This window comes from Lissotriton helveticus, chromosome 3_1, assembly GCF_964261635.1.
Source record: "Lissotriton helveticus chromosome 3_1, aLisHel1.1, whole genome shotgun sequence".
In the NCBI taxonomy this organism is placed as follows: Eukaryota; Metazoa; Chordata; class Amphibia; order Caudata; family Salamandridae; genus Lissotriton; species Lissotriton helveticus.
Genome location: NC_136061.1, coordinates 820,147,385 through 820,219,473, shown reverse-complemented (window position 1 = coordinate 820,219,473; position 72,089 = coordinate 820,147,385).

Genomic DNA, 72,089 nt, shown 5'->3' with positions numbered 1-72,089 from the left:
ACTTTAAATGCGGAATATCAAAGCTTTTCTGCGTCTAACGAAAGCTAAAATAGACTACAATTCCCATGAGCCAGAACACATATTTTATGAAGCGAGACCCAAGGTCTTGGCCATGGTCTGGGAGGAAGGACGGTGATGGGCAGTATGTAAAAAAGTGTTCAGTCCCCGCGGGGTGTATAAATCCAGAAGAGGTGATGATGAGTCTATTGAATTCGGAGAAAAATTGTGCATTTGAAATATAAACCAGGCGCTTAAAAAGGGTTTGCTGGAACATATGAAAATGCTAGGAGTTTGGAGTTAGTAATGGTTAATGAGGAAGTCATATGTAAGAAATACAAACTGAGAGGGGGGTGGGGGAGTACTACTAGGTCCAATCGAAATTTAAATTATGGTTGCATATTTCACATAATTTCAGCAATGTTTGGTTCGGCTTTTTACACAAAACCTCAGAAATTATGCCGTTGCACTATACTGCATAATGACACAAGAGCAATATAAACGACCAGAATGCAAGCCACTGTCAATCACAGTATTTCAGTTTTTGGCACTACTATTTTTAAATGAGTCCTTGCATACAAAATGGATGTAATGATGCATGTTGCTCTAAAATATAGTACTAAATGACGATTTGTTGTTTGCATATTTAAGTATAATTTAACATAATTTTCCTGATATTTCATGAAATTATGTAAAAGAAAATGACGCAAATTTCACACAATTTTAAATATTACATCGAGAAGTTGGCAACAGCTGTTTGGTTTGGAGAAATATTTAATTCCTATCAAGATTCCTTATTTTTATGCAAAAGAAACCTAACTTGGGGTGTGAAAAATTTTAAATAAGGATTGTACACTGTCAGTCTAGATATCTGATGCCGCCAGATTTTCAGGATAACCACTACTTGTAAATGATCTCTGGATTCATCGTATCTAACTTAATATGATGTAGTTATTCTGAAAACAGTACGAGGCATTATGCCTTCCCAACAGATCACCGAGGCCCCTGGCTTCAAACCCAGAAGTTTTCTTTCATTAAAATTGCCTATTTGCTGCCATTCATAATCCACTTATCCCCTTGTTCCCATAATCACTAGTGGAGCATTCACCATTTCCTGCTTTTTCCCCTGTTTTCCAGCCCCGTTATCCGGAGCTGTTGGAAAAGCAGTGCACTTAGGACAACCATGGACAAATTCCCTGTGTCAGGAGGATGTCACAAGCACGGGGATACAGGGTCAGACAATTGACAGACCATCGACGTGGAAGGACAGGTGGCAGATGGAGGCACCAGATGGACTCCGCGCTGACCGCAATGACTGCACTTTTACTCCCAACTACAAGTACGCGTTGTTGACCTGTCCTGAGATCTTGTGATGTTTGGAGTTTGCAATGTTGTCCAGAAAATACACAGTTAAATCTGTGGATGGGTAGCGTCGCACCACAGCAAGGTCCCCTCCTCCTTTTCTTCTTTTCACCACATTTCACTAATAGGCACACGAGCAGCTCTAACATGCATGCATGGGGGAAGTTCTGTGCCTTACTTTAATGCAGAATGTCAACACCTGATTGGCAGAGCAGTGGTTCTGGCAGTGGAGTCCAACCAAAGGGGCAGAAGTTTGACAACCTCTGGGTCAGATATGGAGGTAGAAGTGGGGGTTGGCCCACAATCACTTTTTACGGGGAAGGACTTGGTTCAGTCAGTGCATTCACGTGGAAGAGACATCAATGGTATCTTGATGTTCCACGTGCCTCCACTGCAGAGGGGAGACATTATCTAGCATGCATGAACTTCCATCTACGTCTGGTTTTCCTGTTCATAACTGAAAAGTGTCTTCCTTAGGGAATGGTAAGACACTAAGATGGTGGTGAGTCATAAATTCATGACCACAGTGTATCCCATGGATGGGGGAGAGCTGGGGCTGGCAGATGCTATCCCTGTAAAATTCAGGATTCAGGATTTGGTCGACAAATGTCAATGTCCTCTGAAGACAAGACACCTTGAGACTCATTGGATCAGACGGTAGGTGCAGCAATTAAGAGAGTCTCTGGTGGTACAAACAAATTTGAGAGCTGAGGTGTGTGGTGCATGTGTGACATTATGTCTAAAACATGATCCTCAGTGCTCATTTAATCACGTGTATTAGATAGATTTTCTTGCTGATGTTGCAATTGACACTAATTAGGATCCGCCTTCACTAAGGGCTGCAGAGTTGCTTCTAAAAAGTACATTTGGGTGCTTGATTGGTATGCCAATCTCAACCAGAAGGCATTACATATTATATACCTTTAGGATGTAAATATTGTTTGATGATGATTGGATGATATGATGTTCAAGGCCTTTAAAAACAGGACATTTGTAGTCACCTTCCATGGCAATGCCAGGGCTCAACTTCTTATTTTATTCCCAAGCACAATGGTTCTTGTTGTGGGGGTTCAGGTGTAAAGAGGACAAGTCTTGATTCCAGACACCGTGTCAGAAGAAGTATGGGCATTCTCGACTTGCTACATACCCCTGTTCCTGTTGTTCCAGTCAGGGGCAGACATTGGTGGGGCAAGTATTTCTGAACTCAACCTTTCTACAACCCATGAATCCTGTCTGTGGTGTCCAGAGATAGCAGGTTAGGTTTCATCTACCCTTCTGTACAGTCAGGACCTGTCTGCACTCCAGTGCCCAGGCATCCTGCCCGGTGTCAGGGTTTGTTGGATAGCATTCAGGAGCGCTTGGAAAATAAGGTTAATAGTTCCCAGGCCAAATGAGGAATGGGGTACCGGTTTTCATCTAATAATTTTTGTAGTATCCAAAATTACAGAGGATATTTGCCTGGTGCTGGATTTGAAAAAAATCAGCTGTGTATCCCTAATGAGCTGCTGGATACGGAAAAGTTACAAAAGACGATAATGTTGGTCTGACTGAAAGCATTCCTATCATATCTGGATCTGCAGGATGTCTAACTTCTTGTCCTATTGTGGAAACCTTACCAGAATAAACTGTGAATCGCCATGTGAGGCAGGTATTTCTAGTTCATGTTGTCACCTTTATGGTTCTTCACTAAGGTTATGAGATGTTTTGTGGGAAAACTTCATGCAGACGGGAATATGGTCTAGCACTAAAAGGCTGTATAAAGGGGTGTGGACTGTCGTAAGGTGGAACATCTTAGTAAAGTGAGCTCCTCTTCTCAGAATATGGTCATCAGTCCTCTCACTTTTACTTCCATTTGCACCGTTCAACTGCCCAATTTCTCCTTTTGTTTGCCACTTTTTGGTAAATTACTAAAATATCGAATCCAAAATATTCTGGGTCATAAATATTGTTTCCAGTATATTGTGATGTCAAAAATATTGTGGGTGTTCTACACATCTTATGGGCAAATGCTATTCTTGTGTGAATTTTTAGTGAGTTACTTTTGTTTGTGTTTTTTTTTTTACATTTTTATTTTTATTTGTTATATATTTTTTTTTTTTTAGATACATCTTTTTTTTTCCTTTTTCACCTTTTTACCCTAATCCCGTTTTTTTTTTTTTCTGGTAATTCAGTGTTTAGTACCATTCCGGTTTTTAACAAGACTTTTTTGTGCACAGGCATTCAGAACTGTTGGTGCTAGAACTGTTGGTGCTATTATTATGCGATTTCAGCTCCTCAAAATTTTTACTCCCTCTGTTTCCTATTACCAAAAGATAGTAGAAGATCGTCGGCGGCCTGCACTGATCTAATGTTGTACATTTTGTTATCCAACATTATCTTGAGCGATGCAGGAAAGCCCATCTGTACCGTAGCGCCAAATTTGCGAAAGGCATCCATCCTCCGGCCTAGCTCCCACTGTTTGTCTAAAGTAAACCGGGACAGATCTGAACGAATCTGAAAGTTAAAGCCTTTATATGTTTGTGATTTCAGCCTAAGCGCTTGATTTAGAATATGCTCCTTCAAAGAGTAGGTATGAAAGTTTACCAGAATTTTCCTGGGTTTAGACCGCTGTGGGTTGAGTCTGAAAGGATCCCGGTGTATGCGCTGTATGTCGATTGCTAACTCCTCAGTAGACTGGGAAAGATTTAAGGTTTCCTTTAATAAAGTGATTATAAAACTCTTGATGTCTGTACTTTCACTTCCTTCTGGAACATTCAAAATGCGTACATTATTACGCCTCGCATTGTTCTCTAATGTTTCCATTCTATCCGACAGAGCTTGATCATCTCTTTTCAATCTGGTAATATCTTCCGTGGCGCCCTCGGCCCTCATCGTTATTTGGCCCACAGTTTCCTCCAAAGCTTGGGTTCTCAGTGACAAGGTGACTATCCTCTCGTCAAGAGACTCGCAGAAACTCCTTATCTCTCTTTGATTAGAGGCAGATTCAGCGAAGCCTTGCTTAATCTCCGCTGATAGAGCTGTGAACATTGATTGTATTGAGGCCATAGAAATAGGTTCTAAGGATGAGGATGACTCTGCCACACCACTTGATTCTTGAACAATTATAGGTGGTTCAGGTGGTTCAGAAAATATGCCAGCCTCAAAATTGTCTTCCATATTGGCTGGATCAATACTAATAACATCGCTGGTAAGAGCACTAGCTACTAGTGATAGAGAGGGAGGTACTGCTTCACCTACTTCCCTTGACAGATCAAGGTTTTGTATAGCAAGGTCGGCTAGATCTGCGGTGCTTTCAGTCATCAGATTCTCTACATCGGGCGCAGCAGATGAAGCCCCTTCTAGACTTGTTATGCGAGAGAGGTCAGAATTAACGAATGGAGGCTGAAGTTCTGAGGAATTAATAGAGGCTAACTCTATGCCCTCTATCACAGGGGACAGAGCCTGCCCTCTATCTGACATGGTCTCTGCACCTGGCAAAGTTTCCGTAATGTTACTTCTATGTTGCGAATGTTCTTCACCAATATTCAATATCTGGGGGACCACCTTAAAATATGAGCGCAGAGATGGAGTTATTTTGGATACAGAGTCCGTGGAGGATTTAGCTTTAACTTTAGCTTTACTGCGCCCCCTACCCCTTTTTGCTTTAACCTCAGTTGACAGATAAGAGGATGTAGCCCGACCAGCGTTTAAGTTTGGAGAGTTTGGAGAAACTAAAAGAGGGCTTTTCCCAAACTCAAAAACCTCCCTGCCAGCCTCCTCCTCCGATATTTGTGGCACTTGTGGCACTTGTGGCGCACCTTTAGCTCTCTTTTTACGGGATATGCTAGATGTATTAATCCCCAACACGCCCTTTACTGCACCCTTACCTCTTAGCTTCCTAGCAGACTCTGCAGTGCTCATGTGTCCCAAAGAGAAACTTACAGCCTTTCGATTTTTGGTGTTTATTTCCGCTTTTGCGTGTAGGTCGCTTTCTGAAGTAAGCCCCTTGTCTTCACCCTCCTGTGCTGCTTGGGAGGGAGGCAGGACGAGACCGTCAAGCAAGACCTTAGGCGGAAAAACAGGGAATCCAAATGCCGGGGTGTTTTTGTAGAAGGCGCCGCTGGTTAGAGTGACGCTGCGAAGGCTCCGAATCCGTCTTGATTTGCGAAGCTCCAGGGCTGCTAGCTCCCAGCGTAGCAGCTCAGCTGTGAGCTTGCCTGAGCGTGGGCGTTCACCTCCACCTCCGCTGCTAGCATACTCCGGGGAACCGCCGCGCCCTTTCTCCTGCGTGCCGGGGCTTGTAGTCTTGATGAGGCACATCAGAATAGGCGAAAAACAAAAAGCTCGGAACCCAAATGCCTCAAAAACCAACCGAGGCGAAGTTGCGCGACGCAGCCCAGAATGTTGATGCTGCTGGCGGGCTAAATTCAGCTGAAATCAGGCATCAGGAGAGGAGACAGGAGCGGAGCACTGCAGCAGTCAGCCGACTGCCGCCATGTTTTCCCTCCCTGACATCCAATGGCGAGTTCACACTAAATATAGTAGAGGCACACAGGGTCGAGACGGGGAAGAGCTAGGGGCACTACTTCCGGAAACTTTTCCGGGTGGTGAGTACAGGGTTTTCCCAGGGGGGGAGGGTGGGGCACGGGGGGGTGGGGGGGCATAAGCACATTTTCATAGAAGAGCTCCATTCTTTGTGTTTAATTAAGTGTGTGGATACAAGGTTTTATACTCATCTCATCTCAGATAACATGAATCTATACAAGCAGTCATACACTTCACTAGTCCTACAGTCTGTTTTACCAAGCAACGTAAAACCACAACATAATGAGTAAACTCAAATTATTATCCTGGAATGTTAATGGTCTCCGCACCAAGCCCCGAGCGAATAAAATTATGCAATACCTTCGTGATACGGATGCGGGGATCATTATCCTCCAGGAGACACACCTAACAGAAAGTGAGATACACGAGTTGGTCCAAAGGAATAGATGGATAGAATCCTCCATTTCTACAACACAAGGTTCTAACATACGGGGGGTTTCGATCTTTTTCAAAAAATCAGTAAGGTTTAAGATAAAACAACAAAAAGTGGATTCTGGAGGGCGTTGGGTCATTGTAGCAGTTGAGTTAGGAGAAAGGAAGGTAACATTAGTGGGCTACTATGGTCCAAATATCGATGACCCCTCTGTACTGAAAACTCTTTTCAATCACTTGCTAAATTTCCCTGACCCGGTGATTATAGCTGGGGATTTTAACATCACTTTAAATCCACTTTTAGATAAATCCCCTAACAGTAGACAAAAAACCACCTCTAAATCTAGATCGTGCTTATTAGGCCTAATGAACCAGTACGATTTTATCGACATTTGGCGGTTTAGGGAAGGTTTGAGGCAAGTTTTCTCATTCAGGAACTCTAAATATAGACACAAATCAAGAATTGATTTTATTCTCGCTAGTAGAGTTCTGGCTGATAATATTACCTCAATACATTATAATCCAATGCATCTCTCTGACCACTCCGCAATTGTGATAGAATTAAATTTGGACATGTCACCTCCAACAAGAATGTGGTCCTTTGATAGGTCTCTACTCACAACAACAGAGGATATCGAATTTCTACAGTCTGAAACTTGCCATTTCTTTAACACTAATAAAGGTACAACCCCAATAGGAAATCTATGGGATGCATATAAATGTACATTGAGAGGTCTTATTAAAAACAAAGTGGCCTATAGAAGAAGACAATATGCAGAGGAAGTAACCGTTATCGAAAATAATATTTTATTAGTACAGGCCGATATAGACAATACAGGTGTAATTGACAACGATAACGATAACAGCCTCGCTGGAAAACACGCTGAGTTGGACAGACTAAAGCATTCACTATCAGCAGTTCTAGAGAAACGTGTCCTTCAGAGATGGGAGGCAAGTAAGCTTTCGCATTTCCAATATGGGGAGGGAGCAGGGAAACTACTCGCCTGGAAAATTAAATCTGACCGGGTTCGCAACAACATCTCGTCTGTCACATCCCCGGAGGGCACCTTTTTGAGAGATGATGAAATCAGAGCAGTTTTTAGAAATTTCTTTCAATCCATCTATACGGACGACCTAAATGTTACCCAGAATGACATCACAAGTTGGCTAGAAGGTATCTCTCTACCATCTCTAACACCAGAACAGAGCCACTCTTTGGATGAGGAGATAACTATCACAGAGGTAGAAGAGGCAATAAAGAAAGCAAAGGGAGGAAAGGCTACTGGCACTGATGGCCTGCCAAGCGAAATATATAAAAAACTTATCACTCAGGTCTCTCCAATCCTAGTCATTCTTTTTAATCAAATTCTAAGATATGGCAAAATGCCACCTGAATCATGGGACAATGCCTCCATAACTCTTATTCTGAAGCCCGGCAAATCCCCTACAGACTGCGGTTCATATCGGCCTATTTCTATATTAAACGCCGACTATAAAATCTTTGCCACCATATTGGCAAAACGGTTAGGTCGGGTGGCGCCAGATATTATCGCACATAACCAAAAAGGGTTTATAAAGGGGAGACAGCTTTGTGAGCTTACGTATGAATTATTAGGCTCTATAGACATCGCCATAAAGGAGGTCATCCCTTTGGATGTCCTCACGTTGGATGCAACCAAGGCCTTCGACAGGGTGAATTGGTTGTACCTGTCGGAGGCCTTGAGGAAGTTCAATGTGGGGGACAGATTTCGGAGAACGTTGAATCTGTTATATAGGTGCCCATCTGCCTCACTTTTGATAAACGGGGGTTTGACTGAGACCTTCAGGGTCACGAGGGGAACTAGGCAGGGTTGTCCCCTGTCACCCCTTCTTTTCGATGTATATATCGAACCCTTTGCCCAATCTTTAAGAGACAGCATACTCATTAAACCTTTTATTTTTGGTGGTTGGAACAAAAAGGTGGCACTTTACGCGGACGACATTATGATTTTTACAACGAACTATGATGAGGCATACCCGGAAATAATTGACCAGGCTCTGAAATTTGGTAAAGTCTCTGGGTATGAGATTAATGCCCAAAAGACAGAATCAATGTCCTGGAATAGTAACTCAAGTGGCAACAATGGGACATCCAAAACCCAATTTCGGTATCTGGGGATCAATATAGTTAAAGACATTAATTTGATAGCTTCACTTAACTTCAATAAAATAGCCGCAGAGTGCCGGAAACATATGAGAGACTGGTCACATCTTCCTCTCACTGTTTTGGGAAAGGTTAACCTAGTGAAGATGAGTATCTTACCTAAAGTTTCTTTTCTGTTTAACTCTATTCCACTTTTTTTTGATTCAAAATTGATTGCAAAGCTACAGAGCGCGATTACCAGCTTTATCTGGAATAGTAAGAGCCCAAGAATTTCGTGGAAAAAAATCAGGCGACGGAGGGAGAAGGGAGGGTTAGCTGGCCCAGATCTCCAAATTTACGCATGGGCGTTTCAGCTCACGCACACCCGTATGCTACTTAAAACCCCCACATTAATAGGGCTGGGCCTTCTTTTTTCTACGTTACTTGAATGTGAAGGAGTAGACCAATCAGCTTTTTTGTTCAAATTTGGTGACCCCAAATTTTTCAAAAAAATAAAACTGAAAGTTCTACAAGGGATTGCATCTACTTGGTATAAAGTGAGGCAAGCGACAAATGTTGGATACTACTCTGGGAGGGCTCCCATATGGGATCTACCCATCCCCCCCTCATGGACAACAGATGCCCTTATTAACCCGCTAATAGAGGCGGGCATAAATAAATGGGATGACCTGTTTATGGATGGGACATTACTTCCATGGGACTACCTAATAAACAGAGTAGGCACAAGATTTTCGAGATTTAAATATATTCAGATCTCTAGCTGGTTACAGTCATACAAAGAGCAGCCAGCACGGATTAGTAAGCTGCCTATAGGTGGCAACAGCGACTTGGTAACTTGCCTCTTGGACAGCCCAGCCGTAAAAAAAGAAATTTCATGTTGGTATAACAAAATAATTGATGAAATAGATGCCAACTTTCACCTACCGACGTCATTATGGGCTGAACTTATGCCAGGTGTAGATGTTGAAGAACTTTGGATAGCTTCTTGCTCAATGCTCTGGGACTTAGTTAAACCTGCATGGCTTCGTAGAAACCATCTATTTACTATACACAGGGCATATTATTCCCCTCAGAGGTTGACTAAGTTTTCTTTAACAGGCCCAGTCTTATGTCCAAGATGCGGGTTAATCGCAGCATCAGACACCCATATGTTTTATGAATGCCCAAACCTATCCGGTTATTGGGAAGCCATTGGTAATAAGCTTTCTCAACTTCTGGGTGAACATATCTCCATAGACCTTGTTTTTGTTATATTTGGTCTCAAGAGTAAAATCCGCAATGCCGCAACTAATCTAATATTCTACTCCATTCTAGCGGCGCGTAGAGAGATATGTAGGCATTGGAAAGACGCTCAACCACCTACAGAGCATGAATGGCGAGCCTCACTTCTTCAAATTTCCAAACTCGATCTTGCCAGAGCAGGAAACCCCAATAGGAGAGCCTTTTGGGCTTTGCTAGGATAGCAGTGATAAACTTGGTTTTTTTTTTTTTTTTTTTTTTTTTTTTTCCCCCCAAGTCCTATGATTAACACGTACATTGCTTATCCTTGCTGCCATGACTAACAGTCTTGGAGCTATGGGGGTCTCGATAACTTGGACACTATCTCCTGAGGCACATCCCTAAGCAAAAATCATGTTTGGCTGCTGTGATTGGTGCTGTGGGGAACTGGTCTTCTTCCCTCCCGAATGAACTTTCTCCTACCAGCTATAAGCTGAGATAGCACCGCACGCGACCATCCTTTCTTTGCTCTGTGGCGGTCCTTTGGTTTTGATAGATTGGAGCTATGCACGTAAATGAGGACACAAAAAAAAAAAAAATAATAAATAAATAAAATATTGTGGGACTTCATGTCCAGGTCAGAATATTGATGTGCTTAGGTATTGAATATTGTTTTTTTAAATATAGTTTACAATATATTTTTCTTCACTATAGGTCATAAAATATTGTTTTTATTTACAATCAGGGCCGGACTGGCCATAGCGGGCATCGGGCGTTTCCCCGGTAGGCCGCTATGGTGGAGGCTGGATTTGGCCCCTTCAGGGCCGTTTTTGTTACCGGGGGACGGCAATATCGGCCCCCTGTAAAAAAAATCGCCCGAAACTGGCCCTGGCAAACTGCTTTGCTGCACTCCCCCTCATCCCATCAGCTGAGCAATTTGCAAGGCCGATTTCTGTTCCCAGTCCGGCCCTGTTTACAATATAAATGTTTCGTTATTTTGCCAGTCTAAGTTATTTTAATTGGATTACTATTTGTGTTTAATTTGTTTTAGCATAATTTGTAATTTTTTACACGATTTTATACATTTTAATTACACATTATTAGGTATGGAGCAGAGGATAAGAGTGAGAAGTTTTTTTATATTTAATTTTGTTTTTAAATTTATCATTGAGTGTGAAATGCAACTATTTAATTGATAAATAATTGTATAAATTCATTTCTTTAATGTATTGTTATTTTGATTTTTAATTGTTAATTGATTATTATTTTATTTATTTATTACATTGCATTAATTCATTTTATATTATTAATTATAATTGTTTTCAAAACAATTAATGTAATATTAATATTTCTTTAATTTTTAATGGTATTTGTTTTCCCTATCTAACCTTCTCTAACCCCTCCTAATTCTAATATGTTTCTACTTTTGCTTACGCTGGAGTGGGAATAATAAATTGAATCCCTCCAAAATCCAACCTTTTCCCTAGTTTTGCTTATGATGGAGTAGGATTATTATATCTGACTCCTCTTAAATCCAACACTTACCTTATGTTTTCAGAGATTTGAGTTGAAATGGTAAGTTTGAAACTTTCCCTACTATTGCTTAGATTGGAATGGGAATTGTGAATTTGACCCCTCCAAAGTCTAACACTTTCCCTGCTTTTGCATATGTTGGAGTGGGAATATATTATTTGGGGGGAGTGTAACATCCTAAACACCCCCGATGCTACGCCTCTGACTGTAGTTGTAGCATGTTTCTCTTGTTAAGGAAGCGATGAGGCCCCACTAATAATTATACACAGAGACGTTGGACATCACTGTATTACTAAATGTCAAAACAGCAATGCTATTATATTCTTTTAGATTGGTGAGTGGCAGCCTGGCAAATCTAGATTGCAGAAAGTTCAGTTTGGAGAATTGTGAAGCTGCCATCATCGCGCAATGCATTTTTGATAAATTATGTAGCACACCAATCAACAGACGTGGTATTGAAGTTATCTTTCATTTCTACAGCGACCTTACAGGGAGAAGTTAAGAAGAGTGAGAGAGGCACATGTAGTAAAATATTGAAAATGTAAGGATCTAGACAAGATGAGGACAGGGGTGGGTGTAAGTTATTGAATGGGGGTGAGCAAGGAATAAAAAAAAAACAAGAGAAGAAAAATAATATAAACATATTTTTAATCGATGCCCACCGTGAGGCAGGGAGAGGAATGATTGCAGGCACACATAGAGAGGAAGCCTAGTTACAGTCCGCCTATAAAATCAGAGGAAGGAGCAGAAAAGAAGAAAACAAGCTTTATGTCATGCTTCCATCCCTAACAGCAGTGGCGAGGATAAAAAGGAAGGACAAAAGTATCTCCTCTTAGGAAAAAAAACACCTTTTAAAAGAGGTTATTCAAGAGAGTTGTTTAGTCGCAATTGATTAGGCCCTTCAAAATAAATTGAAAAATAGTCGGTCTCAAAATATTTCCTACAATGCAAGTTTTTATGAATCTTAACAAAAAAAAATCAAAAAACAAGTTAAAGTTAACTATTGGAGGAAAATGCAATCACGGACACTGAAAAAAAACCTAAGAAGGCCTTACCTCAGGGACTGAGGGGCAGATTTACAATAAACTACTGCAGTGCGGTGCAGCACGTCATTGTACTGCACTGCATTAGTTTCGAAGCACAGGGAAGCAACATATTTACAACAATATGTTGTATCTCTGTACTTCCCCCTGCGCTGGCACACAAACTGCTGCCATGCGCTGACGCAGGCACCTGTGCACCATGGTGCAAGGATGCCTGCATCAGACGATGGTTGTTTATGTGCAGGAAGGCTTCCCTTCCTGCACATAAATAATCAGAAATGACATTTTATAACTTCTATGTGGGCTGCATTAGCACACATAGAACTTGCAATACATCATTGTTTTAATGATTTTTTATGTGCAGGAAGGGAAGCCTCTCTGCACATAAACAATCACCAGAGTTGATTTCCTCCTACTATATGTGCTGCAGAATGTATCACTGTGCTCATGTAGTGAGGGTAAGCTTGGGCAGATATATCATTAACCATGATAGGGCTTTTCTTTGTTTACAGTTTACTCATAATGCTGATTACTCTGCTCAGTTGCATATGTTTTCACATTGTAGCACAATTGCTTCACGATGGAGCACAATAGTTTCAATAAATATTGTAAACTTTTCTCTTCTCTTTCTTTTGTTTATTATGGACATGCATGAGTGAGAAAACAAAAGGTGACAAGTTGTTTCCACATAACCTGGACTGTATTGGAAGAAATATTTTGAGACCACATGTCAGTCTGACCAAACCAGACTGACCAAACCATTTTCTCAATTTATTTTTAAGGGCTTAATCAATTGTGACAAAACAACTCCAATGCACTTTCATGAATTCCTTACCCTCTAGTAGGTTTCTGCGCTGTAGCATAATGTTCATTTAATTTCAAAGCCCTCCAGTGGGCCTCCAAATTGAAAATGTTCAGTTTAGTTTTCCCTTTCTGCTGTTCCACTAAAGAAGACTCAAAGCAGTTCCACGTCCTTGTGTCCCCCTGACCTTCCCCAGAAAATGCACTCACCTGTGAGGCCCACTGAGGGCTAATTAAATAAAGGACATGCAGAGGAGAGTGCCTTTCCACGTACCCTGTGCAGTATCATGAAGCCTGTGACCAAAGAGCTGCAGTCTGACAGTGCAAGGCAATGAAATGCATCCTAATGAAAATGGCAGTTTCTTTTATATAAAGAATCAGTGGAATTCATCTGCTTTTTGAGTGTGTCTTCAACTGGGGATATTTTGGTGATTGATTTATGGCAGCAGTCCAGCGGAGCTAAGTTTTCTTTAGTGGAACAGCAAAAAAGGAAAAATAAACTGAACACTTTCACTTTCATGAGTGATGTCATTTTAGATGTCATCAGTGTTGTCATGAGTGATGTCACTGACCATGTCATGAGTGATGTAATATTTGAGGTCATAAGCAGTGCACTGCAGGGGCGCAAGATATAGTTAGCTCATAACTGCTGAATGTCTCTAGTTTTGTATAAGTGAAATGTGAGCCTAACTATAACATCCCAGTAACCTTTGGTTTTTCAGTGAATTTCTAAGTTTAAAAAAAATTATATTTCCTAAATATAACAGTCCTATAAACTTTGTTTTTTCAGTGAATTTCTAAGGTTTTTTAATTGCTAAATCCTATGTATAACATCCCTGTAACCTTTGTTTTTTCAGTGTATTTCTGCCACCACCACATTCAAAACTTATAACTGCAAAATGGATTATGCTCAAAACACTAAACACATTAGGGGCAGATTTACAATGAAAGTGACTCAGTGCATTCCGCAAGCCTTTTGGCAGTGCCACACTGAGTCACTTTCAAAGCACAGAGATGCAACATATCTACAACAATATGTTGCATCTCTTATTATTATTATTATTGTTATTATTACCATTTGTAGAGCGCACGGCTACCCCCAACGGAGGTGTCCAGGAGCTAGCAACAGCAGCAACAACTTATGGCACACAGACAGTGGAGGAGCTCTAGGTTAGACTAAAAAGCCAAGTTTTCAGTGTCTTTATGAACAGTAGTTCAGACTTGGCCTTCCTAATGTGTAGAGGCATGGAATTCCATAAAGAGGCAGTTTCTACAGAAAACGATTGCCCGCCAACCCTGGCTTTTGCGAAGCCTGGAATCGCAAGCAGTTCCTGTTAGTTAGATCTTAGGACCCTTGTCTGATGGTATTTCTGCGGTCTCTTCTTTAGGTATTTTGGGCAGTTCTCACCAGCTGTTCTATAAGCCAGGGTCAGCATCTTAAATTCAATTATTCTCTTTACCGGCAGCCAATGCAGGCTACGCAGGTGGGGGAAATGTGATGACGAAGAGGCACGTTTCTAATCAGCCTGGCTACCACATTTTGGATAATCTGCAGCTTCCTCATCATATAGGCAGTAAGATCCAGGTACAGACTATTAGCATAGTCAAATTGTGATGTGCCAGTGCATGGACTACCGTTTTTCTACAATCCATTGTGAGGAGATGCAGGAATTTCCGCAAGGCTTTCAATTTCCAAAAACACAAAGAGGAAACTTGACAGATCTTGGCCCTACCTGTAAGTTTAGAGTCAAACTTAAATCCTAGGTTCCACACAGACTCAACTAGGGATAGTGGGGTGGTAAACTCTGAAGGCCACCAGAGTTCTGACCGTGGAGGAGACGCCTGCTTTAAAAACAGCACCTCTGTTTTTTTGGTGTTCAATTTCAAACAGCTGTCCGTCATCCATGACGAGATGCTAAGAAGACACTGCTTGAAATTGGTGAAAGCTGTCTCGGTATGTTCCCTGAAGGAGAACACCAGCTGAGTATCATCAGCATTTGAGACAACTTTCATTCCACATTACTCAACTAGCAAGGCCAGGGGAGCGCGGTATATATGAAAAAGAGTTGGACTCGAGGCCGACCCCTGAGGGACACCGCACATCAAAGGTCTGGTTGATGAAACATGAGGGTGAAGGAATACCTGCTGTGACCGGCCCCCAAGGAATGAACAGAACCAGGCTAGGGTGGTTCCCTTCACTCCCAGGAGCTTGAGTCTTTCCAACAGGATCCGGTGTGACACTGTTTCAAAAGCTGTGGAAAGATCCAGCAGCACTAGCATTGCGCAGCTTCCCTGGTAGCAAATATAGTCTCTGCCACCTCAAGCAGAGCTGTCTCTGTGCTATAGCCCACCCTAAAGCCTGACTGAGAGTCTTGTAGAAGGTTATTGGACTCCAGAAAGACCGACAGTTGTTTCTGGACTTCTTTCTCATTATTTTGGCCGGCGCTGGAAGAAGGGAGATTGGCTTAAAATTCTTGAGTTCTGCCGGATCTGGGTTTCTTTCTTGAGGATGGGCTGGACAAAAGCTGTTTTCCAAATGGTAGAGTAGTAGCCTGACCTCAAAGAGGAATTCCAAATTGAGTTCATTACAGAGTTGAACCAAGAGGCCAATAGCTTGAAGAATCTGGCTGGGCAAGGATCGGCCGGCGACCCTGATTTAATACTGTTCTAACAGTGACGCTTCAGGGCAGAAAGGACGCTCTCCAACTACCTACCTGAAAGAGGAAGGATGGATGATGGCCTGTGTAGCGACCCTGTCAAAGGGAAGGAGGAGTAGATCGCCTGAATTTTCTCTTGAAAAGGTGGCTAAATCTTCGCAGAGGGTAGCTGAGGGGGCAATCAAGCTCTTCGATGCCTGCATTTTAATGAATGTTTGGACTATCTGAAAGATCTCTTTCACAGTATTGTCAGAGGACTTGAATTGCTTGGCCATGTACTCCCTAATGGTGTTACGCTATAGTCCCTGAATTTTTCTTAACGCAGCTTTATATACGCATTTGGCCTCTGCTTCATAGTTTTTTCGGCAAGCACACTCGAGCTTCGTGCACTGGCTCTTTTCCAGACAAAGTTCAGTCATGAACCCCGGGGCCAAAGGTTTATTCATGGCCAGTTTCATGGTCTTAATAGGGGCAATTTTGTCAAAAGCAGGGGTAACCAAGCCGTTGAAGACAGAAGCGCCCTGGCTTGGTTCATCTGAGAGTCACAGGAGGGTGTACTGCAACCCCAGGCCTATTTGTCTCTGTGCTTCCCCGTGTATTGGTGCACAAACTGCAGCCATGCGCCGGCGCAGGCACCCTTGCACCATGGCGCAAGGATGCCTGCGCCGTGGGGAGATTGTTTTTGTGCAGGATTTCTTCGTAAATCTGGAAATATGTCTGGTTCCATGGGTATTGGGTGGGAACACCCACAGCAACACCTATGGAACACCTCTTCCACAAAAAGTGCTGCGTGTAAAGGGGCTGGATTAACAAGGACAGGAAAAGTCACGCAGGGTGGCTTTTCCTGTCCTGTTAAATATGGAGCAGTAAAATGCGCCACCAGTACGTCACAAAAATTGAAGTACTGGTGGCAGAGCTGGCTTTTAAAACTGACCCATTACTATCTAAATGAATCTATAATAGCATGTATAATTCCCTTCATATCTCTATAACACAGTGTATAACTCTTTCAGTCGAATCTGTGACTGCATGCATCTCTGTATCAGGAAGCCTCTCATTCACTGTATAAGTATTTCAGTAGATCTGTGAGACGGTGCATCAGTCTACCAATGGTTCTGTACCAAACTGCGTGACTGTCCCAGTGCATCTATGAGTGGGTGTATCAGTATCACAATGGGTCTGTGATTGGTTGCATAAGTCTCTCACTCAGTCTGTGAGTAGGTGCATGAGTGTCTTGGTGCAATTGAAAGTACGTTCATATCCATCTGACTGGATCTGTAAGTGGATACATGAGTGTCTAAGTGGGCGCCTGAGTGGGTGAGTGAGTGGGTGCATGACTGTTTGAGTGGGTCTGTGAGTGAGTGCATCAGCTTCTCAGTGGGGTTAATAACTGGGAGGGGGAGTGTCTGAGTGGTTCTGTGAGTCGGTCTCTGAGTGGGACTGTGTGTGGGTGCATACATCTCTGAGTGGGTTTGTGAGTGGGTGTGTGAGTGGCTGTATGGGTGTGTGAGTGGCTGTATGGGTGTGTGAGTAGGTGTATGAGTGTCTCAATGGGTATGTGCGTGAGAGCATAAGTCTCTGAGTGGGTGAGTGAATGGGTGCATGTTTGAGTGTCTGAGTGGGTCTGTGAGTGGGAGAGCAAGTGTCTGGGTGGGTCTGTGAGTGAATGCATGATTCTAAAGTGGGTGAGTGAGTGGGTGTGTATATATCTGAGTCTGTGAGTGGGTGTGTGAGTGTCTGAGTATATGAGTGAGTGACTGAAGTCTCTAAGAGGGTATGTGACTGAGTATGTGAGTGACTGTATGGGTCTGTGAGTGGGTGTATGAGTGTCTGAGTGGATCTATCAGTGGGTGTATGAGTATCTCAGTGGGTCTGTCAGTGAGTCTGTTAGTGTCTCAGTGGGTCTGTGAGTACATGCATGAATCTCTGAGTGTGTCAATACATGATTGCATGACTCGCAGAGTGAGTATGTAAGTGGGTGCATAAGTGCCCAAGTGGGACCGTGAGTGTGTGTAAGATTCTCTAAGTGGGTATGAGACGGAACTCATAAGTCTATGAGTGGGTCTCTAAGTAGGCATGTGAGTCTCTTAGTAGGTCTGTACAACGGTGCGTCATTCTTCGAGTGAGTCTGTAAGTGGGTGCGTGAGTACCTGAATGGGTATGTCAGTGGGTGCATGAGAATCTGAGTGGGTATGTGACTGGATATATAAGTAGATATGCAAATGGGTGTATGAGTATCTGAGTGAGATTGTGAGTGCTTACATGAGCCTGTGATAGTGAACGGTGAGTGTGTAAAAATATTTATGCATACGTTTTTATATTTTCATCAATATGCACAATGTCACTGCCATATTCGCGATGCCCCTGTGGTGGTACACTGCAGGCTGCACAGGTAGTCACGGTGTCATCATGAACATTGCACATGATTAAAAAAATCTATTTTGGACACATAACTTGTGTCACTGACACCCCCGTTTCCCAAACAAGGGGGCAGAGTACCTCCACCTTGACCCCTTATTTTAGCTTTCACAGACATTTTCAGCCCCAGGAACCGTTCCGGATCAATAAAATGGTGATTGCAACCTTCTTTTCAGGTTGCTCCAGCCAATCACAGCATTACCGCTGGCGGACTTTTGCGATTTACCTCCAACATATCACAATTTAACCGTGATCACCGCAAAACCGCTGCAACTTTCAGTTCGGGTTCCATTCAGCCAATCAGGGCATCTCCGCTGACATGCACTTCCATAATTTACCTTGAACATGTTGCGATTTCACTGCGATCATCATGAAACCATTGCGACATAGCCACAGCCAGAGATTTCACTATATTGTTTGGTTTTAATTTCACAAAAACGACTGAATGGATTTGCACCATATAACGAATTGCACAATCTGCGTAACAATGTCTACCTTTCTGCCAAATTAAATGAAATTCTGTCTAGCAGTTCGGGCTGTAAGTTTGACACCGCGTTCCTATGGGAATTAACATTACAAACGCACTCTTATTGCATGCCCCTATTTCTCATTCCCCTCTTCACAGATCACCCCCAAACTTTCCATTACACACAGTACCTACTTTGACACTTTGTGGGCAAAATTTCATGCAGGTGGGTCAAACAACGCCAAAGTTATAGGCAAGTCAAAAATAATTTTCCTATGAATACTAGGTCCTAACTATAACTACCTACAGGCGACCGCCAGTGGGTAGTGTATGTATAAGAAGCAAATGCGTATTTATGGAAGAAATGCTCTTCCTCCACTTGTTTTTTCAATAACATCATACATTACTGGAATTTCTAATAATGTTGTGTTAAAGTTGAAATCCTTCACATTTTTTCTTTATATATACACCAATTTGTAGATACTGTCTCCTCTCTATACCTTTTCCATACAGCTGTGTTAACGGGAATAGAATCTCCTAAAACATGAGTGAAACCAGGAAGTGGTTCCAGTTGCAGCTGCCATCTTTGTTAGGAGGTGGTCTAGTCTTCCTTAGGGAGATAAACGCAGTGCAGCGAGGACACATCTCTGCTGGCGGAGATACAAGCTATTAAGCCAACGCATGGGGATGGGACCATTAATATCCGGAGCACAGAGCATATCTACCCTTAGGTGAATGGCTGACGAGATGCTTTGATGTTGTGAGTACAGCACATCCATTGTGAATTCAAGGATTGCTCTTTTATTACAGATTGAGCCAATAGACATTACTTTGACGTGATGGGCATCATTTCTTTTTTCCACATAAGCTCCCCTTTACTGTCGGCGGATCCATGAAGCAAAATATTTCCCTAAATAGTGTATCAAGCGCGTATAACATTTATATCTATACTAGCAGCCCATCCTGGCGTTGCCCGGGGGCAGAAGGGGGCTGGGGGCTACATTTTGTGCTTTTGTTTAGTGCCGGCCGGGCCCCCCGCCCCGGCCGCCTGCCTCCCGCCCGCCTCCCGCCTCTGCCTAGCAGGTTGCCTGGGGGCAGAAGGGGGCTGGGGGCTGCATTTTGTGCTTTAGTTTAGTCCCGGCCGGCTCCCCCACCCGCCCGCCCCGACATTGCCTATACCGCTGCCCGGCCGCCTGCCTCCCGCCTCTGCCTAGCAGGTTGCCTGGGGGCAGAAGGGGGCTGGGGGCTGCATTTTGTGCTTTAGTTTAGTCCCGGCCGGGCCCCCCCACCCGCCCGCCCCGACATTGCCTATACCGCTGCCCGCCCGCCTGCCTCTGTTCTCTCTTTATAATAGTAGTATAGATTTGGTGTGTCAAAGGGTACACTGCTTTTTATTAGAAGTCTTCAACACTCCCATTAGCATGCATTAGCTTACTAGTCATAACACTAAGAGTTGGTGTTCGAAGTATGCAGCATCAACATATACAGCATGTATTTTTAGTAACACAATGAAACTAGTTAAATGAATATGTTTTCTGCCAATCTTTGTAGACTAACCCTCTCAACATTATATATTGCAGGTTGCAAAGCAGTGAATACCAAGTAAGTATAATCACTATTTTTATGAAGCTTGCTGAGTACTTGAGGGCAATTTAGCACCAACATAACTGTTGAAAAGCCATGGGGATGGCTTGAAACATGTCGACCCTTAGAAAGGCAAATACATAGCTATCGACTATTTCTTTCCCTATTTTTACCCATACTGACTAGAAGCCAGAATATATATTAATCTACCTACTAGTCAGGCATTTTTAAGGTTTTATTTTCACATAAAGATACCACTCACTCCTATTTTGTCATCATATATATACATCTTTAAATCCTCCCATGTAATCTATAGGTCACAGCAGGTCCAGTTCCTCAGTGAAATGGGATGGACCCGATGATGAAGCATGCAACCAAGGGGCAACCCTGGTGGGTGAGGGTTATGTAAGAAAACAATTGTGTTTTCTTCAAATTGTGGAGAGTTAGTTCATAGAAAACAGATTGGCTTATTTTGTTCTTTGTATTTACAAGTTTAACATAAGAATGAAGTAAAAGTTTAAAATCATGAGCCTTGCTGTGCAAAACAAGTGTAGGGGCGGTGCACAGACATAATATCGACTACAGAATATCGAATGGAGAAAATATCGAGGAAAAAATATCGACAATATAAAAATATAGACAAAAAAAATATCGTCATTAAAAATATCGTCAAAAATAATGATAAAAAATATCGAGTACAAAAATATCGACTCAAATAAATCGACTTGACAAAATATCGATATATAGTGGAAGTTAAAAATATCGAAAATATGTAGAAAAAAAGTTTAAATAACTAATTTTAATTAATAGTACTATAAATTGTAGTTTATGTTTAGGAGCGGGATGTTGGGTTAATAGGGGATAAGGGTGGGGAGTAATTTAAAATAATTAATAAATTAATATATGTGTGTAAATTATTTATATAATTAATTAATTGCTAATTAGTTATCAATTATTATTTGAATAATGTTTTATAAAAAAAGTAATAGGAAATAATTAGTAATTAATTAATATTAATTAGTTAATTAATTAAGTAATTAGTTATTATTAATTAATAAATGCAATTCTAGTTTATGTTTAGGAGCGGGAAGTTGGGTTAATAGGGGATAAGGGTGGGGAGTAATTGAAAATAATTAATTAATTCATATATGTTTGTACATTTATTATATTATTAATTAATTGGTGAACAATTAACATTAATTATTTAATTAATTAATTTATTAATTAGTTAATTAATTATTACAATGTGTAATATTTTTTAATTAGTAATTAATTGTTAATTTATTAATGTCTATTAGTTAATTAATTAAGTAAATAGTTATTATTAGTTTGTTAATTAAATAGTAATTTATGTTTAGGAGCGGGATGTTGGTTTAATAGGGGATAAGTGTGGTGAGTAATTACAAATAATTATGTAATTAATATATGTTTGTCATTTTTGATTTACATAAATTAGTAAATAATAATATACATTATTTAATTAATTAATAATAATTAATTTAATTATTAATTAGTAATTAATACGTAATTAATTATTATAACAATTGTAACTATATTAATGAGATTTTTTTGGCCTATTATTTCGAAGTTATTGTTATTTAATTATTTAGGGAATATAATTATTATTCATAACAATTTTTTTATTACAGCTATTTTTATTTAATATTATATATTTTTTTTATTATTAAATAATTAGTTATACAATATTAATACTTTTATTTTTGGTAAAGGAGTATTTGTAGGGTTCAGGGTCAGTTTAGGCTTTGTGGGTAAAGGAGTTATTATTTTTTGAGGGTAATTGATCAGTTCTGGGGTAATTGTTTTTTTTTATTGTGGGACAGTTTTCATGTGTTGTATAAAGGGATATGATTTGGCTTTAGTGTCAGTTGTGGTTTATTGGGGGAAGGATTATTTTCTGTGTTGTGGGTTAGTTTTTAGTCTTTAGATACAGGTTTTTGTAAAGGCTTCAGGGTTAGTTTTCTGTTCTTGGGTAAAGGGGTATTTTTAGGGTTCAGGGTCAGTTTTCTGTTCTTGCGTAAAGGGATATGTTTAGGCTTCTGGGTCAGTTTTCAGTTCTTGGGTTAAGGGTATTTTTTGGGTTTAGGGTCAGTTTTCAGTTTTTGGGTGAAGGGGTTTTTTTTGTGTTCAGGGTCAGTTTTGAGTTCTTTGGTAAAGGGATATTTTTGGGGTTCAGGGTTAGTTTTCAGTTTTTGGATAAAGGGTATTTTTTGAGTTCAGGGTCAGTTTTCAGTTTTTGGATAAAGGGCTTTTTTTAGGGTTTAGGGTCAGTTTTCAGTTTTTCCGTAAAGCGTTTTTTTTAGGGTTCAGGGTCAGTTTTCAGTTCTTCGGTAAAGGGATTTTTTTTGGGTTCAGGGTCAGTTTTCAGTTTTTGGAAAAAGGGTTTTTTTAAGGGTTCTGGGTCAGTTTTCAGTTTTTGGATAAAGGGGTTTGTTTAGGGTTCAGGGTCAGTTTTCAGTTCTAGGGTAAAGGAATATTTTTGGGGTTCAGGGTCAGTTTTCAGTTTTTGGGTGAAGGAGTTTTTTTTGTGTTCAGGGTCAGTTTTGAGTTCTTCGTTAAAGGGATATTTTTGGTGTTCAGGGTCAGTTTTCAGTTTTTGGATAAAGGGCTTTTTTTAGGGTTCAGGGTCAGTTTTCAGTTTTTCCGTAAAGGGTTTTTTTTAGGGTTCAGGGTCAGTTTTCAGTTCTTCGGTAAAGGGATTTTTTTTGGGTTCAGGGTCAGTTTTCAGTTTTTGGAAAAAGGTTTTTTTTAAGGGTTCTGGGTCAGTTTTCAGTTTTTGGATAAAGGGGTTTGTTTAGGGTTCAGGGTCAGTTTTCAGTTCTAGGGTAAAGGAATATTTTAGGGGTTCAGGGTCAGTTTTCAGTTTTTGGAGAAAGGGTATTTTTTTGAATTCAGGGTCAGTTTTCAGTTTTTGGATAAAGGGCTTTTTTTGGGTTCAGGGTCAGTTTTCAGTTTTTGTGTGAAGGGTTTTTTTTAGGGTTCAGGGTCAGTTTTTCAGTTCTTCGGTAAAGGGATATTTTTTCGGTTCAGGGTCAGTTTTCAGTTTTTGGAAATTGGGGTTTTTAAAGGGTTCTGGGTCAGTTTTCAGTTTTTGGATAAAGGGTTTTTTTTAGGGTTCTGGGTCAGTTTTCAGTTCTAGGGTAAAGGAATATATTTTTGGGTTCAGGGTCAGTTTTCAGTATTTGAGTAAAGGGGTATTTTTAGGGTTCTGGGTCAGTTTTGGGTTTTTGGATAAAGGGGTCTTTTTAAAGGGTTCAGGGACAGTTTTCAGTTCTTGGGTTAAGGATTTATTTTTGGGTTCAGGGTCAGTTTTCAGTTTTTGGGTAAAGGGGTATTTTTTGGGTTAAGGGTTCCTTTGGTGTATATAAAGTGTGCTACAAAAATATTATACTAATAATTAGTAGGAAAAAGTTACACATTTTTGTTCTATTTATATATTTTTGGACTACTCAGCTACAAATATTATCCAAATATATGTAAATAACATTATTTAACTATTGTACCTTTTTAAAAAATTTACAATTAACTGTAACATTATACTAAAGTAGCAATTCACATTTATACATGGTCAGTGTCCAGCAGATTACCTGATATTAGCTACACTGGAGTTGAATTGAAAGTAATCATTGGTCACTATCCAGCATCTTCCCTGATATTAGCTTGACTGGAGTAGGATTTGTAATTCATTATTGGTTAATGTCTAACAGTATACATTATATTAGCTTGACTACAGTATCAATAGTAAATATTAATTGATCATTGTACAGCACATTTCCATATAATTGTAAATTATCATGTTATTATATTACAAAAAAATGCACAATGGGTGTTTTCACAAAACTTTATTACCATTTTAATATTTTTTTATGTGAACTATAATACAATCACAATCAAAAAGAAAATAACTGTTTTTGGAAATGTAGTTTTTGCAGATTAACACATTAATATTTATGTACATGTTCTAATTTTTTACATACATTTCTTTAACAACATTTTTTATGAACATAAATATTTTTATCAACATTAACATTGAGTAACAAGTTTTTATATAAAAATAAATAAAGAATTAGTGTTCATTCTGCTTATTCATGTTATATTTAATAATGTTAATATTATATATTAATATTATTAAATATTTTTTTTTTACACTTATATTTTTATAAAGTAACATGACAATTATTATATTTGTTGAAGATATGGAAAAACAATTTATGACATTTTTGCCTACATATTTCAGACAATGTTTGTATATCACACATAAAAATATATAATGTTGTTCAGTTTGTCACTGTAAAGGGGAATAATATGTTTATTAATAATTTCTGGTATTGGAAAAATATTAATTATGCAAGTATATACTTTTATAATACTTAGAAATTATTATTAACATTTTTAAATAATTAATAAAAAAAAATTATATTATTATTATTATTTATTAATAAACTTAAACATTTATTTTTTCTTTTCAGAAATATATATATTCAGAGAAATAAATATATATTATTTCAGGGTATTATTTTTATTATTAATGGTTACAAATTTTTTATTAATAACAATAAATAAGTTATATTATTTATTATTATTAATTATTCACATTAACAATTATAATGTTTAGTTATAAACAAACACAACATTATTCCTATAAATTTACACAATTACAAATTAGTTAGATATATCATTTCAAGTGTTACATTATTTTTTAATATTATTAATATATAATAATTATTATATATTATTTAATATTAAAAATATTTTTTATTTTTTTACAGTTTAATTTTTTATGAGTCTACTTTATTAATTTGTTAAAATAACAATGTTTATGTATTACTTTTTTATACTATAACATTGTATTTTCTATAATACCTTTTCCAAAATGGTTTAAGGGGACTACTTTTTTACCGCGTAACGTTATTGTGCTTCATTCCGGACTGGAGAAGCTCGCGGTTGGGAGTTGCTTCGTGTGGAGGGAGGTAAGGTTGATTTTACATACAATTTATAACAGAGTGGTAATGTTTGATGGTATATTCTAACTGTGGAGGGTTTGTGTGTGTATGTATGAATTGTTTAGGTAGCGTTTAGGTTAAATGTCGTAGTTAGACGTGCGTCGTGTATGTTTTAGTTCTAATGTTATTTTAAGTGTTAGGAAAGGTCTTCTTACATGGTTAATGTTAATTGTGAATGTATTTACTAATGTTATGGGCTATTTGTGGGTGGGTTTCGTTATGTATGTTTTTTGTAGAGGTTCCGGTTCCTCGCATGAAAACTACATGGAAGGAAGCGTGTTTTTTTGATGAGATACTAATGTATGACTTTTCTAGTTATATTTTGACGTGTATCTCCTATATTTCGTGTTTGCCAGGAGCGGTTTTTTATATTTTATAACTGTTTTTCGTGTTTTTGGAGGGTTTCGTATTGAATTGATACATTGATATGTGTGACCGTTTTTTTTAGAAGTTGTGTGCATATCACTTTAAATGCTAAAGTGTCCACACTACTGTTTTCGGATTTTCATGGAGCGTTTATTTCATTTTAACATTATTTTCGGGTTTTTGATGGTTTCTTATACTGGAATTATTATACATTGCAATGGACTGTATTTTGCTTCATTACGTTTTTTTCATCAACAGAAATTGTAAGTATTTTAAGTAATTATTTTGTTGGGTGGGAAATGTTGAACTTAATGTAATGTGTATGTGTGATGTAATTATAAATATTGCATATTTGTTCACAAATATGGTACGAACTTTTGATCCGTTTCTTAAACAAATATGTATTATTTATAATTTTAACAGACATTTTTCTATTGTTATATGTATAATTATTGTAATAAGAGATTAGTATCTATTGTAGACATTTTTATAGTAGGCTTTTTGCAATTATTGACAGGTATTCTAATCCTCTAGTTGTCGGATATAGTGTGACTTGACTTTGCAGTAGTCGGAACATTTGTTTAGTTTGTTTCGTTAGTTTTGGACCGATTTGGGTCACAGATTGTTCCATTCTTAGCTCTTGATAGCTTTGTTCTTTTTTCAAAGGTTCTACTAGGTTATGGAATGTGGGTCTGGCTCTGCTTGTGGTAGCTTGGAAAGCATTATGCCACCCTTCTACACTGTTGTTTGTTTTAGCCTCTTGGTTTAAAGTGCTAAGATAGACATTCCACCAAGGGATATGGAATTTGGGTTGGCGTCGATGTCCAGATCTGTGCAACCTTCCCACCCAAGTATCTTCGAAATAGTCCAGTAATGGGGTTAGTTTATCTTCATTCCTCTTGTAATATGTGCTGTCAATTAATAAATTGTAGTGTTCTGCTACATCGGTAACAGGAACGTAGGCCAGTGCAATCAATTTTTTTATTTGATAGGCAAATGTGCTATCTGTTGAGTATAGAATACTTAAAGTGGATTTCTGGAGATGTCTCCATATGCTCTGGTTGAAATGATAGTAGCAACCCTGGATTGCTGTGTGGGGAAATGTTCTCAAAATGCTATTAATCATAGCTAATTCGAAATCAATAATTATTTTTTCTGGAAAATAATTATTGATTTCATTTTTGAGAACATTTAATATTTCTGCATAAGTGTTTTGCTGTTTGTTTGGTAGCAAACAGTAAATGAAAGGGATGTTATAGTTATGGTATAAACCGTGGATGGAATATAGTTGATAAAAAGGTTTTGGGCATGGTTTAAATGTTCCATCCATCATCCATTGGGGACACTGTTGGATTTTTCGTAAATTACTTGCAGTTGCAAACATTATGATTCTGTTTGTACTGCTTTCATTGTCAAAAAGGATAAATTTGTCTTTATTGTGTGTGATGGACATTTCTGGTGAAATAATAATTTCCTCAAAAGTAGTAGGGTTGGGTGGGGTTGTGCAAGTGCGTCTTTTAGTGTATGCAATTGTGCGTTTTAGGGATTCAATAGAGGGTAGTTGACCGGAAGCATGGGCTGGGACTTTTAACAGTTCTTCCTTAAGGATTTGTGTTGTTGGTTTATCACTTTGTGTGCTAGCAGTTTTTATACTTTCTAAAGCATCTCTTATTTCAATTTCTGTGACATTGGGGGGATGATTGTGTTCCCTGGTAAATAACACACTAGTTTCCTCAGTTGTAGCCCTTCCATAACATTTGTTAGAGTAATATTTTGTACATTTCCAGAAAACTTTTCTACCACTTTGTCTTTCCTGATTATAAACATAACCCATATAACATAACAGTAATTTATTTTTCTGTGACATCACAAATTCTGCACCTTCTGTCATTTAGCTTAACTTGTTCTAGGAAAGAGTAGAAAGAAACAAAATTATAAAAAATATCTTTCACTTTGTGGTGCTAACATAATTAATTATGTATTTATACTTACAGTTACTAACAGTAGTAATCAGAAATCCAGAACTGTATTTTGAAGGGTTTTCTTGTATGTATTTCTTGATTTACTGTTGGTATGAGAATATAGAAATGCTAAGTTAATGTTTACACATAACAAACGATTTTTCTAGGAAAAAGCAGTTTTTTTTTAGTTTACTACTACATTTGATGTGAACGTTACATATACTTACTTGATAAAATAGTTGAATTGTAGAATTGGGTGCAGTAGATCAAGGTTATAAAGTTCTGATCTGTACAGAAGATAGAATAAATAATTGTACAATATTATTAATTATTTTTGGAACTGTTGGTAAATGGCAAATATTTAAAAGTATACTCACTTGAAAAAAAGTAGTTTTGTTTGCTGTAGGTAGAATAGATGTATGATGTATTCAGAATATCTATTGAGAAAATATAAAAAACATAACATGGTGTTAAGAACATATATTTTGTTTGATTTCAGAGGTTTTAGGCCAATTACAATTATACTTACATTTTTTACAAGGGTCGTTTTGTCTTTTGGTATAGTTGATGTTGGAAGTTATAATTGGATCTGTAGGGAAGATGTAATATGCAAGATATGTTGTTTAGAAAATATGATTTATTATATTGGGGGTTTACTAACAAAAACATATATACTTACATGTTTAATGAGTCTAGTTTTATACATTTGTAGTATAGAGATAGGAAATTCTCTGATTATCTGTGAATAAAATGTTTAAAATAGAGAATGAATCTGGTGAAATAGTGTTTAAAAAAAGCAGTTGGTGTATAACACAACATTAATGTATACTTACTATCTGATTTTCCAGGTGAAGAAATAGGAACATGTATTATGTATTTATTTGTAGTACTTTCTATCAGAAATGTAGAAGGAGATAAAAAGTAAATAAGTGCAAGAGTTAGAAGATATAAGTACATTATCACACTACTAATTTAGATTTCTACATAATGCACTGTTACTTACTTGAATAATTAGCTAGTGAGCTGGATCTTTAAAGATGTTTGGTCAGGAAGAAATCTTCAGAGTTTTGGCATCTTCTTTCTAAGAGTTAGCAGCACCAAATGGTAGAATGTATGTATCCCTTTTATAGTATGTGTATTTTGTGTGCTTTCATTTAATTGGTTGCAGGGTGAAAGGAAGGATTGTATAGGCTAGTTTGAATTTTTTTGGGTTAATTGGTATGTTTGTCGATGTGAGAATGGTGGTATGTGGTGATTTTTGCATTAAAGCCAGTTAGTTGTTAAATAAAATAGATATGTAAGTGGTTAAAAATAATGAAAATGTTAGTTAAATGTGCAGAATATTTTCCAAAAGATAGAACGCATTTTATAGAATGTATAGGAAATGTAGTTAAATAGGAAGGTGATAAAAGTAACAGGTATTATATGTAAAATGTGTTTTCTATAGAGCAATGACTTTTATAGACCATTAATATGGTATTTTAGACATGAAATGTAGAGAAAGCAACTCGATATTTTTTTTTTTTCGATATTTTTGTAGTCTATATTTTAGTAGTCGATATTTTTGTAGTGTTTGTGGTAATTTCATGAACAACGATATATTTGTAGTCGATATTTACTAAGGCGATATTTATGTATTCGAGATTGTTAATACTCGATATTTTGTAGTCGATATTTTAGTAGTTTGTGTAATAAGTATAGAAAGTCGATATTTTAGTACTCGATAAATTTGCTACGATATTTTAGTAAGTCGATAATGTGACCGTCGATAATATTTCAGTGATCCGTAGGGGCGATATCAAGTTTTACGACTTCAACAAAAGGAGGTTTTTAAAATTAGCTTATTGAAGTTGGACAAGTTATAGCCCAGTACCCACCCCTGTTTATTCTGTATTGTGCACATGATACAGGCACACAATTAGGCAGAATTTATGATATAATGGTATTGTGTTTGATCATACGAAAAATGATATGAATAACATAACATAATATCACAACGCTGCTCTCAGCTATGCTGCACAGCGGCTCTGCCCTCCATTAATGCACATTGTTCTGCCAAACTCCACATAGGAACATGTAAAAAGAAACCTGTAAACGTACGATGCAAAGAGGAGCAATTACTACAAAAACATACCAATGCATATTAGAACCATTGAAAGGCAAGGTGTTGCTCAAAGCTAATATTTGTTGTTACACACCTACTGTACCAACATTCCAAAGTTTTATTTTTTATTTTATTTTTTTTTAAAAGAAGAGAGAAGAGAAGAATGACAGAGAGAAAGAAAAAAGAAAGCAAAGAAAATAAAGAGGAAAATGAGATAGACAGGGAAAAAAGAAGCCTATGAAAACAGAATAAGGAAGAGGAAAAGCGGAACAAGAAGGCAAAATGACAAAAATCTACGAAAAGTGTAAAGAAAGGGGGCAGAAGAAAAAGGAGTAAATGCAAGGGTAATATTATGAGAAAAGGTAGACTGTAGAGACTGTAGAAGGAAAAGAAGACATTAGGGGCATCTGGCAAAAAGAAAATAAGTTAGGTGCAAGAAAGTCGCCAGAATGGATTTAAAAATAAAGAAAAAAGCATGAAAGACTGAAAGCAAGAGATGACACAGACTGCAAAGTGCCACAGTGGGAGGGCAACAGCAGGTGTGCATAGTCCCTAAACCTGAAAAGCATATTTTGCAATTTTAAATAATTCATTATCATTTTTTAATCTTGAGAAATTTGAATTTCATTGTCCTGCCTAGATTTTCTGAGCTCCAGGGATATGGCTATATGCATTCCCCAATCTGGTGGCAAAAGCGTAAAGCTATTAATCTAAAAGTCGACATCTCTGCCAAAAAGTGTAAAAAAATAAATGAATGGAATCTTTTTACTCTTATAATGATCTCTGCGTGGAATAATTAATTATGGCAGAAGCTCTTTGAGAAAGGAGGGAGTACAGGTTGTGTGAATGCAGAGGCTGCGACGGAAAAAGGCAATTTGCCAACTTCTGAACTTTTATGCAGTTAAATATCTGCAATATCATGAGAACACCGTTCCCTGGAACAGGGAATGTACATGTACTTAAGACCCCTGCAAAAGATAAACAGGCCCTCTTATGGGGTGGTATACAGAGGATGAGGCTCAAATGATTCTAGACTACCCTACAAAACTGACACAATTCTCTCTCAAAAGCACAATTAACTTAACATTAATATTATCTATAAGGGCGTGTGACTGATGTGTTGTATAGCTTTGTTATGTATTTAAATAATACTAATTATATCCCAGGTCTTGGTGTATGTTAACATGGTAACTATTCGTTCTTTGAATATGTTAGTTAGAGTGCTTGATGGAAGCATACATCCTAGAAAACAGATGTGCTTATTTTCTAGCCGGAGTTCTTGAAGCTGTGCAAATTAATAAAATATGTGCTCCATTGTCTTGTTTTCTAAAGTTTTAGATAACAGACCGGTGAAAGGAAAATATCCATTCTATGAATCAAATCTTATTAATAAACACGACACATAAATGTGGCTATGAGGAGAGATATATCTTGAAGGAAGGAGATATTGCAGCAGTAGGCTTCCATGTACTTCCCAATATTTGAACAAGGATATTGTACACTGACCTGTGCAGCAGGACCAGCGTCAAGCATTAGTTGACCACCTCTCGTACCTTAGCGCACCATGTATAGGAAAGGTATATAAGATACCGGTGTTTGAGGCAGGGTTAGGCACAGCGATGGGATGCTGGATGGATGCTGACATTGGGATGTCCTACTTCCAAACCTGATGGCACAGCAAGAAACAAGCAGCAGAGCTTTGCCTGACTTGGCATACACAAAGAAACTACTACATCTATCCTGGTAGACAGCTAGTTGTAAGTTAGGTCAACTTTAGACAAATTGAATAGAGTTGTGAGATGAACTACGATTTGGAGTACCTAACTTTGCCTTACTGAGAATATTACTTGTGTTTTCATATTTATAATCATTCTTATTCATATTATGTGTAGATGAATCGTATATAATATATAATCATTTTACAACATGCTTGTATGTATTCTGGTTTTAGCCATCAGGACTGGGCTATATAGTATCACCTTCAGACAACAGATTCTCTAACTGGTTTTGTCTGACTCAGAACACTATGACCCATACAAGCAAAACTCTTAGGGGATGGTTAAGAGACACATGCCTGTTTGACTTTTCCCCGAAAAAGTTGCTGTTTCCTTTTGGAGCTTAGGACATCTATCAGGTGTGCTGCTACTGATTTGATCATTTTCATCTGGGGAATTATTGCTATGCAGTTGTAACCATTCAGTTGCGGTCCAAGATTATGTCATGATATGTGCTGAGGCTCAGGCTGCAGAGCAAACTATGGAATACTTAAATAAATGCACCGGAGAAAATGCATTCAGAACCGAGGGAAACCCTTTAAAGATAAAAAAAAGTCTAACCGATATAAAATAAATTGCAAAAGAAAGGGAATTTGTTTACTTCAGATCTATACATATACATGTAGAAATCTTTGTGCTATGATTGCTTTTTTGAAAATACCATAGTCTTGAGCACTTTCGTCATTACGGAGTTATACTAATGAAAAAGAGAGTGCTAGCATGAAAACCCAACTTAGGACTTCATTTGCATTAATATTCAAAGTGTATCTGCCTCTTTTCATGTGTGTGCAGCAGCATAAGAGAACCGCAGAGCCCTGGAGCATAGAGATGATATTTGGGCAATCACCTTCTACAAACATGTGGCATAACTTTCAGGCAGTAAAACGAGCCTGACCAACAATTGTTTCATTCTGTTGAGGCATATAAAAATAGACGGAGGAATGGAAATAAGATCAAAAGATTGAGGCAAGCAAAATCATAATCGATTATGAAAGTAAAATCTTCAGTGCTATTTTCTAATCACAAAGAGGTCTCAGCATCTTTACAGATGGAAGGCTAACAAATATTAGTAGCTACATTTAGGTAAATTACAAATATTATTGAATATTGGAATTAAGTATATATATTTTTCAATGAACAATTAAGGCACATTATACGTTCTTGAAATGTGTCTTGCATTTGCACCAATACAAACATGGTTTTCTACAAACATTCATTAAAAACAAGTTTAAATCCTTCATTAGGCAAGCTGTGGGCATCTTTAAATGCAATTTGATTAAAACAAAGTGTTGGACCGAGTCCAAAATCAGTGGTTTGACAATGCAGTTCACTCATTGATAGATTGTAACCAGGAGGAGCATTCAAATGTAATAAAAATCCTTAGATTTGGTTCAATAATGAGCTCTCAGAATGTCTTGAGAAAGTAATATGGGCAAACAAATTCAGCATATTCAGGTACGTTTCACTTGGCGGGATGCAGCAAGCAGGACATGTATTGAGGGACATTCAAGGATTTGTGTGAGCATCACCAGCAAAACTGGTGTAAAACATGTCCACGCACCATTGAGGAAGTGCTTTGAAAGTAAGCATTTGAACAGAGATTTGGATCAGGGATGAGGACAGAAAATTGTTCGTTGTAGTTACTTTCCTAGTGCACCTCTATGTATGGCTACACATACCAAACAAAATATAGTTGCACAAGTGCAGATTGCTATATCTGCAGACTTCTAATTGATACTGCTAATGTGTTTGCAACACAGTCAAGTATTCTAACTGAGTGGGTACTTTATTGATTCCTCAAAAAAGTTGCCCAGGGGTAAAAGGTCAAACCAGTTGTTTCAGACAAACCTCCCAATGTTCATACATTATGGTGTTCGCCAGGGTTTAAGTGGGAGGAAAAAATAGGGGGGTCTCTCAAAGGGGCATGGCCAATGTAATGAAGGGCATGGCTTAAAAGACGTAAGTTAATAATCTGTGCTTAGCATAGTATGCCGCCTGACTTGTATTTTGCTGTTTCTGTCATTACATCCAGATATATGATACAAGTAACACTGCACCTTCAAAAAGCCAGGACTATTGGCTTTGTCAATGGTTGTTGTAGGACTTGGTCTTTTTGGCTAAAGTTCCTAAAGCTTTTTGCTTTCCCCCTAGTCAGTTTTCCTGACATAGAGTTGCCAATTTAGATGCTTTGGGTACTTTGCCACTGCTGAGCAGTGTCAAAGTACAAGCGTTCCCTTTGCAAAGTGTAATGGTGATTGGTTGGCCATGATTAGTATGTTTGCCTTACTAGTAAAGTCCCTAGTGATGTGCACTGTGTGTGCCAGGGCTAGAAATGCAAAGGCATGCGGAGAAGGGATCCCAGGCCTGCAGTGTAGGGCCTGCGCGCAGCTTGCTAAGTTAGCATGTTGTCCTGACAAGTGCAACCACTTGTCAGGCCTTACTTTCCCTTTTGCATACACATTGGGCACCCCTGTGGTAGGTCCCAGGTAACTCCTGGGCAGGTTGCACTGTAAGTAAAAGGCAGGACATATACTAAGGTGTGTGTTATGTCCTGATGATGAAAAACACTCCATTTAGTTTTTCACTGCTGAAAGGCCATCCTGCCCATAGCACAGAATGGGGGAGGCTGGGTGTTGTGTTTGTTAGCTTAGTTAACTATACGTTTAAAATGGAGAGGTGAAGTTTGGTATGTATGAACTCAGAGTGTCATTACACATCTTTCTGTGAAAGTGGTTTTGTCACTGTGTGTTCAGCAACAACTCTTTGAGAAAGTGGCTGAGTTTTGTGCTTTAAGAATTTCTGTGTGTCTCTGCTGAATGTGGATTGACTGCCTGAATCTGACAGGTGAGAGGAGCTGGGAGAGGTCTTGACCCAGAGAGGGGGTGAGATGGTACCAGGTTGCCCTGCATCTGGAGAGTAGTGGGAGGAGAAGCCCAGGAGGTGAAAAGGCCTGGGATGGTGCTATAACCCAATTGACTCATCTACTGCTGAGTGATTAAGGATCCAGACCCCTTGTATCAAAGGGAGAAAGGTGACACTGAGAGGGAAACACCCAGAACTGATTTAGGGAGGGGCCAGGGACCCCTGAGTACAACAAACTTCAAAGACAGTAAGGGTATAACTATGAGAGCTGAAACCACTGAACGTTGGAATGAAGCAGAAAATGATTGAGCCTGAAAAAGCTTGGACCCATTTCGTGGTCAAGAGGAACGTCTGCTAAGGAAGGAGCAACTGAAGAGAATGCTGGGGAAAGACCAACTATTGCTTTGTGATCTGGGGCTGGTCTGCAGTTTGCTGTTCTAACCAAGGAAGAGGCTGTTTATGATTGTGCTTGTAGGCGCTGGGTCCCCCTGCTTGATGAAGACTGTGCTTTGTGCTGTGTCTTGAACCCCTAAGGCCCGAGTTGAGTTGGCTCCCTGTTTGGAAACACAGGAACATCAAAGTTTCCGGAGAAGTCCCAAGCAACGCGGTGTGCGCATGTTTTTGGAGCTTGAGACCTTCAGAATTTGTGCCTTGTGATCGTGGGCACGCAGGAGTAAGCCGAGACTCGGACGCACAGGGTGGGTGTTGTGGTGCAAGCCAAGGCGTTGTTGAGGAGCGCCTGGTCGTTGTGTGCACCCAGGGACAAACTGAGTCCCGGACCTGCAGAGTGCATGTCATGGTGCAAGCCAAGGCGTTGATGAGGAGCGCCTTGTCATTGTGGGCATCGAACAAAGAGATGAGTCTCGGTAACACAGGGTGCGTGTCGTGGTGCAAGCCAGGGCATTGGTGAAGAGCGCCTGGTTATCGCGTGCACCTGGTCGTTGTGTGCACCTGCAGTAGAGGTAAGACTCGGATGCGCAGGGTGCACGTCGAGGTGCAAGCCGAGGCGTTGGTGAAGAACACCTGGCCATCGTGTGCACCAGAGAAGAGGTGAGTCTCAGATGTGCAGAGTGCGTGTCGAGGTGCAACGAGAGGTGCTGGTGAGGAGTGCCTGGGTAGTGTGTGCACCAAATTCAAAGTAAGTCTCCACAGGGCCAAGGGCGGGTCTCGGTGTCCACTGAGTTCGCCAGAAGGAGGGCCAGGTCATGGGGCCCTCGGAGTGAAACAGCAGTGGCCCGGACCTCCAGCCCCGGGGGAGCTGAGCCCGTGCTCGCTGTGCCCATTGATGGAGCTCTGGATCAAGGTCCAAATCGCTGAAGAAGGAGAGGAGAGTGGGGTTGCGCCCCCAGATAATGTGGATCACCATCTGGGGTGGGGTACGGGCCCGGAGGGACACTCTCTGGGCCTCTCGCTTCTGTCAACTGCGCGAGCCTGTTGCTTCGGCTCTGATCTAGGCTCGTGCTGGCCCAAGGACGGGCAGTACTGGGGCCGGAGTGAGAAGCGGTAGTTTTGTGTCATCATTGATCCATATTGGGGGCAATTGCTAACGGAGCACCTAAACTGTCGTATTACACTTTGCATTAATGCTGCTAACGAACTATCGAACTGTTGCATGACTCCTGACCTTATATGTGCCTGACAAACTATATGCTTGCTGCGCTATGCAATGCGTTATTTTTCCTTTGCAGAGTACAGGATTGTAGCGTGGCGCATTGCATTATTTCTTCATCGCACAGTACCTGATTATAACGTGGCTCAGTGCATTATTGCATCATTGCACATTACATGACTGTAGCGTGACGCATTGCTTTGTTTCTTCCTTGCACAGGGCATGCTGGTAGTGATACGCATCGCATTATTCCTTCTATTGCAAAGTACAAGACTGTGGCGCTACGTATTACATTGTTTCTCTATTGCACAGTACAGGAGTATATCGTTAGGCATTGAAGTATTTATTTTCTTTTGCAACGTGTGTGATTCTAGCAATACAACTTGCCTAACCTTTTGGAAACGGTTATAAGTAAGCTTAACTGTTGGTTAGAAGTTGTGGTTGGGATTAGAACCTACCAATCCACCGGAAGGAAAACTACCCATTATTGTATGATGGTTTTGTATTGTGTGGTGATATCGTACATCTTCTTATATGAAGATTATACTTGTTTTATAAAAACTTGTGTAGAGTCTATTTGTGTTGACATCCTTGGGTTGCTGTGCGTGTGGTTGCACATACTGTACACTCGTGCCTTGGATATAAGCCTGGTTGCTCGTGCCAAGCTACTAAGGGGGTGAGCAGGGCTATCTCAGACGGTGTCCTTACTTAACCTAAAGTTGAAACGAGGGGCCTGGATCTTGGACTTGGCAACAGCGGTTTTGGACAGGGACTCCCGCCTCCAGCATTTGGTGGCAGCGGTGAGGGATAAGGACCCCCACTTCCAACAGTTGTTAGTTGCATATAATAAATAAGCGATGACTCTGGCTTGTATATTATATTGAACATTTTTCCAGTTACAGTCCTGGTGACACCATGACGATGTCGCTGCTCCCGATTTTCAAAAAAAGAAGGGAAATCCAGAGGGAAAATGACTCTTGAAAGGACTTCCTTTCCCCTGCAATGCTCAACTTGCATGAGGTCATGCCACAAATTCTCCACTAGTGAGAAGTGTGCAGTGTGAGCACGCGTACATCGATATGCCTGCTGTCACTGCAGTCTGGGAAAAAATAGACCGCCAGGGCATAAACAGAGCCCTATAGGGACCCGTTTCGAGGCCCCTTTAAAAAAACTGCTGGTGCTCAGCACCAGTATTACCCGGCCCACTTAAAGCCCTGGTGCTCACTTGGAAATGTCCAATAAATAATTCAAGTAGAGCAGCAGATCTAAATTCTGACGTCATGAATGTAGACGCCCAGTTAATCACATAACTTGCCATACCAGCCCTTCTCCTTCCCCCTTCTTGACTAGTCTCTGGTGAGTTATGGTTGATCAGATGTAGGTGTGATCTTGGGCTGTTCAACAAAATATCAAGTTTATGTCCCAAGAAGCTTTGGTGCTCAATCTCTCTTGCCTCATTCGGCTGCTGAGAACTGGTAACACGATGATATAAGGATACCAAGGAAAGAAAGCACTCCAAATTACTTTTTATACATTGTTTATTTTTTCTATTTATTCTTCCCAGATATATCTACAGGTTCAGATATTAAGTACGTTTTCTTTGTGCATTTGTTTTTTCATTGTTCTGTGTTAGTTTCTGTCCCACAGATCATCAGAAATAGCCTGTGTGCCATGGATGCAGTAGAGTCAGCTCCTGCATATAATGTGTACTGGATCACACTAGATCTGTATTACTTCACTGGTGGCTACAAAGATTCCCACACAAGCAGGACTGTGTTCCCCCCATAGGAGTTTTTGAACACGCTGGGTAGACTCACATGTTACTTTGACAGGTATAGTGCATATGGGGAAAAGTTATAGCCTTTCGGAGAGTCAGTCAGCACATGATTATCTCATCTTTTCATGAAATCTGTCATTTGTACCCCTAACTATTGCTATAGAACACTAATTTGTACATTCCAAAACTCTCCTGACCTATAGGATACACATAATTTACCCAGAAGGGAGGTGAAGTGCCCAAGATCCATGAGGTAGTTAGGTGAAAGGGTTTACTCTATTCCACACATGAACGTTGTAATAAGGTTTTCTGTGCCCTTCCTTCTGGCTTGCACTGTTGATATGTTTAGCTTGTAAGTGGTAATTAGGAATAAAGAGATTTCGGTTTCTTTTGTCTATGGGTTATAAGGTATAGTACAAATAAGGCCTTTACTCAAAGTGTTGGTCCTAGTATTCTCTTTTCTTGTGTGTATAAAGGTGAAGGTCTTCTCTTTGTGCAGTACTAAATTTGGATTTTTTTTTTATTCTAGAAATTGCATTTCAGGCTGCCCAAAACTTTTAATATGTTATATTGCAGATACCCCCACCTGATCCACCACTTTTGAGTTGTAACTTTAGGTGGTCCTGAAGAAGGTGGCTAAACACTACAAATACCACCGAAACATGCGTTGACAGGATGTGCAAAATCCCAGTCCACAACAAAGGCTGAAATTAAAGTTACTTTCGAGTTTTCATTGTTAGTGTATGCAATTAGTGATTGGAATGGGTATAAATGGTATAAGTGAATGAAAGAATGTGTTTGTGTGAAAGGAGAGAGTGGGAACCTGTGCTTGGGGTACGACATCAGTATATTTGGAAGGAATTTCTTCTGTAAAGTTTGTTTTATATCTAACACTTCAAAGGCTTTTGTTTGATACACAATCCCCCAGATGCATCAAGCACCCACTCTGCGAATTCTAAATAGGGAAAAATACCGAATCGCTATCAAGAATTTGCAGAATGGGATGCATCATCAAAATCGCTAATCAAGTGCGATTCGCAATCGCCCGCAATCGCCGTATGCGAATTTCCCAAAATCGCTATTAAATCGCAGAATCAACTGTTTCCCAACCCCAAATTGCGATTTCGCAGATACCGAAATTGTAAATAGCGATCTCGCAGATTGCGAGATCGTAAAAACGGGAAGTCGCATTTTGAGCACAATGATGACATCACAACCAGGAAGTAGGCAGCTCCATGACTCATTTGGAACACAGAGACTGGATAGAGGAGGAGGCACAGCACTGAGCTCCGGGAGACACACCCTGCAGTCCCAAGACAGGACACACATTGAAACCACAATGTCCCAGGATGCAGCAGGATCCAGTGAAACTGGCAGGAAGCGGAAAATTAAGTTCTCCGAACAAGAGCTGGGGTACTTGATCGAGGGAGTCAGCAGGGACCATGACAAGCTTTTCGGAAAGCTTTCCCGGAAGGTGCCCGAGGCTGACAAAAGGCGCATCTGGCTGTGCATCAGGGTAGAGGTGGTACGGCCTTAGAGGCCGTGCCAAGGAGCGCATTGCGGAGAGGCTGGGGGAGAGACTGGCCACGTGAGGAGGAGAGTCCATAGTTCGCGCAAACACACCACTAGAGGACTTGGTGGAGGACACCATCAACCCTGCAGCCTGCGTGAGGGTCACTCAGCTAGACACCTCCCGTGCCACACACCAATCACAAGGTAAGAGCCATGCAACTGCGAACCCGTCCCCTAACAATGCCCATGCCCCCAGAGCAAGCCATATTGGTAACCCTAGTAATGCAGTCCCTGCCCATCCCAAACGCCCAATGGCATTGTGGGACCTGTAGTGTGACAATGTGCCCTGATAGCCACACACAGCCAGAACAGTCAAGTGAAACATACCCCTAAAGCCAGTCAGGGAATGCAAGCCTGCATGCATGTTGCTACGTCCAAGGTGCCAGAATCATATCATTAATCGTGCACTCATTCACATCACAGGTGCTGCAGATGCTGAGACCTCAGATAGCGAGGCACTCCATATTGTGGAGACTCCAGATGAGAAGGAGGGAGAGAGCCAAACAGCCCCAGTACCTGGACCGTCACATGCACCTGCACCAGTACCGATTCAAAAGGGGGTGGTGATGGACAGAGTATCTGAATTAAGCAGAACACTCCTACCCAGTCAAAAGATCAGGGCTTGATCCATCACCGTTTTTTAGCTCACTGCACCATCACAGTTCAGAACCTGCCTACATGCAAATTAGTCTGACCCTGGCCCAGTGCATCATGGGAACAGGGCAGACCAAACTACCAAGCCAATTCTTTACTGGAAAGGAAACAAGCTTCCGGGGACCGGTTTCTGGCATTACAGCCGTCTTCGGTCCGGCTTGCTTGAATCCTGATGGTGCAGTGAGCAAGGGACTCATGTCTGAGCATACCCTTCCACTCCTATAGTGGCCAAAGCGATTCATAAAGGGGGTGGTGATGGACAGAGCATCTGAAGCCAAACTAGATTAGACATCAACCTGGGACATTAAATGCTAGTGAAAAGCAAAATACTCAACCATGGAACGTGTCAGGCATCAGAGGCAAATTTGTGACAGCTCAGAGACGAGGACATTGACTTTTTCAAGGGTTTTCACAGGCCCAGGAAGCCACTCAATACGAGAGACTACCAACCTGCTTTCATTTGTGATGATCACCCCCCGAAATCAGGGGATTCTCAACACAAACCGCTCAGGGGGTTCTGCGATGAGCATTCCTGTGTGTTTCACCTTCCGCCTGTACCATAGCTGAGACATCCTGTTCCCCTAACTCTGGGTGCACACCAAAAATCTGTAAGATACTAGGCCCATCACTAACATTTGGTCTTGATCATTCAAGACATACTTGATAGAATACAGTGGCGCCTCCTCTGCTATGGCGGAGGAGTGTCGCCCTCCACTACTTTTAAGCAGTGCAAAGAAGCATAAAATGATAATAACTTCAAGTTATTTTCATTTTATGCTTCATGACATGTTCTACTGCTTCGCAGGTGGATGGGTGGTCGGGCTGCTCTGCTCACAGAGCAGGGCTGGGAAGGAGTGGTTTGCCCACTCCTAAGTGCACAATGACTGCTTGGTCGGCCCTATTTGGCTGCCCAAACCAGTCACACGCACTTTCCCCTTTTTACATTCAGGCTGCATTACAGCCTGCATGGAGAAAAAAGCGCAGGCCCCATTCCCTGGTTGAGCATCCAACCAGGACGTTCTCAACCAATTAGAATGCTGCATTGCAGTGTAGTGATTGGTCAAAGGAGCCTGGGTGCCTACCAATCACAATGTTGCATTGCACCGTTGTGATTGGTTAGTTGGGCCTGTCTGTGCTTCTGTCCGGAGAAGAGCAGCAGTGAAGACGCGGGACCCAGCGCAATGATAAGAGTTCATTTTTATTTTTAATTAAAAAATATATATATATATGCGCTACCCTTCCACCTCCCCCCAGCACGACCTGCCCACCCCAACATCCGTGAGCCATCCCACCGCGACTAATAGAATATGATGTCTCATCTGATTCCCTCTCAGAAAAGTCAATCAATCGGGCAAGGAAGCACCCTGCCTGGCATACCAGCACACATGGTCACCCAGATGCAATGTGGTAAATGCACTGCATGATTACAGTCACTTGCAGTGTATTTTCAGCATAGTCTTTTAATTCTGATGGTCAAGTACACCCTTTTTGCTGCAAACAGATGGTCAAAACTATTGTAAATTACAAATCTTTCCACAAGGATCATATAAATGTTATATTTCTCATATGAACTACATGTACGCCGCATAGACAAAAGTATGTGATCAGAATTAATAGTTAGAATATTAGTGAAACATGTTTTCGCATTCATTAAGTTACGTTTGTGCTCTTGAATTCTTGTGTATCTATTAGAGTTTAGAGTAGGGATAGAACGATGGGAATGGATTTGAAAGGAGAAGTAGTACATCATTTTTGTACGTTTTGTTTGTATACGCCGTTGCGGGCTATACCAGCTATAAAAGGCCCGCTCCCGCGTTAAAGGCCTGAGCCAAAGGTAAGGGACTTTAACAAGAGACCGGTATAGCCATGTTACGAAGGGCTATAAGGCTATTAGAACATTCTGCCACTAGAGGGCAGAATGCTCTAACAAATAAATAAAACAAAGGGCTCTCGGAGCTCGAGGGGATTTAAATCCCCTCAAGCTCCGAGAAGCCTTTGTAAAACATTGAAATGCTGCTCTGCGGGCCTTTACTGGCCCGTAGAAGGATTGAGCACTCCATTATCCACAATGGAGCTCCCAACATTCCAATGTTCTAATATTTGTTCTATTGAGTATGTAGGATGTGATTCAAGTGAGAGCCACGCCCTCTATTTCGACTTTCCCAAGTCTTTGGAACAGATTGTTCTGATCCGCTGTGTCAAAGGGTGCCACAAGTTCCAAGAGAAGAAGGGCAGCAACCCCATTTTGGTCTGCTGTGTTTTTAAGGTCATCCCACATGTAGATTAGGGCTGATTCAGTACTTCTTCCTGGACAGAATCCAGCTTGAAAGTCGGAAGGTATGTTATTGTCTTTAATGAATTGTGAATCTGGACGAAAGCTGCTCTTTCTAAAAGTTTGCCCAGGAATAGTCCATTTGCAATGGGTCGGTCGTTGCCAGGGTCTTGATTTTCCAAGTCATGTTTTTTTCTAATAACAGGTGCATGTATGCCTTTTTTAAGTCATCTGAGAAAATGCCTGTCATTAAGGAGTTGCTGATGAGTGTTCTGACTGGGTTGGCCACTGGAGTTGACAGTAGAATGTTTTTGAAAGTTCGAGGTAGACACGGGTCATAGGAACAGCCAGCTGGCTTGCTTGCTTTGGCAAAATCATACGGTGATAGATCTTTGAGGGAGTGGAAAGGCTGTCTATGCTTTCCCCTGGAGGGTTATGTCGAAACAGTTTGGGGTTGTTGATTGTTTTATAATACTCCAACATGTTTGAGTTAATTCTGTAATGATTTGCCAGTTTGTCACATAAGACTTGAGAAATGGGATTGGTAGCATCCGTGTAACTTGGTTTATGGAACTCCGTGAGTATTTTTATAAAACCCTTTATTGACACACTTTGCATTGTAGATACATTTAAAATAGTATAGATTTATCCTTTTTTTGATTGTTGATGTGTATACTCAGCTGTGTCTGTGGAGGAATATCTTGTCCTGAGGGATTTTGTTTTGACCCTGTTGCGTTGAAGATTAGCAATTTCTTTAAAGATTTTATTTATTCTACAGTCATCCAAGAAGTGACTTTCGTTTGTTAGAGTAGATGTTTTCAGAGGAATTAGGAGATGAAAAGCTTTGTGAGGCCATCCATAGAGGGTTTGTACAGAATTGATTGAGGCCAGATCTGTGTTGGAGGCAAGCATGTTTTCTAGTTCCTCTAAATTCAGCATCTTCCAAGGTCGATATGCAGTTGAAGGTAAGATGATTTTAGTTGGGGTGAGTTTTGGTGTATTGTGTTGGAAGGCAATGAGGTAGTGGTCTGATCACGTGACTGGCGTAACCCTTTGGAAAGTGACTAGGTCTGGGTTGGCAAAGATGATGTCTAATGTGTGATCAGTGATGTGTTTGGGATTGGGTACAAGATGTTGTAGGTTGTGTGTGTCTAGGCCAGTGAGGATGGTTCTGGGGTGAGGCAAATTAGGTTTGTCAAACCACATGTTGATGTTGCCAAGGATGTATAATTCTGAGTATATTGTAAGAAGGTTAGCAATCGTGTCTAGCAATATGTCTGGGAATGTTGCATTGCCATGTGGTGGTCTGTAGAGAAGGATAAAGTAACATGAGAAAGGTAGGTTAGTGTTGCATCTGGCAAGGAAGGCCTTACAATCTTTAAAAAAAAGAGATATGCAGTTTCTTTAAATATGATGGCGAAGCTGCCTCTGCTTTTGCCTATGTAATTTTGTGTCACAGTGTTGTATCCTGGTGGAACATCTTCATGTAATACTGTTGCCAATTGCAGGGCCAGACTGGCTGTAGTGGGCACCAGGAGTTTCCCTGGTGGGCTGCTAGTGTGGGGGCCGGTTATGGACCCCTGGTGGGCCGTTTCTGTCACCGGGGGCTGGTTTCGCAGCTTTGCTGCAATATCGGCCCTCTGTAACAAAAGCAGCAGGGGTGATCGAACTAGCACCTCCACTCCACCACACCCTCCGTGGGGGCCAGCCGTGATGTTTGCCAGGGCCGGTTCCAGTTCCCAATCAGGCTGTGGCCATATCTTTCACCATCCACGAGTCAGTTATGAAAAGTAAGTCAGGTTCTGTGACTATCAATAGTTTGAATATGTGGTACTTGTTTTTTTAAATGGAATGATCATTTATCAGTGTGCAGTCTAAAGAATTTATTTGGCAGTGCTGTGAAATTGTGCTGCAGGAGAGTAAGTATTGTCCTTTGAATTTGTGGATGGTGTGCTATTTTTGGTGGAGTCAACTGTTGTAGGACAGAGAAATTGTTGCTTTTAATTATCATTATTTTCCTCCAAAAGCCTTGGAAGACATTATTTTGGGTCTGGTTGAGTGGGTGGTGATGAGTCTGCTTCAAATTGAGGGTTTGTGCTGTGAAGTTGTGTATGAAAGATAGACTTGTGTGATACACAAGGGGGATGTGAGATTATGAAAAATGTTGTGGAGTTACCTTCTTTTTCCTATGTTGAAGTGGAAGGTGTGAGGGTGTGAGGGTGAGGGGCATGATGGTTATGTTGCATGGCTCTGAATTGAACAATAGATGCGAAATTCACATAATTTGCTATTACCTAAGAATGTGAAAATTGGGAAATTGGAAACATTATGAAAAATGATGCATAATTATGTAATATGGCATACTTTTGAGAATTTCCAATAAAAGCAAAACACTAAATTCCCCAAAAAACACACATTTTCTCCCAAGCCTAGTAAATACTGGTACAATATTTTTGAAATTATATGTATAATACAATGTTTCTGCCATTCTCTATTTTTGGTAAAGATAGTCTGCCTTGCAATGTCTGCACTAGCGAACAGGGTTGATTTAAAATAAGTCTTCCCTCAAGATCTTTATTGTTAACAAAAAGAAAATCCCTGAAAAATTGAATTTAAAGTTACAGGGATACAGTTGTGACTACAACACAAAACCTAAAAGGACAAAGAAATGCCAGGTTAAGGTAGTAACTTATACTTAACTCCCAACCATGTGGAATTGACTAACCTTCAGTTACTTGACTTCATTACTCTTAAACTTAAGTCCGAGTGCCCTTGAGATTTACATTATGCTTTGCATCTTCAGATGAACGTCTGATTGGCACGTAAGAGAACACTTTTTACTGATCTTCTTGCATCTAAATATTTTTCATGTTTTTTCTATACATCTTGCATAAAAGCATAGAGGTGAGTAACTTTGATGTGTTGTAATCAAATAATAGCCAAATATTTTAAAGTAAAGGGTGCAGAAGTGGATTGAACTCTATGTGGGAGTGAGTGGTAGTAGGATGAATTACAGCACAATTCACATAATTTCAAGCATTTAGGGCCTCATTTATGAGGCCTCTTGCGCTGCCGGAACGTCACTTTTTGGCGCAGGAGTCTGCTCCATATTTATGAGGCAGCACTAAGCCACTTTTTTGGGCTTAATGCTGCCTTGTAAATATTGTCCCCTTTAACGCAGGTTTTTGCATTAAACAATGGGTTTTGCTGGGCTGTTCTCAGCAACATCTATGGTATTTTGACACTGCCCCAAATTTATGAGAAATCGTAAATCTGAGGTAGTGCCAAAAAGTTACGCCTCCCCAGGGGAGGCGTAAGGGAGGCACAAGGAGAAATACCTTTATTTCTCCTAATTTTTGCTTTTTTTATGTGTGCTGCATTCGGCAGCAAACATAGAAAGAGGAAAACGCCTCTTGTGATTGTTTTTGTGCAGGAAGGGAAACCCCTCTAAGTAGGCACCCTTGCACCAAGGCGCAAAGGTGCCTGCGTTGCGCACAGCAGCCCATTATGCACCGGCGCATGGGAAAAGGACAGGAATGTTCTGTATCACATAGATTCCTGCCCATTTCTTTTGCTATGGGGCAGGGCAGCAGGAAGGCCTGCTGTGCTGTCCTATGGCAAAACCTCATAAATGAGGCCCTGAGAAATGTTCCCTTTTTAAGTGAAATTCCACAAAAAAATACATCATTACTCCACACGGCGTAATTGTGGGTCATTTTTGTAAAGAATCCTATTGCAGGGGTCCTGAAACAACACGAATAGACAGAACGTTAGTCAACAGCCCGAATTGCTTCTTTACATCAATTTTGGATGAGATGACCCACTGTGTGATAAAAAAAAAGCGTAAAATGCCGATTTGTATTTCAAGTCATTTTTTTGCCAATAATTTGTGAAATTACGCAAAAGGGAATCACGCAAATTGTGCACACCCTTAGGTATCTCTTTGGTGTGAGTTTTATTTTAAACAGTCAGTTCTAATTATGTTCCTGAACACCTCTAATTTATTAGTGATCCTTGTGTTAGTTGTGAGCTTCATAGGTCTGGGGTCAGCTACTCTGAAGGGTGCGATGCAGGAGTGGTAGGTGACATTTTTCAATATGGCAGTGTTACTAAATGAAAAGCATTACAGCAGTGTTTTTAATAAATTATGGATTTTTTTTTCCAAATGAAATAACCTTGTTTACAAGGAAGCTATGTTTTAAATGTGTGAATTTTAATAAATGATGCATAGATGCTTGGATTTTGACCTGGCTGCCGTGCCGACTGCTCCCGTTCTCATTTCTTTGGAGGGCTACATTGTGTAAATCGTGACTCCGATGTATTTATTGTGCGATCTTGTCCAACATGCTTTTCTTAATAAGCTACCTAATTAGACTTTAACAACCTGCTCCATATCAGCAGGTCACCATTATTCAGGTCTGGATATTCTTCATCTCCCCAATGCATTCTGAGAATTATTCATAATGTATCTCGATTAAACCAGTAAGACAAACATTTGCCATTACAATTTGTAGAAAGGAAAACCGTACTGGATAAGGCTGCATTTAACGGCAGGAAGGGAGCTGGTGCCCTTAGTTGGAGAGAATCACAGACAGCTCTGCCATTACCTAAGTTACAATGCATGCTGCACTTGCATGTTTAGGATACGTGGAGGGTTACTGAGAAGTATTAATACAGCGCTCATGGTGACAATTTAAAGGAGCGACAAGATAATAGGCGGGATTTAAAGAAATGTAGGCGCTCTTGTGACTCTACGTTGCAGCAAGAGGTACATCTCCCCCCTAACAAATGCTCAGAGGCGATGGACAGCAGGTAATGACTATCTCACTGCATGTCATGACATACACAGTTTCTAGTCCTTGGTTTTTGTGAGTACGTCTACTGCATTCTGGGTGTTGTATTCTTGGGGAGTAGTTTAGAGTTTGGTTTAGCAGGAGCACTGTGGTAAATTGCCAGATTAGCAGTTCCCCCCTATATGTAGATTTGCCGGATGCTATGAGTTTCTGACGGCAGACCTTCAGCTAGCTCTGCCGCCTCTGGTCTGAGAACTGGTCCGCCATAGGGCCATCACTATATTTCCCTACCTCTGACCACTCTGAGAGGCATGGCTTTGCTGGGCCTGAGGAGCTGGGGAATGCCCTGTCCCCTAAGGAAGTGGTAAAAAATGTAGGCATCAGGATCGACCAGAACCTCACTCTTGATGCTCACGCCAATGCCACTGCTGGCACCTGCTTCTACACACTCAGTCTACTTAGAAGGGTCTTTCCCCTGTTATCTTCCTCTACCATAAAACATTGATGCAAGCTCTGGTACTAAGTCAACTGGACTATTGTAACACTGTTAGCATCAGCCAACTAAGCCTCCTTAAACAAGCTACAAATTGTGCAGAACACGGTTGCCCATCTGGTAGCAAATGGCCCACCTACAACGGCTTCCATCCCCCTCCTCAAAAAACTTCACTGGCTCCCTGTAAGAAAGCGGGGAAAATTTAAGATAGGCTGCACAGTTTTCAAGGCCCTTAATGAACGGGGGCCTTCCTACCTTTCTGCTAAACTTATCAAGTATACCCCCTCATGGCCCCTTAGATCTGGCTACAAGCTCCTCCTCTGCACCCCTAGAATTAAAAAAACGTGCAGCGGTGGCAAATCTTTTTTTTACCTTGCCCCTACTATCTGAAATGAGCTGCCCCTCCAGCTTAGCAACTGCCAGAGCCTCTCTCATTTCAGGAAGCTTCTGAAAACTCACCTCTTCTGATCCTCTCTGTTCTTGCTGCAGCTCCCAGTCCTAAGCGCAGAGATACCCCTTTGGGGTGATTCAGCGCTATATACATTATTAATACTAATACCAATAATAATAATAATAAGGCGGCCCCACCAGGATAAAAATAAAGGATTCCACATGGATGTAGCAATATTTAATAATGTTTGTAATTCTGTCAAATCTAATGTAACAGACTCTTTAATGGAAGATTTAAAACACAGACCCAAGGATTTTATTTTATCTTGGCTCCAACGAAAACCAGAAGAAAGGAAATCTACGGAAAAACATAATGTATTTAAAGGGAGGATTTCACATTTGTCAGAGTTAAGTTTATAACCAAAAACAGCAGCGAAAGACTGTACTTCCGATAGAAAGGCCTGTAAAGAGGATTGAGGTTGTGATAGAAAAAGTAGAATGTTGTCAGCGTAAACAGAGAGTTTTAATGGATTAGAGCCCTATTTAAAACCAAGAATATTTGAATTAGAGCGAATTTTAATCAAAAAGGGTTCAAGAGCTAAAAATAAAAAGAAGAGGACAACCCTGTCTTACCCACCGATGTAAAGGAAAAGAGGAAGAAAGAAGACCATTTGCCAAAATGAAGGAAATAGGGAGGAGTAAAGCAAGGAAATATAATTTATAAATTTGTGACGAAAACCAAACCAAGACAGAGTGGAGATGATAAAAGACCAAACAACTCTGTTGAAAGCTTTTTCAGCATCAAGAGATATAGCTGCTAAAGAATCCATACATAATTTAGCTTTAGTGAGAACATTAAAAAAGAGTCTAGTATTGTTAGAAAGATGTCTTCCTTTAGTAAATCCACATTGTTCAATTCCGATTAATTGGGGTAAAAATGTCTCTAAAGGAAAAGTTAAAATCTTTGCAGAAATGTTATAGTCCAAGTTAATTAAAGAGATGGGCCTATACTTTTTACAAAGACTATGATCTTTACCCTCTGTGGGAAGAAGGCATATCAGGGTTTCTTGAAAGGAGCCACTAGACTTTTTAGAGGAAATAAAGAAATGAAATAGAAGATATAGTTTAGGGATAAGATGTAAAACTGTCAGGTCCTGGGGATTTACCCCTTTTAATAGCTCAAATAGCAGAAAGAATATCTGATTCTCGAATATCTTCATCCAATACCGAGAAGTCTAGACAATTAGAAGAAGGAGGGTTAACAGAGGATAAGTATTGTAATATAAGGTTCTGAGACAGCGAGTTTTCAGGAGTGTAAAGAGTTTGGAAGAATTGAGTAAATTCTGATAACATTTCTTCATTGTTGTAAACTAAGTGGTTGTCAGAGGAGAGAACAGAACTTATTTTAGTGTGTTCTTTTTGATTTTAAGATAATTGGCTAAAAGTTTTCCCGCTTTATTTTGACCCTCATAATAGTTAGTTGTGGATTTAAGCAAAAATTAGTTAGCATTGTCTGTCGATAATGTGTTAAATCCAAATTTGGTTTTGATTAATTGATCCAAGAATTTGTCAGGAAAAAAGTGCTCTAATTGCTTGATACGGTACGTAAGAGATTGTAAGGTATGCAAAGAGGATTTCTTTCATTGGGATACAAAGGAGATAATAAAGTCTCTGGAGGCTGCTTTAAAGGCATCCCAAACACTCTGTGGAGACACATCAGGAGTCTGATTTTCACAGAAGTGGAGATAAGAGATTGAAATTGTTGGGTAAAATTGGAGTCCAATAAAAGAGAATTGTTAAATCTCAATCTACGAGTTTCATGATTAGGGGGAAGAAGGTCGAGATCTAAAGAGACGGAAGCATGAACGGATATCAATATTGAACCAATATCCGAGTGAATAATATGTTAGGCGAGTGCTTTTGAGGTGAGTAAGTAATCTAAACAAGATTGAGAAGAGTGTACAGGAGAAAAGAAAGGGTATTCTCGTAGTGTAGGATTACATAACCACCAGGCATCTAATAGAGATCTTTGTTGAATAGTGGATGTGAATTGAGAATGCATAGGAGAGGAGGTGAATCTAGAACTGGAGTTGTGGTCAAGAATAGGGCCCATAACCAAATTACAACCCCCACCAACCAACAAATAATCGTCAAGAAAAGACATCAATTTAGCTAATATTTTAGGCCAAAAAGTAACATATGGGGCAGTGGGTTCATATAAATTAAGAAAAGTCAAGGGAATACTATGTAATAACAAAGAGAGAGAGACCCATCTACAAGCATCATCAAAATCATGTGAAAGAATTTTCAAATCAAGACGTTTATGACATAAAATGACTACACCATTACGATTACCTGTACCTGGAGAAGCAAAGACATGGCCAACCCACTGACATTTAAGTTTAGTTATTTATTTTTCTAAAACATGAATTTCTTGTAAAAACGCTATACCACACTTTAAATTTGCTAAGTGAGAAAGTACTCATTGACGTTTTATAGGAGAACCCAAACCTTTAACATTCCATGAAACAACTCTGAGTCATCTACAATAATTAATGAAATATATATTAAATATAAAAATATTGTAACCATTAAAATGTAACAATAAGCTATATGTGATAGTGATCAGCATACAATTTGCATTAACAAAGTGCTCAGGGTGAGAAACATGAAGGAGAAAATGAGTGGTTATGAAAAAGAAAGAATGAGAGAAAGAGATATGAGTGAATGATAAAAAGGAAATATAGAAAGATGAAAATAGGATAGGGAAAACATTAGCAAAAAAGAAAAGGTGACTGAAGACATAATAGAGATAGTTAAAGGAAGAGAAAATAAATCTGATAGATAACAAATATACCACAAAGATTCCAGAAATGTGAGAAACTATTGCAAGAAATATGAGCAAGATGAAATTAAAAAAGTCACTGAAGAAGAATGAAAGAATAAACCAAACAAAAAGAGGAAAACAATGAAGTAAGAGATAAATAGTTATAAAAAACAAAAGAATAAGAGGAGATGACGTAAATTGAATGAATGAAAATAGTATAGGGAAGAAAAGGGAGCCTACAGTTAGGAGAGAAAAATAACCTAGAAAAAGGAAAGGAGAGTGGAGAAGGGAGAAGACGACAAAGGCAACAAATAAAAAACATATATTGTAGAAATCATCAACATAATGACTGACTACAGAAAGCATAAACAAACCGGGGTGCTGAAGCCACACAAGGAACATGGCACAACTGACCGGGTAAACTGAAGGCGGATCAGGGACGGTGGACATCATCGAAATGGACCAGGGATAAACAGAGAATATAGGAAATACCGCACCTAATAAAAAAGGAAAATACACAACAGGTGAGTACAATATGAGAACAACATATGGGGAAACAAGAAACTACAATGAACAAGTACAACACAACAGTATTTTTAATAACAGAACATATCAAATGAGTGACAACATGAAATCAAACATTAGCTTGTCAAGATACTTCCATCTCCTCTTTTCTACATTGTTCCAAGAATCGTTGTAATAATGCAGGATCCTCATAGTTTGTGCTCTTGTTCTTATATGTCACTTTAAAAAGACATGGGTCGAAGAGACCAAATCTGGCATTAAGATTCCGGAGTGCTGGTCTCATGTATAAGAACTTCTTCCTTCGATCTGCAGTTTCTTTAGCGTAATCTTGAACTGAAATGAGACCTATGCGGCCCTTGAGTTTAGCTGCTTCTATAACCTTCAATAAGTCGGATTACTCCAAAAAATAGATTATAACTCCTCTAGGCTTAATTGAAGAGGCTGCCAAATTTGGAGTGTGACCCAAACGGTGTGCTCTTTGGATGTTATCACAGGAGAAATAGGAAGACCAAGCACTTGAGGATTTCAACATTTTTAACCTGCTTTTTGAGAAGTGAGATCTCAGAATTTATCAAAGGAACTTGGCTAATCACAACCTGGGCAGACTCTGTTTGATGTTCAATCTGTGTAACTCTACTTTCCTTAATGAACCATTTGTCATCAAGATCTTTGAGCCTGTCATTAGATTCTTCCATGTAGGGCAAAGAGCTCTGATCTCCTTAAGCAGTACTTCCATTGTAATTGGTGGAGGAGATGTAGAAGGAGAGGGAGGATCCTTTATGACAAGTTTCTCAGGAAGACGATGAAGATGAATCTGTTTTATTAGTAGAAACTACAATGAACAAGTACAACACAACAGTATTTTTAATAACAGAACATATCAAATGAGTGACAACATGAAATCAAACATTAGCTTGTCAAGATACTTCCATCTCCTCTTTTCTACATTGTTCCAAGAATCGTTGTAATAATGCAGGATCCTCATAGTTTGTGCTCTTGTTCTTATATGTCACTTTAAAAAGACATGGGTCGAAGAGACCAAATCTGGCATTAAGATTCCGGAGTGCTGGTCTCATGTATAAGAACTTCTTCCTTCGATCTGCAGTTTCTTTAGCGTAATCTTGAACTGAAATGAGACTGATGCGGCCCTTGAGTTTAGCTGCTTCTATAACCTTCAATAAGTCGGTATACTCCAAAAAATAGATTATAACTCCTCTAGGCTTAATTGAAGAGGCTGCCAAATTTGGAGTGTGACCCAAACGGTGTGCTCTTTGGATGTTATCACAGGAGAAATAGGAAGACCAAGCACTTGAGGATTTCAACATTTTTAACCTGCTTTTTGAGAAGTGAGATCTCAGAATTTATCAAAGGAACTTGGCTAATCACAACCTGGGCAGACTCTGTTTGATGTTCAATCTGTGTAACTCTACTTTCCTTAATGAACCATTTGTCATCAAGATCTTTGAGCCTGTCATTAGATTCTTCCATGTAGGGCAAAGAGCTCTGATCTCCTTAAGCAGTACTTCCATTGTAATTGGTGGAGGAGATGTAGAAGGAGAGGGAGGATCCTTTATGACAAGTTTCTCAGGAAGACGATGAAGATGAATCTGTTTTATTAGTAGAAACTACAATGAACAAGTACAACACAACAGTATTTTTATTAACAGAACATATCAAATGAGTGACAACATGAAATCAAACATTAGCTTGTCAAGATACTTCCATCTCCTCTTTTCTACATTGTTCCAAGAATCATTGTAATAATGCAGGATCCTCATAGTTTGTGCTCTTGTTCTTATATGTCACTTTAAAAAGACATGGGTCGAAGAGACCAAATCTGGCATTAAGATTCCGGAGTGCTGGTCTCATGTATAAGAACTTCTTCCTTCGATCTGCAGTTTCTTTAGCGTAATCTTGAACTGAAATGAGACTGATGCGGCCCTTGAGTTTAGCTGCTTCTATAACCTTCAATAAGTCGGTATACTCCAAAAAATAGATTATAACTCCTCTAGGCTTAATTGAAGAGGCTGCCAAATTTGGAGTGTGACCCAAACGGAGTGCTCTTTGGATGTTATCACAGGAGAAATAGGAAGACCAAGCACTTGCGGATCTCAACATTTTTAACCTGCTTTTTGAGAAGTGAGATCTCAGAATTTATCAAAGGAACTTGGCTAATCACAACCTGGGCAGACTCTGTTTGATGTTCAATCTGTGTAACTCTACTTTCCTTAATGAACCATTTGTCATCAAGATCTTTGAGCCTGTCATTAGATTCTTCCATGTAGGGCAAAGAGCTCTGATCTCCTTAAGCAGTACTTCCATTGTAATTGGTGGAGGAGATGTAGAAGGAGAGGGAGGATCCTTTATGACAAGTTTCTCAGGAAGACGATGAAGATGAATCTGTTTTATTAGAAGTCAGACTGTTGGTAGAGGACTCAATGTAGAAGATGCTCCTAATAGTTCTTTGCTGGGAAAACATGACACACTATCTGAATGATCTATATTGCCGGAAAGAGCAGAGTAAGGATTATAGTCCACCAAGGATGAAAACGGTAAGGAGGAATTAGTGAGTCGACGAGCAGACTTTGTTCTCCCCATAGAATGAATACTAAGCAAAAAGCAAGTGTATGAAAACACCAGAATTGTAAAAAGCAGTAATATGCGGGAAAAATATACGTAGCAACCAAAGAAGAGAATTCCTGTTGAGGAGACAATAAAACGTTCTTGAGAAGAGATAGTTAAAAGTCCAGCAAAATTAGGAACATTCTGTAAACTTTCATTGACTGTGTTAGTATCCCCACTTCATAATCCTCTGGACATTATGCAGATCTCACAGGAATGAGATGAAAGGTATGAACTATCACTGCTCCATGGAAAAATGTGAGAGGGATGCTGGAGAACCAAGCATTTTATCCAGAAGCAAAAGGAAGATCCATTGCAACAGCTCTTTCATAAGAGAGTGAGAATATTATCTCCAGAAGCCACAATAACCACAATAGTAGATATAAAACTGTGAGGAAAAAGCATCTACTGTATCTAAGCAGTGGTTCCACACAGTAATATAGTCCCTATAATACCACGTATCACTATTGTGTATCTCCAAAATCACCAAAGGAAGAAAAGTACATCATGACATAAAATGATGCTTGACACAGCCATTCAGGAAAAGATGTAGGGGGATATTAGGACAACTTGCGATAATTATCTCAAAAAGCGCTTAGCGCATTTGTTTTTATTGCCATCTATCGCTGGAAATTTTTGCGGAGATAACATGCTATTAGCAACGTTCATCTCCACTGTGATAAAATATCCAGCGATAGGGGCGAAATGCCGAATATCGCTGGAAATCCAGCGATATTCACGAATTAACACCATGGTGGACTTAGCCTGACAATCCACCTCCCATTGTAGGAACAGGTAAGTCATGTTTTCACCAGGTGTTAAATACTAGCGATAATCTTGCTTAACGCTACTTTTTTACCTCTTCGCCTGCGTTGCTAATAGGGGGTAGTTGTGTTAGCAACTGTTTTCAATCACGTTTACTTGGGAACGCCTACCATGCATGTCATTAGCGATAATTATCGCTGGCATGCGAGGCGATGGGAAAACCGGCCGCTATCACCAGAAAGCAGTCGCTAACGGCAGTTAGCGACAGCTTTGTAATAGGGCAATAAAAAAATCACTGCTTTAGCTGCAAAAAGTGCAGCTAAAGGGGCGATAAAGCCCTTGCTAATATACCCCATAGTGCGCAAAAGCTAGCTCAACATGTATGTCAAACATAGCGAGTTTGGGCATGGAAAGCTCGTTTAGCACAAAAATTCTCAATTGAGGAATATTGAATGCAGCGAGGTGAGCAAAACAAAAGACAAAATGGCGGGCGTGCTCTCTGTGAGGAGAAACGCGCCAGCCGTTCCGACGACAAGGAAACCTCACCAGAGCAGAAAATAAGCATGAACCGGTTCCGGATACCTTCTCATCATGGAAACCATCCTTAGTGTGCGGCGAGGAAGGAAGGGTCCACCAGGAGCAATGAGTCTCCTCGAAGCCACCACGGAGCCCTCTCAGCCAGCGACCATTCTCAACCAGCGTCAAGCCAGGCCCTGCTACTATCAAACCTTGAAATAACAAAAATTGTTGCAGCCATGTTAAACTTAGCGAAGACGGTACAAAGGGAACCAAAACAAACATATGGGGTATGGGCAGAGTATAACCAACAGCCAGGTCAGATCTATCTAGCAGTTTTATTGTAGGACTAAATCATGTCATCTAAGGTTCCTCGATCAATGCTGAAGCTGAACAGATATATTACGTTTCCAATTCCAAAGTTCAATTCGTATTGGCTTCCAGTACAAATCGGAGGCCAGTTTTCGATCAACAAATTATAAATTGAGGTCGAGTCTGGTACTATCAAAAACTACAAATCAATGGCCGGAGTAAACAATTGAAATCAGGATTCAAGACTTCTGTCCAAGCCCTGAAAATCTTCTCAGGATGATCTTTAACCAAAGCTGACCAGATGTCATCTTGTAAAAGCAGAGGACTCATGGTAAAAGACATAAAGCTGTTGTTCTCTATAAGACAGCAGGAAGTCAGTTTACGGAGCAGTTCTTCTGAGAGCATAACTATTGACTAAAATAACATCCAAGACTCATATCAGGGATGTTCCTTTTTTTTCTTGTATCTTATATTGACATTTCAGAAACTCAAAACAGACCACAGAATCCTATTTTGCCACACACCTGCAGTCTTGAAAATACTAGTTGACGTCCAAGCTCTCCAAAAGAGTTACAGTTACATTTTAATGCTGAATTGTACCAAAGAGAAGCCAGGGCATACATACAAATTAAGAATCGTTACAGTCTTTAAGTCCTTTAAAGGCAATGTGCCAGTTGCCTATGGTGCACCAGGTTATGAAGACGTACAGTTCAATCAAACGTGCATTTGGCATATAATTATAGTGCCTCCACTTTGTCTTCTAAGTGCTTTGGAGGGCAGGCAGTAACATCACTGAATAATTGTATGCTCTACATTGCAATTCATAAAGAAGAAATGTCCACATCAGCAATCTGGATGTAGTGAAGTCTGTTTGTTTAAAAGCTGTTTAAACAATATACACATCTTTAATCTTTTGAATCCTGTTATCAATCTGCTCTTGTATACTACAGCAAGTGTTGGGAAGCTGAAGGTAGCATTCAGTCCCTACAACTGCACAGACCCTACCCCCTTTTGACTGTGTACTTTATTCGATTTTAAAAGTGAAATCATAAAAGTCAAGCACAATATGATACATTTCATAAATATTGGCATCCTCACAATTTACAGTTTGGTTTGCTTTAAAACACCAGAAAGTTAACATGATAAAAAATAGCATACTGTGGGGGGTAGTTAAAAATGGTAAAAACAATAATGCAGGTCTCACTTGATTACAATTCATGAACATCAGAAGGCAGCGTATACATTTATAACACAAATAGTTATATCTCAGGCAGATCATAATTATATGAAGGGTGTCACTAATAGTGACATTATCACATTCATACAAGGCAACAATAAAACCTTAAAACAGCCATGATTAGCAGGCAGAAGCCATGGAAATAAATTAGGCCTAAAAAATTAAATAATCGTCGATGGTAGTGTTGTCCAAAGTAAGATAAGGCTCCAAACCACTTACAGTTTACACCAGTATCATGTGAGGTGCTGATTGCTCATTCAATGCTATTGCCTCACGCCTGCTGCCATCTTATCTGTAGGTGCTTGTTTAATGGTCAGTTTTGACAATACAACTTGGATCAATATAAAGTTCAACTGTCCCTAAAATGTTCATGTTCAAAAAGACTCGAGTCATCCAGGGGATCTGTGATGAGTTGCCCAGATTCATGCTATTTTGCACAATCAATCTGTTAAGTCCTAACACATCCTTTGTCCAAACCAAGAACCAAAGCAGAAGAGGGCAGCGACGAATACAGTTGATAAGATAACCCATGCCCAGCTCTTCATGGAAAACGTCAGAAGATGTACTTTGTGGGACCCCTAAGAGCACCCTGAGGAACTTATTTTCAGCTATTTGGATTATGGAGAGATACCCATATACCGCAACCATAGAAGATTAAAAAACTTTAAAAAATTTCTTTAAGTGGGTACATGAGAAAAGTCTCCTATACTATAAGTAGTCCTATTGAAAGCCATAACGTTATCATTTATTAGCGAGTGCCAGTAAAGATAAGAGTCCAATGGAGCACGCAAATTAAGAAACTTATCAACCTGGCTAATGTGGTGACCTTCCACTATAAATGTCATGGTTTTTGTCTTAGGCGGGCCAAACTTCATCACATGTGACTAGGAAAAATTAGTGGACAAATCAAGGCCATTCATAAAATTGATAAAAAGATCCAAAAGCCTCTGCAAGCCTGACCAATTTATAAAATCTCTGCCTGTACTCCTGGCACCTCTGTGCCAGGGGATTAATACATCTCTTTCCATGGCAGTCGTGGAAGCAGGCAAGGGTGGTCCCGCTGCTTAAAAAACCCACATTGGACCCAGCTAAACCAGAAAACTTCAACCCTATATCTCTTCTGCCTTGGGCATCCAAGATTACCAAGGCTTACATCAACTCTATGCTAACAGAGTTTTTGAACAATAATGGTGTTCTAGACCCCTCTCAGAATGGCTTCCGCCCAGGTCACAGCACGGAGACAGCTCTCCTAGTTGTGACAGAACATCTGCAGACAACATTAGATGCCAAGCGCACTGCAGCACTGATATTATTGGATCTCAGTGCTGTGTTTGACACGGTCTCCCACCAGATCCTATTACATCGTCTGGAGGAGGTCGGCATAGTGGGTCTTGCATTGGATTGGTTTACATCCATTCTCTCTGAAAGGACGTTCCAGGTGACAGCCCTCCTTTTCTCTCCTGTGTCAAGTCTATTAGACAAGGTGTGCCACAGGGCTCAGCTCTGAGTCCAATTTTATTCAATCTATACGTTCAACCACTGGCAGCAGTGGCCAGTGATAGAGGGTTCACTATTGTCTCTTACGCCGATGACACACAGTTGGTGGTGGCATATCTCTGACAACTCCATGCAAGATGCTCCTAAGTTCCGAAATTCGTAGCGCGCACAGCATTGCTTTTTGCCATGCAGTGCGCGCTACGAATTTCGTTTTATTAATTAAACTGTGTACATACCTGCAATGATCCATATGCCTGTTTTTAGCACCCTCCACCCCACCCCTCCCCCTCCCCGCCTCCCTGCCCCACCGTAACTCCCTCCACGGCCAGCGGCTGCTCCGGGGGCTGAAACCTCTGCTGGTTTTTTTTTATTCATCCACCCAACAAGTCATCATCCAGGCTTCGATTTTGTCAAGACTGGACTATGCCAGCTCCCTCTATCTAGGGATAAACTAGGCAGAGGTTATGCGACTGCAGAGGGTCCAAAATGCGGCTGCCATAACCCTGCTTGGTCTCCCCAGAAGCTGCTCTACATCCAAGGCCATCCATTGGCTGCAACGGCTGCCGGTGGCTAAGCAGATAGAGTTAAGGCACTCTGCATGGGCTTTAAAATTCTGAACTTCTCCTCCCCAGGTATTTTGGCTAACTTACTTGTGCCTTATACACCTAAACGCCAACTTCGAACTATGGGGCAGAACCTGGTGGTTGTTCCCCGGGTCAGGAGTATGCGTGCAGGGGGGCGTTCTTTTCGCACCCTAGCAGCAAAACTCTGGAACTCCCTCCCATTACAGATCCGCAGCCTGAATAACTACCTGGCCTTCCGGAAGGGAATCAAACACATCTCTTCCCTCTGATGTAGGCCCTAGCTCCTTCAGTGGTCCTTCTACTCTGCTGTCAGCGCCGGGGCACCTCTTTGCTGGGGCAGCTGCACGCTATACAAGATTATATAACATAACATAACATAACCCCCTGGCATTCCGTGCAATTAATTCAGTACCATCTGCATAAAGCAATCTGAAGTGTCAAGCACTAACTTATAAGATCCCGCTGGGGTGAGGTGAGTCTGAAATGCTGGCTTCCAAATCCTCCAGACTACTGCCTATCCTACAACAAACACATAGAGAGAGATGAAGACCAGGTGGGGAACAGGGAGTGGATGACGAAAAAGAACTCACTTTAAGAGTTCATTTTGTGCTAGAGTGCCTGTGCTAAACTACATAAATATGTTCCACTGAAAGTGGTGTGTATGACATGATGTGGACCTTTGAACTGCTGGGTTGATGTTGAAATAAATATCCAGGGGCACAGTTTCAGCTTAAACTCAAAGGCAAATAAAATCTGACAAGACTGTGGGGCTGGAGAAATATTCATCCTTCAATTAATCTATGAATCTTACTTATCAGAAGGGTTCAGCAGCCTATCATTTCCTTCTGGTTAACATGTTGTTCATTATCCAGTATGCCATTGATACTGACAGGCGACATAGGTATCAGAAACCTGTAGTGACTAAATACCAAAACACTTGGACATCAGCTCTGTCTGAATTAGTAGTGAAAGTCAAATTATTTTATGACATCTAATGTTATCATTTGTTCTGACTGAATTCAAAAGATTAAAGATGAGTACAGTGTTAAAACTGCTCTTAAATAGGACTACACTGAATCTGCCTAAGGAACCACGGAGCATATTATCAACTTCTAGCGATATTTATCGCTAAAGAAGCTTAGCGACATTTAGTTTTATCGCCATGCATCGCCGGATTGTATCGCAGAGATAATGTGCTATTAGCAACGTGTATCTCCAAAGCGATAAAATATCCGGCGATAGCAGCGAAATGCGTGAATATAGCTGGAAATCCAGCGATATTCAGGCATTATCGCTAATAGGGTCTTAGCCTGAATATCCACCTTCCACTGGATATACAGGCTAAGAACTGGTCAGAGCAGGCGTTAGTTTTCAGTGATATTCGTGCTTAGCGCAAATTTTTGCTTGCCTTGCTAATAGGCGATAGCGATGTTAGCGACTTCTTTCAGTCGCTAACTGGTTGGGTACGCCCACTTTGCATGTCATTAGCGATATTTGATATTTGATATTTATGGGCATTTGTAAAGCGCAAGCGTTCGCTCCCAGGGGAGCATCATGGCGCTGGGCGAGCTGCGGAGGACTAGCTGGAAAAGTGGAATGAATGGAAGAGAGAACTAAATGGCAGCCAGGACAGAGGAGTCTGATAATGTGTAGACCCATGTCTTGAGAAGTTTTCTGAAATCGTTCTCATTGTCTGTGGCTCTAAGGTAAAGATAAATATAATAAGATAAATATCGCTGACATGCAAAGCGGGCCACAAACCGCTCGCTATCACCTAAAAGCTGTCTGATAGATCTGGGGGTCTCTAGTTGGCAATGGTTATCACCTTTGTCCAAATAGGGACCCTTACTTTAAAGTCAGGATAAGGGGATTACTCTCCTTAATAACCACTGCTCACCCCCTTGGTAGCTTGGCACGAGCAGACAGGCTTATCTCAGAGGCAGTGTGTTAAGCATTTGTGAATATACACAGTAATACAGTAATAGCACTACAGATGGACACAACACAGGTTTTATGAAAATAGGGATTCTTTATATAAACTTAAACACAAGACCACAAATGACAAAAATCCACAATACTATACTAAAGGTTGCTTAAAAAATGATAAGAGTCTCTTAATTCAAGTTGATGGTAAATGCGGCAAAGTTCTCAACAAAGTTCTTGGATGCGGCACGCAAAGTGAACAAAAGGCTCGCAAAAGGGGAGTTGCGTCGGTTCCGTGACCCAGTGGAGCGGTTGCGTCCTTCCTCAATGCTTTCGCAGAGTAGGGGACTCGTCGTGAGTTTACCGGTGCGGAGGTGATGCGTAGATTCTCGACCTGTTGCGGTGCGCAAGATGGCGCCTTGAACTCTCGCTTCTCTGGCGTTGCGATGATTCAGCTGGGGCGGCGACACGCTTCTTCTGGATGTGTCGCGCTTCCAGCTCCCAGCGGCACGCAAGTGACTGGAGTCAGAATTCCCAGCAAGGAAATTCAGGAGGGAGCTGGAGGTGAAGTCTTTTGGCCCTGAGACTTCAGCAGGAGGCAAGCACAGTTCAAGCCCTTGGAGAATATTCTGTAGATGAAAGTCCTTACAAAGTTCCTTCTCCTTTCCCTTGGCAATGAAGCAACCACTGAAGGCCAACCCAGCAAACAGCACACTGGCAGAGGGGCAGTCCAAACTCCTGCCGCTTCCTTGGTTCTTCTCCTTGGCAGAAAGGTTTCTTGTTCCAGAAGTGATCTAAAGTCTGTGGGACTGGGTCTCAATATTTATACCAACAAATCCTTTGTTCTCTGAAGGCAGAGAGGCCTCTGCCTAGTTCAAACCAGTTCCTGAGCACTGTGTTTACATGACTCTTCTCTACCTTTCACTGTGCAGGGCGGAAACATCAGACGCCCCACAGGAGGTGGAGCCAGCACAGGTGAGGGAAGATGGAGCTCTGGAGTAGTCTGTTGACAGGATTCCCCTTCTCCTTTCACTGTGCAGGGCAGAGACATCAGACAAGCCACAGGGGGTGGAGCCAGCATTGTGGAGGGAAGACCCAGCCCTATTCATGTCCCAGGTGCACTCTCCCCCTCCCATCTGGAGGTAAATCTCCCTATTCACCACTGGGCTGTCCCAGACTGTCTCCTGGAATTTCCCAGCCCTGTCACACACAAACCCAGACATGGAATACACAAGTCAGCAGATGCGGGCTCAAAGGGTTAGGCAAGCAAATACCTACTTTCTAAAAGTGGTATTTGCAAACACAGAACATTAAAATAAACTTTACTAAAAGATGTATTTTATTATTCTGAGTTCAGGCATACTAAACTCGAATTTCTACCATGTTCCCTGAGTCAGTTAGGATTGTAGGGATGTAACAATCTTCACTGCCATTCTAATCTATGAGAACAGGTAGCCTTCAATAGTGAAAAACGAAAATGGCTGTAATTCACTACTAGAACATGCTACACACATCAGAGCATGTCCTACCTTATACTTACAATGCACCCTGCCCTTAGGCCTACCATAGGGGTGTCTAATATGAAGCAAGGGGAAGGTTTAGGGACTGGCAAGTGGGTGCACTTGGCCAAGTCGACATGGTAGTCACAGACTACACATAGGCCTTGCAATGGCAGGCCTGAGACACACTTTACAAGCTGCTTCTGTGGGTGGCACAACCAGTGCTGCAAGCCTACCAGCAGCATTTGCTCTACAAGCCCTGGGCACACATGGTGCACTGTACTAGGGGCTGACAGTAGATCAAATAAGCCAATCATGGAATCCAATCAGTATATCAATTTAACACAGGGAGCACTTGCACTGTGGCACTGATTAGCAGTGGCACAGTGCCCAAAACATACAACCAGCAAAAATATGTCAAAACAGAGGAGGCAATCCGTCAAAAATGGAAGGGAGACTCACGCCAATGATGTCAGGTCTAACACTGTCGCTAACTGATGTTAGCGACAGCTTGCTAATAGGGCGATGAAATTATTGTCGCTTTGCGTCCGAAAACGGCCGCAAAAGCGGCGATAATTCCATTTAGCCTGCCTTGATAATATGCCCCCACCTTCTCTCACTCGAGAGAAAGTGGCTCTTTAGGCAGATTCATTGTAGTACTCCTGCGCCTTACACGTGGTATCTCTGCTACGAGTTCTACTGTTGCTGTACTACAGCTCTGGCTTCGGGTGTGTGACAAAGCTTTATAAATGGAAGAAGTGCCCTATTTTAGTAAGCAAGAACTTTCTAGCACTCTTTATCTCACTAACGTCCTTTTCCGTATCTGTGGTTTCCCTCAACTCTCTCTTTCTCTCGATATGGTCTCCTCTGTATACACTTAAAAGATTGCTCTTATTTTATGTTGACCTCCAGTAAATCTATATATATGTTATACTTTGCTTCTAAGAACAAGCATGCATACCAGGAGATCTTTGGGATCGAGGATAACTGGAAAAATCCCAAGTTTGCATTTGACGTCTTGCAAATCTCTCTTGGGTTGCATCTAGACTATAGAAAACAATGAATGCTTACACAGCAAAAGTAACCGACCTACATGATTTGCAACTTCAATGCATGAAATACATTATTGCACTTCAACATGTTTCACGGTATTAAAAATATTCTAATAAGATTCACAATATGAAAACCTTGAGTTTTTATTCTTCACAACGTCTTTAAGTTTTCTCAATCAATATATTTTGCTTTGAGGTGTATCGACCTCACCTTTGAAAATAGAAAACATCAGGTAGGTTTACTAACAAATGCACAGTAGCACGAGCGTCTTACCACATTTAGGGGCAAATTCTCAAGGATTTATCGCTGAGTTATCTGCACTTTATCGCAGCCAAAGTGGCGATAAATTTATCGCCCCATTCACAATCTGGTGCTAACAGCCAAAAACACCAGTTTACCTGCGATAGCAGCCGCAAAAAACAATGCCACAGATGACCCCGGCAACTATCGCTAATGAGATGCAGAGTAGGCGTTCCTGTGCAAAAAGCCGCGACAATACCACTCCGCTACATTTTCAAAGACGAGCCAGATCAGCGATAAGATCCCAAAACAGGCGATAAGGCGCGATAGCAGCAGGAAATTAACACCTGCTCTGACATGATGTAAAGTTAGATGACAACCTGCACCAGAACAGAGAGCCCAGTCCAGATCCACACCTGAAGAACAACAGATGCCATGGAGACACTGCTCATGCAGCTCGGAACCCCAAGAGGGCCACAACAACCTCTGCCACCACACCCAGGACCCCCCCTAAACCCCTTGGACCCTACCCTGAGCACCCCCGTCCCCCTGAACTATCACAGAGGCAGTGCAGACAAAGACAGCGGTCCTTCAGAAAACACACCAGCCTCACAGACCCAACACAAGAGAATATCATTGCCCACTACAGGCTCAAAAGGACAACCATCCTCCACATCCTAAACATCATTGCCCACAGGCTGACGGTACCAACACAGCGGACAACCAACATCCCTCCGCAGACAAAGCTGCCGGCTGTGCTGCATCTGTCGGCCTCAGGTGTCTTCCAACCAAAAACTGCCAGAGTCGGAGGAGTCTCACAGCCAGCCCCATCAAAGTTCATCACAACTGTCTTGGATGCCATCATCAGCTCGATACCCCAGCACCTTCCTTTCCCCCACACTGCGCAGGAACAGCTGGAGACCAAGCGAGGCTTCTACGCCATAGCTGGCTTCCCGCACATGTTGGGGCAATTGACTGCACCCATGTCCTACTTGTGCACCCTTCCGAGACTGCCCACAATTACCGCAACAGAAAGCACACGCATTCCATCAATGTGCAGGCAATCGTGGACCACTGTGGACTCTACACCAATGTCTTCGCCAACTACCCAGGCAGTGTGCATGATTCTTCTGACAGTCCATCAACCAGCGCTTCCAGGGTGGCACCTATGGAAATGCTCTGCTCGTTGGTAAGTACCAAATGAAGAAACAACAAATAACTGTGGGTCTAATGATACGTTCAAGACATGCTATGCATAGCTGGCTATGTGTCTGCTGCTACTGTTTACGTAGAGGACAGACTGGACAATCAACCACTGTGAAAAATGTCCATCAGTTACTCATTTTCGGGCTCCCAGTACATCATCTGGTCTACTCCACAGTAGTATAACCACCACTCTATCCCCATAGATATATATTGGAGAAATATAGTGGTGGATGAATGTCTGGTAAGTTTTTTTCATTTGTGAGTAACGGAAAGCAGTGCATAAAAAATAAGTGCAAAGGGAAAAATATAAGTGTAAGATTGGATAGTGCATACAATCATTACTTTATTCTAAGGTCATGCACCTCCAATGTTAAAAACAACAATAGTGCAAAAAAGTCAGGTGGTTCAAACAAATACCTTCTGACTGGGCTATCTGGTCGACATGTTTCTGCGGGTAATGGTCATATATTATACCAACCGCTTCCTCAGGACCCATAAACTTAATTGCTACTGCATAACGTGATAATGTGTGAAACGCGTTTCACAGGTGGCTGAATGACCAGAACAGATATCTACGCTTCACATTGGAAAGCAGCCAACATTCATTGGCGTTTTTAGACCTTTTGATCACTGCAACACCACAGGGTTTGAAATCGGAATTATATAGAAAGCCGATGGCTCGCAATTCCTTACTGCAATACACCAGTTGCCATCCGAAATCGCTACGCGATAATCTACCTTACGGACAGCTTCTGCGAGTACAGCGGAACTGTACAACTAAAGAGGATTCCATAAAACATTCAGCTGACCTGGCGCTGAAGCTGGCTGCACGTAGTTACCCTAAGAGACTGATCAAACGCTCGATGAAGAGAGCGGCTAATAATAACAGAGAAGCACTACTCGAACCACCGGTTCCCAAGGTCAAGAACGAAAGGATGACTTTTGTAAATACTTTCAGTACAAGATCTAATGCAATCCAACGGATAGTACAAAAGCATTGGAGGATCTTGAACACTGGGAAAGACTCGTTACCTCAACCACTATTTGCTTTTAAAAGAGCAGCTAGTTTAAGAGACAAGCTGGTACACACCAGACCTCCACCTAAAGAAATCCACCAAGTTGGGACAATTTGGGATCTGCCGCCTGTGACAGGACATCACCCGTGTGGCAACTGTGCCGCGTGCCCACAGACAAGACACACTTCCACGATTGACATAGGAACGAACCGTGAGTGGGAACAAAAGCGGTTCACAAACTGCAATAGTAGTAATCTCATCTACCTTATCACTTGTCCGTGCTCACTGAGATATGTCGGCATGAGTACTCGGAAGATCAGAACAAGGATCTCTGAACACAAGAGTACGATAAGATGTAAGAAACAATCGACCAGACTGACGAATCATTTCATCCAAGTGGGGCACAAGCCTACGGACTTCGAATGGACCGTTTTGGAACAACCCAATATTCCCATGCATATCGTAGATATATCAAGACACTTGTTCAAGATCGAGCAGAAATGGGTGTATAAGCTCAACTGCGACAAAGGCGGGCTTAATGAAGACATCCCATGGATGACACTGTAGGAATGCTCCCCTATCATTACCTCATGAATACTGGTTTGACTGTGAAGGCATTTGACTGACTGGCCTCCTGCTGGGATCCTGAGGTTTAACTATAAGGTTGCCCACAGCTATGAATCTATATCATCTGCGCACCGACTCCATCCCACTGGGACAGGGTCATTCAGTTACCTGACTCCTGAGGGTGCTCGTAGTGAGACTTGGGACACTATAGTCTACCCCTAAGGAATTGCTGATGACATTCCTCCATGACGTTCCTTTTACGATTAGCATCATCTTGAGCGCTTATATATTTGATACGCGCTGCTAAAACATTTGGGATTATATTAAATACACTGACCCGCGTACTCGCGGTGGTCCTGAACTACATTTCCCGACTTTTTGTAGTTCTATAATCACATTGCGTTTGGTGGTCTTGCAATAAACTACATTTCCCTTTTGTTTGTGTAGTTTTCAACTGCTGCGCGCCAGAGCACACATGCGTGAGGCTTCTGGACTACATCTTCCAGCTACTTTGGTAGTTCTGGCGTAGTTCTGGGCAGTTTCAGCATCCCCTTGAGCGCTTATATATTCCACACGCGCTGCTAAAACATTGGGAATATAGTAAATACACTGACCCGCGTATTCGCGGCGGACCTGAACTACATTTACCAACTTTTTGTAGTTCTATAATCACATTGCGAGTGGTTGTCTTACAAAAACTACATTTCCCATGTGCATGTGTAGTTTCCTCTGCTGCGCGCCAGAGCACGCATGCGTGAGGCTTAATGACTACATCTCCCAGCAACTCGGGTAGTTTCTGGCGCCGTCCACGTGACATACGACGCAGGCCCAGAACCAATAAGGAAATGTTCGCTCCCCCCCGTCGGTACCTCCCCAAACAGCCCGGCTGACTGTTTGAAGTACCGACGGAGAGGTAAGGGCGCAGGAGGGGCTATGTTTAACTCTTTACTGGTATGGATTAGACGCTCTTTATTTAATCCGAGCGTATGCGCTTCTGCATGTTATACTTAGGCATAGACTGTGACGAGCGGTGTTTCTACTGAGCGCGTTGAGATTTAGCGCCTGAACGCGTCCTGTGACACACAGCGCGCGCTCAGAAATATATATTTCTATCTTCTGGCCGCACACGGCAGATCTTAATGCACACAAGATATGCATGGATGCGCTATAGCTATCTGTTAAGATGGCTCAACAGGCAAAGGGCAGATATTAAGAAATAATAGCAGGATTCAATTACTGGCTACTCTCAACATCTGATGCCTGACACCATTGCAATTAACCATGTGGCCTAATATTTTGGAATAATACTTTGGAATGATAAGACAATTGACCCCTAGTGGCTTGCTGTCTGAGCATCCCACAGGCTTGTCTCTGCCTTGACCCGACACAGGTTTTTTAATATTGATCTTTGTATACATTTTCTGCATTTTTAGAGCGGGGCTTCATTTTCCTGAGCTGTTTGCCAGGTGAGGTGAGGCAATTCCCCTTACAATTTAAGGTGAGGCATTGATTTTAGATACAATGTGATTCATACTAGGGTCATTTGACTCAGATACAGTACTGATATGATTATAGCGATATCGCTTGTATAGCCCTTACTAATGAAGGTGTTATTATTGTTTATATTTCATTACATGTTGACATGCTGGCTTTATTTCAACCGGACTTTCACAGGAGGAAAATGGAAGTGTACAGGTGACACTTTTTTCTGTTCACAAATGTCCTGTTGTTTTTTCACACATTATCACGTTATGCAGTAGCAATTAAGTTTATGGGTCCTGAGGAAGCGGTTGGTATAATATATGACCATTACCCGCAGAAACATGTCGACCAGATAGCCCAGTCAGAAGGTATTTGTTTGAACCACCTGACTTTTTTGCACTATTGTTGTTTTTAACATTGGAGGTGCATGACCTTAGAATAAAGTAATGATTGTATGCACTATCCAATCTTACACTTATATTTTTCCCTTTGCACTTATTTTTTATGCACTGCTTTCCGTTACTCACAAATGAAAAAAACTTACCAGACATTCATCCACCACTATATTTCTCCAATATATATCTATGGGGATAGAGTGGTGGTTATACTACTGTGGAGTAGACCAGATGATGTACTGGGAGCCCGAAAATGAGTAACTGATGGACATTTTTCACAGTGGTTGATTGTCCAGTCTGTCCTCTACGTAAACAGTAGCAGCAGACACATAGCCAGCTATGCATAGCATGTCTTGAACGTATCATTAGACCCACAGTTATTTGTTGTTTCTTAGTACTTGTGTGGGGGGTCATAACTGTGCCCGGGTCTCTAAATACTTCCCTTGAACCCTTAAATAATTGTTTGTTGATTGAAGTACCAAATGAACACACCACACACTCCAACTCCACAATCATGCAACTCACAACTCTGGGAATGCACACGTTACAAACTCGCATACAACATGCCAAACAACATGCTCACCCACCAGACATGACAGCACAACTTACTGTGGTAACCTGGGCTAGCCATGTACATTAGCCAACAACGGCATGGTACCCCATCCACACAATAGCAGATTGTGGGGGGAGGTGGGAACCAGGCATGTGGGAAGGAGGCAACTGACCCATGAATGAGAATGTACACAATGCCAAGTGTGGCGTGGATGTGCTGGACTGACTGCAGTATGCATACCACAGACATATCCATGTCGACATACACTGCTGGTGTTTGGAGTGTAGTAGACAGTGAATGCAACCATGATACCCCAGCGAATGGGGAAATGGGGAATATCGCGGAAATGTAGTTTGTTATGTCCCCCCTGTAAGCGTGAGCACAGTGGGCTGGCACGGCGTATGCCAGGTTAGTGTAGGGGTTTGAATAAAAAGCACGTAGCTCTGGGCATGGTTCTCTTACGGAATGCTGAACTTATCTGCCAGGGCGGCGCCTCTCACCCCACCACGAGGCCGACACTGTTGCCGTGAGCATTGTTGCCTGCAGTCTAATGTGCCTGTTGCACCACGGGCCGCTGGTCCCTGAAACGTCTTGCTCGTCTCTGCGCACCAAGGCCTCACTGCTCACCTGCCGACACCGGCAGAGGACAAGACGGCCCACCACATGCCGGTGCAAGCTCCAAGCCTGAGGCCCGCGACCTTGGCAGCCTGCTCGGACCATCAAGGCCTCCCCGACACAGGCCCGCAGAACTCCTTTCTCATTGACGTACTCCACCGCTGCCTCCGGCCTAAGCTACGGTCAAGTAGGTCACACATTTGGAACTGAGTCCTGATATCCTGATGGCCAAGTTCATATGTTCATGGGACGTTTGATATCACTGTACTCCTTCGTTGTGGTGCCACCAAGTCTGTGTATAGCATTCCAACCACACGCGTCTGGGGTCCCTAACTTACTACTGCCTTCGGCCCACACTGTGGTCCATTAGGTCACACATTTAGAACTGAGTCTTAATTTCTCAATGGCAGAGTTCATATCATTGCACACTAGGAGAAGCATAAGAGGAAGACGCATTTCAGTCCGGAGGACAAAAGGATCATCGTTACAGAGGTGTCCGAACACTACCAACAACTGCTCTGGTCTCACTAACTCTGTGCACCGCGAGCCAACGACACGTGGCTGTGGGCCCCTGCTGACTGCTGCCTCTGGCCTACACTGCGGTCGAGTAGGCCATACATTTGGATCTGAGTCTTGACTTATTTATGACAGAGTTTATATCATTGGACAGGCCGCATTGCAGACTGCATTCCCTTTCAGCCCTGGTGCCACTAAGTCTGTGCCCTGACATTCATGGACAATCGCAGGTTGAACTTTGGCGGTGTCTGAGTCTATGGACTGCGTTGTCTTCATCATCATGTAGGTGATACTGACTTGGTGGCAAAAACTGTAAGTATGGGCGAAATTTGCGAATTCGCGTTCCACGAATTCGGGCGAAAGTGAATTCGCTGTCCGCGAAATCCGCGAATTTGTGCGAACTTGCGATTTTTTTTATTTTGGCGTGTTCGCAGGTTTTTTTTCAGCGCGGCTACTGCGAACTTACCCATGCGGTCGTTTTTGGGCGCGACCATCTTGTTCGCGGGAGGAAAACAACTCGGCAAACTCAGAATCAAGGTAAGTCAATGCAGCGCGCGTGAGACTGTATTTTGGAAGCGCGAACAAGCAAAAAAAAATTGTGAACTTGCGAATTGCGAATTGTTTGGCAATTTCGCGCGATTCGCGGAATGCGAAGTTTCCAAAAATCCGCAAATTTCGCGAGCGAAACGAATTTTCAGCCCATGCTTAAAAAACTGAGCTGTAGCATTCCACACCTCCATTTCCTGCTTCCGGCCAGCTTCTGCCCTCTGCATCATGCCCTGGAGGACACTTTCCACTGTCCCCCGCAACCCTCACCTATATTCTCCTTCAACGAGGACCCACTCAGCTCACTTGGCCCTACCCCAGTGCAACGCAATTCATCGTCCCGTGGCGGAGTGCCTGTGCCTGTGCCGGCCGCAGGGCATCCAGGGGCCACTAACTCTGTGCAGCTCAAATCATGGACCCTGTCTGATAGAATATTGGATGGCCTCTGGGACGATGGACTGGGGATCATCAATGCCATGTGTCTGTGGCCCTTTGCTATCCTCTGCCTCCGGCCTCAACTGCGGTCCACCTAGGCTCACACAACAAATTGAGTTCTTACCTGCCCGGACATCGCATCACCGCAGGATGCAAACGCCACCACCGCCAGGACCACCTCCACACAACAAGTGCCAGAGTTGGAAGAGTCTTTCTGCCAGACTATCAGAGTTGCTCAAACCTGTTGTGGGTGGCATAATCAGCTTGATACCCTGCTCACTGCAACTCACGGACCATTCTGATTGTATATTGGGTGACTTCTGGACTTGCTCCGACTACCACCGTGATGCATCGCAGTTGTTTCAGTTATGCTTGTGTTTTGTGTTTCTGCTTTAACTGTGATCACTGTTCAAGTTGTTGCCAGCACCAACAACTCCATGAGGGCTGGCTTACACTCACCCCACACACATCCAGCACAGGCGTCACTGTACATGTGACCCTGGTAATAAAGGTGCCGAGCGCACCTGCCCGAAGCCAGTTTCAAAAACTATCTGAGTGTCATAATGTATGCATGAGGGTCCCAGGCCCTGCAACATTACATTGTGCTGTGTACAGCGGACACAACCATATCACCGCAGGCAGCGGGTAAGACCTTGGACGTGTAGCTTTGTCGTCCCCCATTCAGTACATAAGAGGAGTGGACTGGGGGGGCGTACGCAAGTCCAGCGTGGGGGTGTGATAGATTATCCCGGGGCTCTGGGCGTGATTCAGTACCGGAAATGTACTGATGCATGTGCCTCTGTCACAGTGTGGGTCTCTGTTGGGACTTAGATACCCACGTATGTGGTCTAGTTCAGGTTCCATGAGGTCGAAACCCACCCACACCTGTTAGGCCACCTCTGTCTGGCAGTCTGACACTTGGCCTTGTAGCGATGTGTGCTATGGTGGGGTGCTGGGAGCCAGCCGTGGTGGTGGGTGCTTCCAGCTATGTGGTCTGTGCAGGGGTTGGGGTCTCCTCAATGCAGCTGGGCTGCCCTGCTCCTGATGGTGGATTGCCTAAGTTGTCCATGAACTGTTGTAGGACGTCATTGTCGGAGGTGTGGGAGTCCTCTTCAGCATCACTGATGAGTTGTCTGGTCTGCTCTGCTGGAGGTGTTGGTTGTCCCAGTCCCTCTGCAACGTGAAGGGGAGATGCATTTAGACATTGTGTTGACATGTATGTTGTCGCATTGTTCACGTTTACATACAGACTGCATGACAATGTACATTGTGACTGTTTTGGAGGAGCGGACTATTTGGTGTGGGACAGTGGACATTTGGACTACATGACG